Below are 54,543 nucleotides of genomic sequence, written 5' to 3'. Positions count from 1 at the left end.
AAAAAAAAAAAAAAAAAAATCTGTGGCTGATTAAGCTGCTTCTCTGGATCTGGACAGGTAGACCCCTTTTTGATTTGTTGAAAGCAGATCCTATTTGGAAGGTCATGAAGATGATCCAAGGGCTGCAGCACCTCTCCTATGAAAATTGACTGAGAGCATTGCAGTTGTTCAGCCTGCAGAAAAGAAGGCTCCAGGGAGACCTTCTAGCAGCCTTCAAGTCTTTGAAGGGGGCCTACAGGAGAGCTGGAGAGGAATTTTTTTTACCAAGGCATGGAGTGACAGGATGGGAGGTGATAGCTTCAAACTGGAAGAAGCTTGATTTAGATTAGACAAAAGGAAGAAATTCTTCCCCATCAGGATGGTAAGGCGCTGCAACAGGTTGCCCAGAGAAGTTGTGGAGGCTCCAAGCCCAGAAGTGTTCAAAGCCAGGCTAGATGGGGCCTTGGGCAGCCTGTTCTAGTAGGTGTCCCTGGCTTTGGCAGGGTGTGTTGGAATGAGATGATCTTTAAGGTCCCTTGCAACCCAAACCATTTTATGGTTCTGTGATTTCAATCTATGTTCTTGAAGGTCTCCCTAGTTAGGCTTTGCTAACTTCCTCAGAAGGGCCATGTACATACCTCCTATTCTGAAGCTAAAGGTTCAGAATCTCCAAATACTTCAAACTTTCTCCTTCACAGAGTTGGTTTTGTGTTTTCTTATTTATAGCTTTTACTTTGTGGGACGCATTGTACATGTACAAATAAAAGCACTCTGATTATTAATTTCACACCATTTTTTTTCCAGATAGAAGAAACAACCAGAACTTGTATGTGGATCCTCAGAAGTGCAGGCCTTCTAGTAGCAGGTTTTGCAATATGACCACCTTTTCTTAATTGTCTAGACATGAATTTAGATGTTTGCTCTAGGCTATTCAAATTTAAGTATTTTGGACATAGCTTCTCAGCATCTCTTTTTATTTTTTAATTGCAGCTGAGGGATTATGCTTGCGGAAGCTCAATTAAGACAACTTTGGCTTGCATAATTGCCTCAGCAGGTTGGTGACTCAATGCCAAGCTCCATGAAAGTTTAAAAACATTTGGGATTTAATGGTAGAAATTGTCAATGTGAGAGTTTTCAGTGTACTGTTTTCTTGTCAGGTTTTCTGGAAGCTGTTGGTGTGATGGGGTCATTTTAGAAAGCAGAAACAAAGAATCCTGAGGGATGTGCCTGGCTCCGTGAGGGAGAGCAAGCTTTTACTTCTTACACTTCTTATAAGGGTGACTCTTCTTTGTCTTACTCACTGTATACTGGAGGTTTAAATACTGCAGTATTTTATATATTGTTACTGCACTGCTTTCTGATGGAATTAACCTCAAGGTTTCCTGCTCCAGAAGGCAGTGACTCCAGCATTGACAGATGGTGATAAAATCCCATCTCTTTATTACTAATGTTTGTGCAGATTGAAATATGAATGACAGTGCACATCTCTGAAGCAAACTGATTCAACCAAGCTTAACAAATCTTGATGTGCCTTAGAATCCTTGTTCGACAAGGTCAGACGCTCATATAAGCTAAGGATAAACCTTTTTTTTTTTTTTTTTTTGGCCACACAGGAAATGTAAATATCCTAATATGAAAGGAGTTGACTTGCTGGCTAAATGGGACCCATCATAGCTAGCAGTTGTGTGCCTGCCAGGTATCAAGAGATCTGTATAATTTCATATTACTATCACCACTTCCAGTAACCAAACTACTTCTAATAACCAAAGTATTTTGTGGATGCTGTCCTGTTCTGCTTGCACTGTCCACTGTGGCTGTAACTTAAAACATTTCATGGACATCTAGTTATTCTCCCGTTTCCTTGGGTCTGTTCTTCTGGCTGTAAGCAATAATAGCTCATGAACTGTGTATCTGTTGCTCTGAGAACTGGAATTTTCATTTACTTCCTATTACCTTCAGGCAGGCTCTCCTGTATCTCAGCTCCTCATGTAAGCATGCCCTGGTGGATTGTGCAAGGAGACCCTTGTAGCACTTGGTAGGATTGTAGATTTCCCATTTAGATGCTTGATTACAGCAGTTACCCTTTGCACTGCTGTCCCCCATGTACCTGTCTGCTTTCACTTGTTACATAGAAGAAATTATTTTTCAGGTTAAGTCAACTCAGGTTAGAGCTGTGCTTCAGAGTGCACTGTCTGTCGTTCCCTGTGCTGGAAGGAGAGAGTAGCTGAACAACTAGGAGGACAAGGACACTGTACAAAGGAGCTGATGGCAGGAAGTGGCACATTACTTCTCTGGGATTTTCTAGGGATAAAACCACAACATTCCAGCTGTGAGAGTGCTTTTGCTCTAGTAATGCTAGCTGGAGATGCTACTTTTGCCCAATCTTTGAATAAATACTGGTCTAAAAGGTTGAATTCCTGGACAAAGCAGAAAGAATTGAAAAAGCCCTCAATCCTTAGACTGTTCTGCTGCACAAACTAATCAAGTGGGTTTGTAAGAATCTTGAGATTTGTGGTAGCAGCCACGTTTCCCTGTTGTTGCAGGGCAGCATGCCTGAGGCAAGCCTAAACCAGTCCAGGAGCTCTTCCTCCTTTGCACATCCTTTAGGGTAGCCATGACAACCACTGCCTGGTCCTGGTGAACAGCTAATGATCTTGCTAACTGCTCCCTGCATCCCTGCTCAACTACTGTTCACTGGTTTCTTTTTGGAGGGAGAGTTGTACTGGTTTTTAACAGTCCTATTACAATTCGTGCTGTCCCTCCCTCTGACAATGTGGTGTTTGAGATGACTGCCAGCAAGAAATCATCTGGAGTAAAGGTGTTACTAATGGCAAAGCACTAGTGGCTGAATGTCACCAAGCTTGTATGCTTTCATAGTTAATCTATCACAAGCATGATACAGTTTCAGTTGAACTTGAGGGGAAGGAGGAAACACCCAGCTTTTACCTAGAGGGTGGGGTTTTTTTTAATCTCAGACCAGCAGGGCTTGCTCCCTAAGGAAACTCATCTCTTGCTTTATCAAATCATTCTGCCAGACTTCTGTCTGTCTGCTCCTGCAGATGCACATTTTTACAGGAGAGTGTAATCAGTCCTGTTACCACACTTGCTTTTCATGCACACTTGCTTTTCATGTACACATTGATCAGAAGGAATCAGCAGTTCTTCTCAGTGGTGCTTCCCACATGTTTGGTGGTAGCTTGCATGTAGCCAAGAGTAATCGTTGAGGCAGCTAATCTTAGTTCAGTCTCTCTGTGCTGAGGAGCTAAGGCAATGTATCACAGCTTTGTTTTGTAGGTTTTTAAAGCTATAAATTAGTTTCTTTATAAAACCCACAGTCTGTAAAGGTGTAAAAGACAAGGAAATTATAAGCCTTTTCTTTCAACCTGTCTGGCATGCACAAGATATTAGAATTGAACCCTTAATTGAATTTTTGGCACCTTCCTACAATGAGTCCAATTCTTGCTGTTCCAAAATTCACAGTACTCTGTATCTCTGAACTCAGTTTGAGTTTGTTGATATGATATCTCTCAAAATATCTTGACTTCCAGAGGATGCTTGCCCCTTTTGCATTTTTCTGAAAGCATATGTAACAAGCTGAATAGTTCGGAGCTTGTGGGTGTGAGGGGGAGATGATGTTGTACTTCCTCTTAGTCATCCCAGCCTTATGCTGAGGGAAAGGCAAGAGCTGTAGTTAATCAGTCCTTTATTCTAGTCTATGAATGTTGTTCCTCAAGCATTATTAAAACTCATGTTCCTTCTGCCTGTGTGCAGGAATACATCTGGGCTGGCCACAGGGTAAATGAACAGGAGTGCTGCCTGAGTCTGAGGTGGTTGAGAGCTGTTGTGGAAATGTTCTAGGCTGGATTTCAGGACTGATAAAACCTTTACAGAAGGGGTCTGAAATTTTGGATGGAAAAACTTTCACAGGAATCAAACTGTTTGTGACCTCAATGCACTTAACTACTGAACAACATATATCTGGAATCTCTTTTTAAGTAACATGTGACAAAACTGACCAAAAAATACCCCCACCTAAAACCCCAACCAAAAAAAACCCAAAACAAAACTCAGAGAGGGAAGCCTTCATGTAAAATGGCTCCAAGAAACTTAAACCCTGTACAGAACAGTGCCCAGAAGCAGAAGAGTCATAGAATCATAGAATTGTTTTGGTTGGAAAAGACCTCTAAGATTATTGAATCCAGCCATTGAACTAATACTACCATGGCCATTAAACCACATCCTGAAGTGCCATGTCCACATGTTTTTGGAACACCTCCAGGAACAGTGACTCCACCTCCCTGAGCAGACTGTTCCAATACTTTACCACTTTTTCAGTAAAGAATTTTTTCCTAATATTCAACATAAACCTCCCATGGCACAATTCCAGGCTGTTTTCTCTGGTCCTGTCTCCTGATATTAGAGAGAAGAGGTCTCCTTTCAATAGTTGTAGAGAGCAGAGGTCTCCCCTCAGCCTCCTCTTCTCCAGACTAAACAATCCCATAACCTCAGCTGCTCCTCATAAGATTTCAGACCCATCACCAACCTTGTTGCCTTTCTCTGGTCATGCTCCAGCACCTCCATGTCTTTCTCTCACTGAGAAGCCCAAAACTGAACACAGTGTTTGAGGTGCAGCCCAAGACAATACATGTCTCTGTACCCAGAGCAGAAACCCTCAGAGGAATCACACAGGAATGTCAAACCAAGTGGAGCTGGTGTTCTAGTAGTGTTTGTATGTCAGGGAAGGCCATTTAACATTCAGGTTGTAGCTAACAATCACCAAATAATGCCTGCATGGGTACAGTTCTGCACTAATGTCTCATCTGGAGGTACAGGTATTGCTCAAGTTTTCATTTGGAAGCCAAGTGCTCTTGCTGCTTTTTTCCTGAGAACAGTTGTGAGCAAGAACAAAAGGAACACTCTGGCAACCTTCTGTAACAAGCAATGGTTTGTGATACATGATTGTTGCTCAAGAAGAGGCTGTTGCAGGGATGGTGTTTGTCTTTGTTTGCAGTGATTCTTTGATTGCCTGGTAGGAGAAAGTGGTTCTCATGCATCAGTTAAGATAAATTATGCCAAAACTTAGATTCAGCCTAACACTGACCCTCAAATGCTGGGGCAGGTCTAGAGGATGGCCACAATGATGATCAGAGGGCTGAAGCTTCTCTCCTAGGGGGACAGGCTGCAAGAGTTGGGGCTGTTAAGCCTGGAGAAGGGAAGGCTCTGGGGAGACCTTAGAGTGGCCTTCCAGTACATGAAGGGGGCCTAGAGGAAAGACTGGAAGGACTTTTTGCAAGAGTTTGTAGCAATGGGACAAAAGGAAATGAAGCTTGAGGAGGGCAGGTTTAGAGTGGCTATTAGCAAGAAACTCTTTACAGTAAGGGTGGTGAGACACTGGAATAGGTTGACAAGGGATGTTGTGGATGCCCCCTCCCTGGAGGTGTTCAAGGTCAGGTTGGATGAGGCCTTGAGCAACCTGGGCTAGTAGAAAGTGCCTCTGCCCATGGCAGGGGGATTGGAACTAGATGATCTTTAAGGTCCCTTCCAACCCAAACCAATCTATGAAATGAAAAACTCTTATCTTTGGTCTTCACATCTGTGAGAGTAAGGAGTGGAAGTAATTTTAACACTATTTTTTCACTTGTATAAGTAGTCAATAAATATGAAATGCAGGTGGTAACATTTAAAGCCGATGGTTCTTGATTTTTAAAACCTTGTTCAGTGTGGGCTTTGACTCCTTTTCATCTGTCATTATTTAACTAGATTTCATTGGTACAGAACAGCAATGACAACCTGTACTGCTGATGACTTTGCAGAAGAGTCTAAAAAGCCTGGCTAAAAAGTTTGATACCTGTGGGAATCGTTTAGCTTCTTGGACAGCCATTACATAATGTTCAGCTTCATTTCCTTCTTTTAAAGAATGTTTGTGAATAGGGTACAGGCAATTTAAAAGGTGTTCTCTATACTGCTGCAGAAACAAAACAGAGTGCCCTCAACTCTTACTGAAGAGAGATGCTGAGAACATTTTGCACTGTAAGTGCTCAGCTGTTCCTTGGATCAAGGAACAGGCCATGCTGCATGAAGAGGTGTGAGGAAGATTAAACCCAGAAGTAATATTGCCTAAAGGTAAGGCAGAATCAGAGAAGCAATAACTGTAATGGCTCGAGTGATAATTAAGAGCTGGATTCCCAACTGTCAGCAGAAAAGTGGACAGAAGGACAAGAAGAATTCAAGTGAAGAATTTACCATAGACATCTTGGTTTAGGTGGACAAGATTCAACCATTTTTATGCTGTCTGGCAAGGACTGATCAAATATCTGGTCCATTTTGTTTAATAGTCTTTTCCCCTCTGACCATCACCCTTAGGTTTTCAGTTTGCTTAAAAACATCTTTCCTTGCTTTCTACTCTTCCTCATACCTTGAGAGAGCACTGCCAGCAATGGAGCTGGTCACATCCTCTGCCTGGGTGCTCATTCCCACCTCCCTGGCTTGCTTCCTTGGATGTGTGTGTGGGGAACTTCACTGTGAACTCTTAGAAAACCTCTGTAGACTAAAAATTATGTGGAAGGGGCACTGGGGGGTAAATATAAATTAGCTGTCTTTAATTCATTCCTGCTGGGAACTGTAATTCTGGAAGGTTTAACCTCTTGCATTGCCATCGATGCTATTTAAGAATGTATTTTAAAACTAAGTTTAAGTTTGGTACTTTGCCTTGCAAGAGTGCTTCAGTAGTATTTTTATTTGTCCTCAGCTATGTGCTTTATTTTCTATCCAACTGAATAAAAATACTCTAACTAGATTATGTCACATGAGGACCTTTTCCGGAGTGGTCAGAAAGAAGACTTCGATTTTTATATGATTTGATTTTCTTTTTTTAGCATTATCTGATACCAAATGTTTTATTAGCATTCAAATAGTCTAACCTACATGTTAAGCACTTCATTTAAGATGCATCAATTTCCCTCCTCCTCCTCCTCCTGCAGTTATTTAAGCCTGTCTGGCAATAGCACAAAACGACAAAGATCAGGGCTGGAGTGCTGAATAGCTGCCTCTGCAAGTAAAGGGCTGGGGAAATTTCCTTTTTTAAACCTGAAGATAATCTTGTGTCTGCTGGAGCCTTGTCAGGTCTCAAAGTGAGCTCAAACAGCTCTTGATACGAGGAGGGAAGGCTTGGCTATCTCTGTAATTGCATCCACATGGAGCAATGCAGCTTGTTTGCTTAGATTAGGATGGGAGATTCCCCAGATTTGCTGCCCAGTTTAAAAGCCACACTGATGCTTTGGGTTCATCCTCTACAAAAGAAAGATAAGCTTCTGCTTATCTATTTTTTTGAGGACCATTTTTGACACTGCTGTAGACCTCCTGCATGACGTAAGTTTTTAAGCCTTCCTTGCCTTGTACAGCTTTTTAGGATGGGAGGCTAATACCTGTGCTCAGAGTATCACAGCAGTGTGCTGAATGAAGTGAGATGTTATGTAACTTACAAAGATGAAGTGATGGCAGCACAGAGGAGGGCTTAGAGAAAAAGGGGGGCATATTTCTTACAGATACGGAAGCAATCATCAGAAAGGAGATGTGAGGCAGGGGAGAAGCAAGGCTGTAGCTGGTGTGTCATGCTGAGAGCCTGTCCTGAAGCATGTGTGGTTGCTGCATTGGTTCATCTCTTTAATTTTCTCAGTGCAAAAATAAGCAAAAGGCTGATCCGTGGCTGGGGGACAGGAAGAATCTTAACTAGAGACTTCATCAGCTGCTGCCAAGGCACGTCTGTGTACCCTGTTGCTTTTATACACTTTCTCAGCTAGAAAATGTGGGTAATAATGCTTAAATTATGCATCATTCAGTGTTGTGCGAGTTAATTAGGTAATGCTGCATAGTCCTTTGATGATTAAATGCATGGTATAAATGGTGTATAAAGCTTACTACAGGTCTCTGTGTCAGGTATATAGAAACTCATGGTAGCTGCAGACTCCGAAGAGCTGGGAAGCATAAGACAGAGGCACTTGGACTGGCTGCCTGCAAACTGGCTTCAGTCAAGCAACAGAAGAGCACATTCACACAAATTTGTCCTATGCTGACAAGCACTGCAGACTGGCACAACAACATGTAAACACTTCTGGACTAAAGCTTTTAGTGTTGTATTCTCTAACCTACCGCTGAGGAATCTTTTGCTTTGTTATGTGTTGGAGATATCCTAAGTGGCAAAGCTCAGGAACTGAAATGCAGGCTTTGCTGGCTTGATGTTCCTGCCCCAAAACACTTGGCAGTCAGATGCCAAGGTAGCCTGAAGTTTAAAGGATGGTATGGAAGGAAGGAGACATACTGCTCCTGGAGCTGGAATATCAGTAGTTGCTGATACAGAGTGAGAGCTGTTGCTTACTGAAGCATTTTACCAAAGCTTGGATTAGTCAAAAGCATTACTGCTAACCCTTTTTTCCACTTAGTTTACTTTCTTATTTTCCCTGCTAGATCTTTCTCACTGCCGTACAGTAACTTTATCTTCTAAAGATCTCTGAGCAGATTTGTCTCTTAGCTAATGCAATACCCAACTTTTCACCAGTATTTACTAACAAAAGGGATTTCTTTTGGTAACCAAGACATGATTTATTTTTCTTTCAAAGAATTTTTGGCTGCTTGCCATGTGTTGTACAACTGAGCAACAAGACAGTACATTTCATTTGTCACGGGTGGCAGCAAGCTCTGTTACAGTGCTTCAAATAGTTTAACCAGTTTGGGGCTTAGAGCGACTTAGGTGACTAAGAAGGCCAATGGTATCCTGGGATGCAGTATAGTAGGTCAAGAGGGGTTCTCCTCCCCTTCTACCTGCCCTGATGAGGCCACATCTGGAATATTTTGTCCAGTTCCATGCCCCTCAGTTCAGAAAGGACAGGGAACTGTTGAAAAGAGTCCAACCACAAAGATGATGAAGGAAGTGGAACATCTCCCTTGTGAGGAAAGGCTGAGGGAGCTGGGGCTCTTGAGCTTGGAGCAGGGGTGCCTGAAGGGTGACCGCATTTGTGTTTGTGAAAATGTAAAGGGCAAGTGTCAGGAGGACAGAGCCAGGCTTTGCTCAGTGATGTCCAAGGATAGGACAAGGGGCAGTGGATGCAATCATAGGAGGTTCCATGTGAACATAAGGAAAAACTTTTTCACTGTGGAGGTGACAAAACGTTGAACTGGGCTGCTCAGAAAGGTTGTTTGAGTCTCCTTTGGAGACATGCAAAACTTGGCTTGATGTGTTCCTATGTGACCTACTCTAGGTGATCCTGCCCTGCCTGGGGGGTTGGACTAGATGATCTTTTGAGGTCCTCTCCAACTCCTAATGATCTGTGGTTCTGTGATCTCACTGGAAGGTCATGTGAAAGAAATACAGATTTGTAGGTCTCCTTGATGAAGTTCATAAGCACCAGTTCCAGATCAGCACTGCCCCAACAATAACAGCGTCAGAATTGAAAAGTAAAAGTAGGGAAGGTTTTTGCAGTCTTCTTTTTTTTGGTAGAAGTTGTGTTTTGTTAATCTGTGGCTGAAAGATTTCAAAACCATCCAGTTACATAACAAAACAGAGAAGAGATCATTACGCTGGTTTGAACAGGATTTTTGTGTCTCCTCCAAAGAACTGCTCTGTGCATTGAACTCTGCCTAGTTTTGATTCCACACAGGTTTAAGACTATTTGCTATTCTTTCTTTTTTCTCTCAGGTTGAATCTTTTATGACATAAACAAGGTTAACTTGTTTTCTCTAAAATTCATCTTGCAGATCTGAGAATCTCAAGACATGTATTTCCTTGGACTGTTGTCTTTGCTTGTTTTGCAAAGCAAAGCCTTCAAGACAAATTTTCCTGATGAAACCATTGCTGAGCTTTCTGTGAATGTTTACAATCAGCTGCGAGCTGCAAGAGAAGATGAGAATATTCTTTTCTCTCCTCTGAGCATCGCAATATCCATGGGAATGGTAGAGCTTGGAGCCCATGGAACCACTTTGAAAGAAATTCGACATGCCTTGGGTTTTGACAGCTTAAAAAATGGTAAGGCCTTTTAATCATGTTTTACTGTGGGGCTTTTTGTCGTAAAGAAACAGATGGCAATGCCTGAACAGTGATGGTTGTGCTCGGTCATGTCCATGGGTTATTAATCAGGAGGCTTCTTGGCATCCTGTTTGATGGCCTGAGCGTGCTGAGGCATGTGTCAGTGGATTCTGCATAAGCTGAGGGATGCTAACATACACCCTGGCCCTGGGCACCTGAATCTCAAGCAATTACAGCTAACTGTTGATTTTGGTTTCCATCTGCAAAACAAGCTTGCCTTGGCCTCCAGAGTCATAAGAAGATTTCTAGGAATACAATTTGTAGGGATTACAATGAAACCTGGGAAGGAAAGAGGTAGTTTTACCAACATTGCTTCTACAAGAAGTGTGAAAATCATAGTAATTTAACTGGAAATGTCTCTGACACAACTTCCTTGGTTCTTTATCCTAGCTCTGTCATTAATGTTCTGTCTGCATTGCATGATGTTGCATACAGATACCCAGGCTAATTAAGGATTGTTATAGTGATGCTAATTATAAGCATCTCAGCTGTTTCAGCATGATACACTCCCATCAGCCTTTCAGAGAAACAGGATCCATTTCTTTAGCAGAGAGCAGCAGCACCACCACACTGTCCCATTTGTAGTGTGGGATGAGCTAAGTCACACGTCTGGGTGTAGTGCTGTGCTGTGGAGTGCCAGCACACCAGGAGTGCAAGCAGCTGGAAGGAGTGCAAATGGAGGGATGAGTCAGTGGCAAAAAAAGACCTTAAGGAGGCAATTTCTATGAATTTTTAATATCTAAGTATTTGGTTTGAAACCTGAATGCAGTTTTATACTCATACAGTGTATTGGACTTTTCAGTCTTTGGTGAAAGGATCTTGGGGGGGAATTTCTGAATATAGTCTTCAACATGTGTTCACCTGTACTCCTGCAGTGATGGTGGCTCTCTGTGTAGACCACAGCACATACTGAGTTATATAGTTTCTCTCTAAAACGTTGATAAATTATTTCTTACCTATAACTGAAGAACTTAGGTAGTTGATTTGAACTGGGCCAGTCACTGGTCTTATGTGTATGAGTGGTATTAAGGAAAGTACTTGTGGCTGGAAGGCTACTCAGCAGTGAAAGACCTGGTGGTGCTGATTGACAGCTGGCTGAATATGGGCCAGCAGTGGCCAAAAAGACCAATGGCATCCTGGCTTGTATCAGGATTAATGTGACCAGCAGGACCAGGAAAGTGGTTGTATCCCTGTACTCAACACTTGGTGAGACCACACTCCTTGAGTATCGAGTTCAGTTTTGGGCCCTTCACTAGAAGGAGGACAATGAGGTGCTGGAGTGTCTTCAGAGAAGGACACAAAGCTGGTGAAGGGTCTGTAGAACAGGTCTAGTGAGCAGCAGCTGAGAGAACTGGGGTTGATTAGCTGGGAGAAAAGGAGCCTGAGGGGAAGCCTTCTCTACAACTCCCTGAAAGGATGTTGCAGGCAGGTGGGGATTGGTCTCTTCTCCCAACTAACAGGGTATAGGACAAGAGGAAATGGCCTCAAGTTGCACCAGGGTAGGTTTAGACTGGGTATTAGAAGAATCTTCTTCACTGAAAGGGTTCTCAAACACTGAAACAGACTCCCAAGGAAAGTGGTTGGATCCCTGTCCCTGGAGGTGTTTAAAAGATATGCAGAGCTGTGGTGCTGAGGGATGTGGTTTAGCCTCAGACTTGGTAGAGTTAAATAGTGGTTGGCCTTGATGATCTTAAAGGTCTTTTCCAGCCTAAATGATTCAGTGATTCCATGATTTCTGCTTGGAAGGCATCATTGCATTCAATTTTTAAATTTTATGGTTTGTTGGTTGGTTGTTTAGAAATATCAGCCTCATTTAGACAATACAACAGCACATGCTTCCTTAAAACAGACTGCTCTAGTCCTACTCAGGATTCTTCATTTCTCACACAGATTATTCTGTACTACCCCTTGCAGGATCCTCAGAGATTCTAGACTTTTTTTTTTCTTTTTTAAATTTTTTTTTTCCCCCTGTGGGGAAGTGCTTAGATTCAAAATTTCAAGTTATTTTTTTCCTTAAACAAGTGGCTTTTAGGACTGAGAGAATTGGCAGGCTGAGAGAGTTGGGGTGGTTCAGTCTGGAGAAGAGAAGGCTCCGAGGGGACCTTCTTGTGGCCTTCCAGTATCTGAAGGGGGCTACAAGAACGATGGGGAGGGACTTTTTAGGATGTCAGGTAGTGATAGGACTGGGGGGAATGGAAGTAGAGGAGGGGAGATTTAGATAGATGTTAGAAAGAAGTTCTTCACCATCAGGGTGGTGAGACAGTTGAACAGGTTGCCCAGGGAGGTGGTGGAAGCCCCATCCGTGGGTGTTTTTAAGGTCAGGCTGGGCATGGTTCTGGGCAACCTGATCAAGCGTGAGGTATCCTTGCCCATGGCAGGGGGTTTGGAACTAGATGATCCTTGAGGTCCCTTCCATCCCTGATGATTCTGTGTGACATAACGAAAATTCTGTTGAGCATTTGTGGTGCCAAGACAAACAAGTGTGACTTATAAGAAAAATTCCTTTTATTTGCTCTTTTGGTGTTGAAATCTGTGAGGGGATCCAAACTTCTTGTTAATTATGCTAATTATAAGTAGTTCAGCCTTGTACATTGTTCTCTCAGTTCTGAAGGTGTGTGTGGGTTTAGAAATAAGTTTATTTTTAAGGAAAGGACTTTTTTGGGGGGCTTGGGAGGAATATAAAATACCTGTGAATTTCCAGCAGGAAAAACATTGAATAATTTTCCTTCTGAAACACTGAGGCTGTTTTTTTCCTTTCCTCAGGTGAAGAGTTTACCTTCTTGAAGGACCTTTCTGACATGGCAGCTAATGAAGAAAGTCATTATGTTCTGAATATTGCTAACTCTCTCTATGTGCAGAATGGCTTTCACATCAGTGACAAATTCCTGCAGTTGGTGAAAAAATACTTCAAAGCTGAAGTAGAGAATATAGATTTCAGCCAAAGTGCAGCTGTAGCTACCCACATCAATAAGTGGGTGGAGAATCACACAAATAGTAAGTCCACATGGTTCTTCTATGCTTCCTGCAGTAAGTGTTTGTGTTTCCAAAGTTATACAGAGTTGTTGAATTGTTGCCTTGGCTTTTATCTGTTCTATCAGAGACTGAAGTGTCTCCTCCCATAAAAAGAATTCTAGTAGCAGCTCTTCATGAAACTATAGTGGCTTTACTGTTCAGGAATCATCTGGCTTTAATATTTTCCATTGCTAATTGTATAGTAATACTGCCCGAATATTTAATTCCTCCTGTCTTAGTATCTGCAAGTTTCTGTAACTTTGTCTCAGGAGATCCTTTCAGGGAAGGGATACAGGGCAAGAAATTGCTTCAAGGGTTTAGGAAATGTGAGGGAAATACCATTATATGTTAACTGAAGGACAATATTTTAAAGATAGGAATTTTAATAGTGTTTTAATACTGATTTTTGGTATTAAATCAGCAGACTAAATAGCTACGTTACTTGAAAGTGCTCTTCTGCTAACTGCAGAATTGTCTGTGAATGAGTTAGTGGCTTTTGGATGTGTGGAGTATCACCAGTCCTCTGAGGAGCTCATAATTACAAGGTACTGGGAAATAGAATGCAAAGGAAGACAAAAGATCATTTTAAACCACAAAATCAGACCTTGTAATGTAATCTTTTCTAACATGAGGAAGCTAGATAGCCTGTTGAAAGAGTAGTTGATTTTAGGAAGACTGTCAACAGAATTTCACAACAAAAGTTTGCAGCAGGGGAGTGAGCACAAAATTACCATTGTAAATATGCATGTTCAGAGCTTCTTGATGTAGTGCTTGCTATGCTTGTGGAGTCCCAAAGATGTGACATTTTATTTTCTGACTACATGCAGAGTCTCAAGGTATGGGAGTGAAATTAGTCCCCTGTTGCAGGGATCAGAGCATAATCTCATTCTAGTTCATCTGGCACACTCTAGAGATTGATGTTTTAAGAGTAATTCAGCAGGGTTCTGGCTCTAGCATCAGTTGTGCAATTGTAAATACGAAGGTACTGGAATCCCCTGTAAGGAATGAACACATCACCATGTAGTCTGAGCATTTAAGAATCTGTGATAGGATGAGAAATGGCCTCAAGTTGCACCAGGGGAGACTTAAGTTGGATATTAGAAGAAGTTTCTTCACTGAAAGGGTTCTCAAACACTGGATCAGGCTCCCCATGGTGGTGACTGAATACCACCCCTGGAGGTGTTTAAAAGATGCAGAGATGTGGTGCTGAAGGAGATGGTTTAGCACCAGCCTTGGTAGAGTTAGATAATGGTTGGATTCAGTGTTCTTGAAGGCCTTTTCCAACCAAAATGATTTTGTGATTCAATGCTTTATGGAAACATATGGCACCAAAGTAGAAAAACATATAATAATGCTTTTATTCCATCTTGGAAATTACCTATTTTGTTCCAAAATGGCAGCTATTATATTCAGAATAAATTCTGCCCTTTATCTCCAACTACAGAAATAGAGGAGCTGTAAGTGGTGCAGCAGATTGCAGTGTTTTCAGAGCAGCATAGTGTCTGTCTGAAGGAAGGGTAACATTCTGTCAGAAAGAAGAGCAAAGTTCTCCTGCTTAACCTGCCACATGTGCTGACTGAGCTCCTAAACACTGCCCTGGAAGAAGCTGTGCAGAACTAACAAAGCAGCTGTGGGTCTCGTAGCATTAGGTTGCGATAGTAACAGTCCCTCAGCCTAGTCTCTGACCACTAAATCTCATTCTCTCCTACCTGCCAGCTCTGCCAGAAGAGGCTCGTTTTCTCATTAGGAACAGGGGTACACAACAGGCAGCTTTCCAATCCCAGCATGTTAAGTATGATGAGGGGATTAGAACAGCAAACCTAACTGTCAAAAGTTTCCCTGGCCAAAAAAAAATCCTAATGCTGCATTAGTGCCTTAACAAGATATGGCTGAAAAATTCAGGGGAATATGATGTACCAAATAGAAACAGAAAGACTGGAAGTGCATTTCTCCCTAATTTTCTCCTTTCTGGCAGTATTGATCACATCTCATTTCTAAGAGTGTTCTAGATATGATGAAGTACAAAGAGCAACCCAGAGGAAGTACTACCTCGTGCTACACAAATTTCACACCAGTTAGTCAGTGTCATATGCTCCAGAAAGCATAATTATTTTCTATGTGAAACCATGGATTAAGAGGTAATAATCAGACTGAGGAATGTGTTTGTTTAACATCTTGCATTGCCATGTCAGTTAAAAATAGAAGCGAGCAAGAAAGCTGTCTGTGAAGTAGGCTGCAATTCTTCAAGAATAGTGACAAATCTGGTCAGTGCACCAAATTTAACAAACTCAAGATGATTTTGCTGAAAAGCAAGCCATTTAAGATGAGCTAAAGCAGGTAACAGACTGGATTCTAATGTAAATGACTTATTTAGGAGTGGGAGCAAAGCAGCTGCCATGCTCAGCTGACATACCTCCCATGAACAGAGCAGATGCTAGATAGTTTTTTTTCCTCTCAAGAGCAAATGCTGTGAATTTATGTGGAGTTTTTATGATTAGTCCTTACTTTCAGTAATGTCCTCCTGACTTCACACTGAAGCTGCCTTCAAATCTGGGCAGGGTGAAGATCCAATGGACGCATTTGTATGCTTATATTAAGCACCCATTGAAGAGTGTCTTTGGAACGGAGCCAGACTTTGTAGAAGTTCTGATTATAGTGCTGAACTGTGTTGTAGCATGAGTGTAAACATAGCTTCCATGATTCCTTTTCCACTTGGTTTCACTGAGGGTTATTTTGTGATCCAGAAACAGTTGACTTAACAAGCACTTGACGGAAGGGTTTCCGCGCCTCCGGTGTGATTTAGGTTTACAAAACACTGGCAGTTTAATTTGTGAGTTAATGAAACATCTGAATTGGAAATTACATGTTAGCACAGCTTTTTATTTTCTTGCATTTTTCAGGCTGTCTTAAGTTTTGATTTAATGCTCAATTTGACATGCAGACTGACAGTTGCTTTTCTTCTTAGATATGATCAAAGATTTTGTGTCTTCGAGAGATTTTGGTGCTCTAACTCATTTGGCTCTCATCAACGCAATCTACTTTAAAGGCAATTGGAAATCACAGTTTAGACCTGAAAACACAAGAACTTTTTCATTCACTAAAGATGATGAAAGTGAAGTGCAAATCCCAATGATGTACCAGCAGGGAGAGTTTTATTATGGTGAGTTGGACCTGTAGCAATTTAGAGCTTGTAAGTCTTCCCTGAACAGGTGTGTTCTTCTCATAGGCTGCGTGGTACGGTGTTTCCAGGTGACACCAAGATGAGAAGACTCTTATTGTGAAAGGCAAAAGCATTTATTGCCTGTGTAACTAAGCCAAGCACTAAGCACAAGCAAAAGCATAAGCAAAGCAAGAGCTCAAGCATAAGCCAAAGCCAAAAGCCTACTACTCTGTTACATAGTCAGCTTACATACTTTTCTAATACAGAGCTGTCGTGTCCCAATTGGCTATCCTTTCACTGACATGGGTCCAAGCAAAGCATACAATAGGTTAATACTGACAAACAAGTTTCTCAACCTAGCCAGTCAGCTTCTGCCTGGTCTTTCTCTTCAGTTACAAGGTGTTTACATTCTTTCCAACTCAAAGACAAAACATAGCCTTCTCAAAAGTTGTTCAAAGGTTTGCTATCTTCCTAGAGCCTGATGAAGGGACTCCTGCTTTTAATGTCTTTTTGTGACTTTTGTGTTTGTGTGTTATAACTAAACAGCAACATTGAAGATAACCTCTTTCCTGGTTGCCTTTTTAGGTCCAATTTTGGGGCCACATGATGGATTTCAGAATGTTCATCCATTATATCCAACCTCTTTACAATTCTTGAGCCAGTCCTGCTTCTCACTGAAATATTTTTCATATGTTGAACATCAATATTGTAAACAATGTTTGCTAATTACTGTTGTAATATCCTTAGAAAGGTAAAATAGGGGTTCTTTGAACAGCATAACTAATGATGGTTTTTTAGCTTGAGCTTGAGCTCCCAAGTGGCTTCTCCAGTGTCTAGCATTAGCAGTGTTTTTATTCAGTCTCATCACTGAAAAACTACCTCTCCTGAATGAAAAAAAAAACATCTCTGCCCGTTTCCATGAAAAGACTTGACAGCTTTTAACAGCTTTTAGACTTCTCTCAGTCTAACCAGTGGAAGTTAGGTGGTAGGTTCAAAAGTGTGATTATCTACAAACTCTGATTGCATAGGCTTGGATTCTTCAAGAAAGTGGATCTAAGCCTCAAATCCTATGATGAAGAAACCAGAATAAATTGTATACAGCATACCATAAAACTTAATTTTTGGTTCCACTCTCTAATAAACACTCCCAATATTTGCTTTCTCTTTTCTCCCCCTACCTTCTGTGAAAACAAAGGAAAATGCTTCTAATAGCTTTTTTTATTGTGTTTTTTTGTTTTGTAGGAGAGTTCAGTGATGGCTCCAATGAAGCAGGTGGCATCTATCAAGTTCTGGAAATACCATATGAGGGAGATGAGCTTAGTATGATGATTGTACTTTCCAGACAGGAAGTTCCACTGGCCACATTGGAACCACTGGTCAAAGCCTCATTAATTAATGAATGGGCTAATTCTGTAAAGAAGCAAAAAGTGGAAGTGTATTTACCAAGGTAAGAACAAGCTCCTGTATCAGTAGAAGGGGAAAGACTGCATTCAGCCCATCCAAGTAGCAGAGCAGGTGAAACTGGAACATCTTGATCAATTCTGCAGTTATGTAGCACCCACGGGAAGGTTGCTTTGACAAGAAAGCCCAGAGGGTGGGTGCAGTGCAGAATGACGGCTGCTGGAGGAGCAACAGATGAGCATTGCATTTGCATCCTTTTCATATGTAAGCTTCAGAAAGGAGAATTTAATCATCAGGGATATATTCACTCTAAATGATGTTCAGGTTATTGCAGAACTCATTATGGACAAGTTCCATTTAGATAGGAGACACAGAAATATTTCAAGGCTGAATTACAAAAGGTAAAGTGTTTCATTTAGGTCCTAGTTAGATTTCTGTGTGCTGCTAATTTAAAAAGTTCTAATGGTGTGTGCCTGTGTAGATACAAATGGTTCGAGTGTGGAGAGGTAATTCTAGTCAATTTATGCCTTTTGTCTTTTTTTTTCTTGGCTGTAATAAATGCTGGTTTCTCTTTCCTTAGGGGAGCAATAGAATAACAGGATGTTACTACCAGAGGGGATGAAACTTCAGTCAGTTCATGTAGACATAAGTTGTGTGTGCTCAGTGGCATATTTGCTCACATACACAACTTAGTTATCTCTGTTGGAATTCTGTTTCATCTACCATCAAATATTTCTTTTGCTTGCCCTGCACTCGACTTAGTAACAGAGCTGTTCACTGCTAAATGTCACTAATAATGTAGAGTTGGATCATGACATCCTCCAAGTGATCCATAATGGTTTCACTGAAGTGTTTATGTAACAATATGGCACAAGTTTGATGTGAATTGCTTCTGCTGCACTTTTGTGCCATTGTGGAGTGGCTACATGGCAACAGGAGAAACAAACTAAAGGGAATCCTTTTAATCATTAAAATAATTCTTTGTTCTCAGGTGACTTGGAGATTTGAGGTTGTTATATTTCACATGTAATGAGATAGACCCCAGGGATTCTTGCCTATCAGCCTCCTTGCCAAAGCAAAATTCACTTCCAAGAAGCTAACTGCAGCTGAGCACCATAAAACAAGGCTAGGCAGGAGAAACTAGGTTGAGATGGACTGGTGCTGTCAGCATGCCCTGGTTCCACCTCGAGATGGAATTCCACTTCGCTTTAAAGCTGTTACACTTGGAGTCAGAGCAGTGAGGAAACAGCAGCGTATTGGAGTTACTTCGTAAGAGTTCTTTTCTAAGTAGCATTTCCTTTGAAGAAGCAAGGAGAGCAGCAAAGAGCTGCATTGCAGGTTTTACACAAACTGAGCCTTCTGTACACTATTCCTGTGATATTTTGTTTGTTTGGTTGGGTTTTGATCTTGGAGCTTCAAGTCCCAGGAGCTTTAGTGTTAACAGTCCACTCAGACAGAGGGGAGGGGCATTTCTCCTAGGCTGTTTTTCCTGCAAGCTTGGCCAGACCTTACCTAGGTGTTGATGAGAAGTAAAATATGAGTCTTCTTCCATCCCTTGAGCTTACCTTTTATAACTGGAGTGTTTCACAGCCTGTGCATCAGATACTGAGTTGGGCATCTTCTCTCAAGTAATTTCTGCATTGGGAGACCCACAACAGAAGTGTTTCGCTGTTGATTGTGTAAGGAATCTGTGAAAACTAGCTTCCAGATTTTAAGAAGATTTAATATCTAAAGTTAAATATGGGGAAATTCTTGAAACCATTAATTACGTGCATGAGCTGAGTAAAATTTATAATGATTTGGGATTTTGGCCTTGGTTTTCTCTTAACCCAAAGCAGAGACTGCAGCATTCTCTGTAGCCATGCTCTTGGACATGAGTTTGAGACTTGTTTTTTGTGTGGTCATAAAATGTCCTCATTAATTCCATCCTCAGGCTAGTTGTCATGCCTGTTGCTCTTATCCAGGAACCTCAAAACCACTTGTGAATTAAAGCTATACAAAGGCAAACCAGGTACAACCAGGTGCTGAGTACCTTCAGTATTTTTCGATTACAAAAGGTAACTATCCTGAGCTTGCAATTCCATATGGTAATACTGCAGTTGCCTTACAAAAAATTCCAAAGATTAATTGCCTGCTCTCAAGGTGTTGGATTTTCATTAGGGATTCAGAGGTGATCTACAGGATTTTATCAATGGTCTAAATAAACACTTCATAAATATTTTATGCTCTGACTCAGAAAGACATGTTATGAAATGTGGTCTATGGGCTCTGTCCTCTGAGAAATTGAAAGCAGCAGTGGAATAAAATTAAATTTTTATATCTTGAAAGATGCTATCCAATTATAAAGTGAACATTTTTTAAACTTATACATTTGTAATAGGACCTGAATGAGTAGCCAAAGCAGAGTTAATCACAACTTTCCAATTTCTGTTGGCATTATCTGTGTGCAAATGAAATTGTGTATTATTCCTCTTAATAGCAAAGGGGAGATTTGTACAGAATTGTTAAATTATACTTTCTCATTTTCATCCTCAAATCATTGTTTCCAGCTTAACCCAGACTAAAGTGATCAACATTTTAATCCACTTTTTGCATAGATGTGAAACAGACCATGAATCTAATTTACAATGCTCTCTCTCTAACATAAGTTATTGGAAGAGCACAAGAGGAGCTAGTGTTTAGTAACAGTGCTGTGGTCTGCAGATCTTCTCTTAAGGATTGTTCCAGTATACTTGGCTCTCTGTCATGATCTTTTTGCTTTTTTTTTATTCATTTAAAATATCTTCACAATGCCTTAGATGATTTTGAAATGCTGCTTTTTAAAAGCAAGGTTGTTTTCTTTCAGAAAAACAAAACCAAACCCCAACACACCAAAAAGACCAAACAAAATCCCACCAAAACAACAACCCCAAACCACAAAACCCCCATTTATTTACTTATTTATTGTTTTTAAACATGCTTTCTTGAGTTCCTTTTTCATGAGGAACAGACCAGTGCTGGTTGTTCTTGAGATAGTCACAGAAGAGGCATAAAACCATCCCACTGAGATATGTACTTAGCCAACTTCTGCAGCCTTGCTTCATGTGTTCAGAGCAGTTGCATGGAGGTTTTGTTTTGTTGTTTGTTTGGGGGTGGGGGTGGGGGTGTGTGATGTTTGTTTGTTTGTGGGTTTTCTTGCTATTACTGAGGAGTTTATTGCTAGTTTGTTTGGGTTTGGGCTATTAAATTGCTCGGCTTAGTTCTAGCACCTCAGGACAAGCAAGGTGAAATTCAACTGAAATGTTGGAATTGATGTCAGCTAGCAGCTTGGTATTGTAGGCTGCTTGCTAGGTTAAAACAGATATTCAGATCCTGAGGGCCTGTCCTCCAGGCAAGAATATTGTTGATTTCAAGACATTCCTTTGTTTGCTTTTTGTCCTGCGGAGTTTAATGTGTTAGAACCAAGCTGAAAACCTGCAATTCCTTGCTTTTTCTTGCTCAGCACTGACACTATAGGCTTTGGCTAGGCTGGAGTGCACTTCTGTTGTATATCTAGGAAGTGCACCCTAATCCTCCTTGATCCTGTGGACCCTGAGCATCTAAGGACTTCCTAGAAAATGTAGCATTTCAGAAGGGTTGCACAGCATTGTAAAAAGATGAAGCCATCTTTTTTTTCCTGTCTTGAATGTCTGTAAACCAGAAGAAAGGTGGTCTGATGTGCTCTGTTAATGCTCTGTGCAAACCCTAAAGGTTCAGATACATAACTAAGGAGACTGTCAATGGCATAAATGCATCATTTTAATCTCATGCCTGTGTAAGTTTTAAATTTCATTAAAATATCATCATCCTCTGCTGAACCCTCCAGAGAACTGTTTGTTAGCATCTCAATCTAATTCTACTTCCTAAGCATCTCATTCTGTTCTTCATTTTGTGTGGGAGAGATCCAAAGACAGTGGAAATTAAGAGAAGTATTTTTGTTCAGCTATTTGGACTGCACTTTACATGTAGGAAGTGGGGAGATTGCGTTGTAAGAATAAATACAGAGCTAACTCACATCTTCATTCTTCTTGATAGGGAGAATCACTCTTCCTTAAAAGCTTTCTACTCAGTGGTTTTTAAGGTGGTCTGTAGAAGCATACATCCTTGAACATATATGGTGGTGAACCTTCTAGAAGGGCTTCAGCACAGAAGCTCTTCTCTTACCAGACCAGGTTGTCTGTTGTGGCCCTATGGTAAAAATACAAAACTTTTCTTTGGTGTTTCTTTCTCAGATTTCCCTTTGTGATTTTTAAGTTTTTGGGTTTTCTTTATGTGCTCCCAGTTGCAACTGTTCCATGACTTCTAATACTCAAGTGTTGAAACTGGGGGGGATGGGGGGGATGTTGTGTTTTGTTTTGTTTTATGATTTCTTTTAATAGTATTTTTAGTATCAGAAACACATAAAAGACTGGAGAAAAGCCCATCTGGTTCACTCTCTGTGACAAACCCTGCAAATAACCATGTGTCAGGTCTAGTACTGTGTAGCTCAACATTTCCACTATCTGGAGATACAGCAAGTGCCTGGCTTGGGAAGTGAGATTGATTGTCCCTTCTGTGTTCTAGGTTGTCAGCTTTGATTTTGAATATCTGCATCACTGTCTATAAGCAATGCTGAGAAATCCAGATATGGCTGGAGGATAAGTCCTACCAAATGTTTATGTCGCATCGCATAGCCCAAAAGTAAATTTCAAAGTGTAAAGGAACCCTGTTATTTTTTAAGAGGCTGGTTCTGATGTCAGCTAAAATATTTGAAATATCATTAATAGCTTATCTGTAACTCTCACTGACCTTCAGAGCATGTGGGAAAGGACAGGAGGTACTATTTTGAACAGTGCTTTAGAGCGGGGTTTTATCATGACAAAACTAAAAGGGGAGAAGGTAAGCAATTAGTTTTATTATCATAAAGGGCTAGTTTGGTATTTATACAGCTGATGTGATATTTTCAGTCTACTTTATTTGCCATAAAAAGCAGGAGCTCCCTTGTACAGATACTGCAGAGACCTTCACTCATCCATCTGTTCCCTGTTTGCCTTTCCAGAGGTTTCAGTCAAGGGGGTAGCTTCTATGCAGTGAGTAGCCTCTATCTATGACTGCTACAGCCAGCCCTGTAGGTATTCTTTAGCAGTATTAATCAATCAACTTGTTTGCATTTTCTTCTTTCAGATGCATATTCAGATGAGGCTTTATGGGCTTGGTTTGCTTTCTTCAAAAACATTTCCCAAACCTCTTCCTTGATTAGCATGCCAAAGCATCTTTTGTCATGCTTGCTTTCTGGGTCACAACTCATCACATAGCAGATAAATGTGTCTAGTGGTCCAGAGATTTAAACCCACCTGATTTCCATTTGTATCTTGTAGTGATCCTCTGCAGTTGGAAAAAAAATGTTATTTTTTTCCAGTTATTTTTCTTATTTGTGTCCTTACATTTTGCTTTTATTGCAGACTTTGTCTTGCTCCTGTCCTATCCTGCTAATCCTGACTAGTTTGACATTGCTGGTTAATAGCTAAATTGTCTTGAAAGTTTGATATAATTGATACTAACTGTGGTGAATTAAAATTTTAAAAAAAGGAAAAATATAGCACTCTGAGTATAAAATGCATTGTAACATTGATTTGCCTTTTCTGCATGTTTGTAAGGCAGGCACAGTTGGATGTGTTCTTCAAAATGCTATGATGTAGTTTTAATATAGAAAGAAATACTTCTGGATTAGTTCAGTCTGGATTTATTCCATGTGCACAGGCAGCACCTCTGCACTGTGTAACTGCAGTTAACTCTAGCATTAGGAGTCCAGTTTCACTTCATTTTTTAAGGGTTTTTACTGAACTCTCTACAGTAGATCTGGGCCTACTTTACAAGTGTATAAGTGAAAGTTAAACTGGTCTGGAGGTTTGGAGCCTGGGAGGCAGTGAAAATTAAACGACTGAGCAACATAAATCTTTGCTGGTCTCTTCTGACTCTTTTGAGAGCTGCCAGAACAAAATTCCCAAGAATTGGTTCCTGTGCTTTTATTTCAGGCATATCCTGGAATTCATCTGGACAGGCTACACGAACACCCACAATGCCACCAGTCATTTATCAGTCCTGAATTATCTCCAGATCTTTTTTTAACTTGCATAAAATTCTTCTCTGACTAATGCCTAATATCTCTTCCATCATAGATTTTTTTTTTTTTTTTAGCTTCTAATGGCATTTCTAAGTTCATTATGAATGTAGATTGTGTATTGGATTTTTCTTTCTGTGTAAATGTTGTAAGGGATGAAGATCCACTTGACTCAGATCCAGTAGTCTTGTGATGTCCAGAGAATTCTTTTTCAAGCTGCCAAGGCTTGTGTGTGCCAAGGTATCATACATCAGCTCTTCGTTAGCTGTTCTCTGCTCAGACTTGTGGGCTGTAGTTTGTCCTGAAAGGAACATGTTCTTCCCTGGACTTGAGGAAGTTTAATCCAGAAAAAAGGGAATTGCACTTATTTTCTTTTGGTTTTTGAACAGGTAAGGCCCAGCACTGAGGACTGCAGTGTAATTGCAGAGCTGTCTCTGAATGGTTTGCTGGAGAAGCTGCAACAATCCCTTGTGGACTGTATATTTTGTGTTACATAGCTCCAGCCACTCTCAGTCAGCATAATGCAAATCACTGATCATTTGTTTGGTCATTCTACAGAAACTCCATAACTCACCCACAGCAAACCATTAAAATTGGTCTCTTGTATATGTCTGGAGACTTATGGTATTTTCTGGTTGAGGCTGCCATTCTTATGATTGTTTTGACATCTTTTTGTTTCCCCAGCTGTGTCCAATCTGTTTCTGGCCATACATGAGGGATTTGAGTCTTTGTGTCTTACTGACACAAGGCTGCCTTTTTTTTTTTTTAATGTTTTAAAAGCAATTTTTATAAATAAAACAAGCTTTTGCCCAAAATCTTGCCCTCAGGATATGTCTCCATTTGTCATTCCAGCACAGTAAGATAGCCTAGAACGTGGCTTAGCCAGCTAGCCCTGAAATCCTGCCAGCTCACCTGTGCTTTTGTGCAAATAGCTTTGTTTCCCCTGTTCTTTGCTCACAATCAAAACCCAATTAAAATTTTGCCACTAGAGTAATTAGAAGCTGAGTCAGAAATGTTTTTTTTATTCCTGTTCATAACTGCAAGTCTTTGTTTATAGTGTCTAAATAAAAGTGGAGTACCCTCTACTCTGCCTTAGTGAGGCCACATCTGGAGTACTGTGTCTAGTTCTGGGCTCTTGGTTCAAAGAGGGAGAGTCCTGAAGAGGCCATCAAGATGCTGAGGGGGCTGGAGCATACCTCTGATGAGGAAAAGCTGAGAGTCCTGGGGCTATTCAGCCTGGAGAAGAGCAGACTGATAGGGGATCTGCTCAATGCTGATTAATAGCTAAAGGGTGGGTGGCAAGAATGGGTCCAGGCTCTTTTCAGTGGTGCCCAGTGACAGCTCAAGGGGCACAAACTGGAACCCAGGAGGTTCCATCCGAACAGGAGGAGAAACTTGTTTGCTGTGAGGGTGCTGGAGCCTGGAGCAGGCTGCCCAGAGAGGTTGTGGAGTTTTCTTCTCTAGAAAGATTCCAAGCCCACCTGGTCATTGTGATCCTGGCAAGCTGCTGTGGGTGCTCCTGCTTTAGCAGGGCAGTTGGACTGGATGTTCTCCAGAGGTCCTTTCCAACCCCCTCCAATCATTTTGTGATTCTTACTTTCCTATTCCTTTGCCTATGAAATTTGTGCTGTCCTTTGTCTTATTTGTTATTCTGCTCAGGTATGCATGCAATTAAATTCAGTTTTTAGAGTAAACCTTTTGTATAAAAAAATAAGCATTTACATTAGCTACTGCATAATTTTTGCACTGAGGTTTTATGTCAGGAACTGTACATACCATTAGCATATTTTTGATTGCTTTTGCATTAGGGGGAAAAAAAATCCAACTGTGAGAGTAAACTAATTTGCTTTTAAGCATTTTTGTAGAAGGTGTCACTATGCCATACAACCACTGCTGAATCTCCTACTTTATATAATTTACCTCTGTTTCAGTTGTCATTACTCAAAAATTTTAACCTTCTAATAGCAATAAGTATTGCTTACAGCTGGGCTTCTTGTAATTATCTGTTATGCTCTCCAGGTTCACAGTAGAACAGGAAATTGATATGAAAGATGTCTGGAGGGGTCTTGGAATTACAGAGCTGTTCAGCAGTAGTGCTGACCTCACTGGGATGTCTGGTAAGAGGTTCTTGTATTGTTTCTCAAGGCATATGAAGAAGTACTAAAATCCCTTAAAGATAACCAACAAGCTCTTCAAAGTTGTTTTATGGGGTAACAGTGGTTTTGATCCTTTTGTGGTCTTTTTTGCATACTGTAAAAGTGTGTGTAATGTCAAAGTGTGTTTGCTGTAGGAACAGCAGGATCAGTGGAGAAATCCATCGGGGTTTGTGGTTCTGGTGGGGGATTTTTGACCTGGGAAAGTTCACTTGAGTATTTTAGAACTAGAAATAGAGAGAAAGTGTAGTAGTATGCAAGAGACACATCCACATTAGCAATATATGGCTTCAGTGCCTTGATGGCAAATGGGGTTCACACAAGGGGGTTGTCATCCTTTATCTCCAGAGGCTATTTGTTCACAGCATTAAGAGCATTAAGCTGTTGTACAATTAGTCATCTCCCCAGATACCTGCTGTATAGAAGCAGCACAGGAAAGGAAGAGTTCTGAGAGTAAAGCAATCTAGCTACCTATGCTGCTTGCCTATTTCTATATGTTGTCAACACTTTGTTTTCAAAACTTGAAATATCCAACCCATTTAGAAATTCAGGTGGAAATGAGATATTTATGCTCTTAATGCCTCCTAAAAGGTGTTGAAGTGGTACAAAGGTAGATGAGTCATTTTTGCCTGAGAAGTTGTTTTATTCTTGCATAAGACACAAGCAGTGTATTTAATATGGTTTGTCTAGACCTGAGTTTTGGTAAAGCCAGTTCTTGATGAGGAAGCTCACCATGAGCCAGCAGTGTGCTCATGCAGCCCAGAAGGCAAATCAAGTCCTGGGCTGCATTGAGTGTGGCCCTAAGGCAAAAGAGGGAATTCTGCCCCTTTACTCTGCTCCAGTGAGACCCCACCTCAAATACTGCATCCAGTTCTGATGTCCCCATCATAAGAAGAACACAGAGCTGTTGGAGCAAGTCCAGAGGAGGGCCGCAAAGATGATCCAGGGGCTGGAGCACCTCTGCTATGAGGAGACATTGAGGGAGGTTGTTCACCCTGGAGAAGACTCTGGGGGAACCTTAGAATTGCCTTCTAATACCTGAAGGAAATCTGCAAGAAGGCTGAAAGGGACTTTTCATCAGGGTGTCTAGTGATTAGGCAAGGAGGAATGGTTTTAAGCTGAGGGAGAGTAGGTTTAGACTGGATCTTAGGAAGAAGCTCTTCAGTACAAGGGTGGTGAAACTCTGGAATAGGTTGCCCAGAGAGGTTGTGGATGCCTCCTCCCTGGGGCTGTTCAAGGCCAGGCTGGATGAGGCCTTGAGCAACCAAGTCTAGTTGAGAAGTGTCCCTGCCCATGATAGGGAATTTGGAGTAGTCCCTTCCAACCTAAGCCATTCAGTGATTCTGTGTCTAGAAACATGGTCAGTGTGAGACTGCTGAGATGGTCACTGCCTAATCAGCCAGATAGATCCTTGGCTGGTGGCAAATGCCTGTTTTTAATGGTCTGTCTCTGCAATCATACCCCTATGGCTTATTCAAAATAAGGAAAGTGAACCTTCCTTGAAAATTCACAGCAGAAATGTTTGTGATTTCCTTCTCCTTTTCACTTTTAAGTTTGAATTATTGTTTATAGTGTGTCATGGATCTGTTTATTGTCTGTCGTGGAGCTGTTTTGCCACTTTCACTTTTCCAGTGAAATTGTGGGGAAGAAACTAGTTAGCAAATGTAAAAAGAATTTGAATAAAGGAAAAAAATCCTTCTTTAAAGCAACAATGTTTCTCTGAAGAAAAACACCTTCAATTTCTCTGCCACCCCAAAGGAAGCTTTCCAATAAATTGTGGTCTATATATAGCAAAGTATTTGCTTGAGGAGAAGTACTAAGGAGAATGGAAAACACACAGAGGAAATGGAACCACAAAGGCAGTGTTAGGCTTTTATCTAATTTCATGTAAAATTCACTTATATATCGGGGACTAACTCTGTAGTCAGGAGGTTAGCAGACAGATTGGAACGTGCTCCTGTTACAAAGCATGTGACTAATGGGTTGTTTAAAGTTTTCTCTTTTTGACAGTTGTACTGAACAAAATCAAAATACCTTGTTTTGCATGACTGAAGGAACTCCTCTGCGCTTTTGAGAGTAACTTGCTTATTAAGTGAAGTAGAGCAGCGTGTAGAGAGAATTCAGGAGTTTTACTGTGACATTCTTGCTTTTGACTTAAAAGAAGGGGGTGCCACCAGGTGATGAGGAAGTCTTTCACAAATGGTGAATGAAGAAATAATTGGAAAGTGATGTCTTTAATGAACTCTCCACTGTTGATCTGTTGATGCTATGGAGATGAAGTTTTGAGTAATTAAAATGCAGAATCTGACCTCATTAATGTTTGTAAAGATGTGAAGGGTGAGCGTCAGGAGGACAGGGCCAGGTTCTTCCCAGTGATGTCCAGTGATAGGACAAGGGGCACTGGGTGCAAGCTGGAGCAGAGGAGGTTCCATGTAAACATCTCCCTCTGGAGATATTCCAAACCCACCTGGATGTGTTCCTGTGTGATCTGTTCTAGGTGCTCCTGCTCTGGCAGGGGGATTGGACTGGATGAGCTTTTGAGGTCCCTTCCAGCCCCTAACATTCTGTGATAAGGATAAACTTTTTCACTGTGTGGGTGGCAGAACACTGGAACAGGGTGCCCAGTGAGGTTGTGAAGTCTCTTCTGGAGACATTCAAAACCCATCTGGTTGTGTTCCTCTGTGACTCTCTGTTGGTGATCCTGCTCCGGCAGTGGGGTTGGATTGGATGATCTTTTTGAGGTGCCTCCCAACCCCTAATGTTCTGTGATTCTATTTCTGACTTTCCCAATATAAAATGAGGGGGAGGAGGAAGTTAAAAACAAATGATGTGGAAAAAAGTTGAGAGCTTGCTTTTAAAAATACCTGAATACTGCATCCAGTAACAGAGAACTTGAAGCCAGAATTTTGCCTGCATGTCAGTGTAAACCTTCTAGGAAATCTTGTCTTTTCATGAAACTTTAAATCCTGATATTTGAACAAAAAATTTGTCTGGACACTTTTAACACAGTCAGTACATATCATAAAAGCAATTTAAGGAGATTTTTGAGAAATTCTCTTGCACTTAAAAATGCTCTTCTCCCCCTTTTCCCTTGCTTTTGGGTTCTTGTCAAGGAAAACCTTCTGTGATTTCAACAATGGCTCTAATCCTGTAATCAGATCCAGGCACAGATTGTTGAGTTCAGTGAAATCATCCATGTGAGTTTAGTGCATATAAATCAAACTGCAGCATTACAGGCTTAGTCTTCAATATTTAGAATTTTTTTTTTTATACTAAATGTGAAAGATGGAAATAGAAGAGTCAGCTTTATCTTCCAGGTGTCTGATTGTGACAGCCAAAGAGAAAGTATTCATCCAGATGCACATCTTAAATGTTGCTCTTTTTGCAGAAATTAAGTTCTTTGTCAATTAACACAGGTGAGTAGGAGGATGTTCTTATTTGGCTGCCTAGTTGCATGACTCTTAGTTCCAGTGAAAGACTTTGGCAGGTTTTAATTGCATCTTTGATTCCATCAGGTGTTCAAACTAATCTTAAAACAGCTTCTGGTGTTTGTGATTTTACAATTTGCACAATGCACAAAACTTGGTGCTTGATTCTTTTAACACCACTTAGGACTTACCTTTGAACTATTTTCAATGCTAAATTTCTCCTTCTCTTCAAAGTGATTATAATATTTCTTTTAAATTGATTTATAATGTCTTAAGTGGCAAGTGATTTTAATCTCAAGGTGACCTGCATAGCAGGGATGTGATCTTAATTAATTACTTTCATTATATGTTCAACTCTGGAGCCCCCAACACAAGAAGGGCATGGAACTATTAGAGCAGGGGCAGAGGAGGCCTTGAAGATGATCTGAGGGCTGGAGCACCTCTCCTGTGAAGACAGGCTGAGAGAATTGGGCTTGTACAGCATGAAGAGAAAGCTGTGGAGAGAACTTATAGCAGCCTTCCAGTCTTTGAAGGGAGCTACAGGAGAGCTGGAGAGGGAGTTCTTACAAAGCCATGGAGTGACAGGACAAGGGGTGATTGCATGCAACTGAAAGAAGCTTAGTTTGATTAGATGTTAGGAAGAAATTCTTCCCCATGAGGGTGGCGAGACACCGGAACAGGTTGCCCAGAGAAATTGTGTAGTCTCCAACCCTGCAAGTCCTCAAAGTCAGGTTGGATGGAGCCTTGGGCACCCTGTTCTAGAAGGAGGTGTCCCTGCATGTGGCAGGGCAGTTGAAACTAGAGGATCTTTAAGGTCCATTCCAATCCAAACCATTCTATGATATAAAGTACTTAGAAGAGCATCACTCCAGCAAATAGTTCTTCAAAGTCTTGACTGAGGTAGATATAGTATTTCTGGGACAACCTAAGCTAGAAAAGCCAGTCAACTTGTGTGCTTTTAAAAACGAGATGTGCAGAGCAACCAGTTGGCAGCTCTGAGTAGGAGTCTGCAAGCATATGGAGTGTAATGACAAATGAAGTGTGATGCTAACAGAGTCATGAACATTAGGAGTCAGCATCAGATTACTCCCCCACACTAATGGATATCTAGGCTGGGGTCGTGCAGAAGGCTTAAGCTTTGCCATCAAAGCTCCATGGGACATTTCTGAGATGCTAACAATCAAATCATTTTGGTTCTTACAAAAATGCAGATTTAAAGAAGCGACTAGAGAAAAATGATATGATAGTAGATATGCAGGTAAGCCCCACCTAATCCACAGTGAAAGCCATAAAGGAAAGATGTCTAATAGTGACAAGACCTATGTGATATTGAAGCCTTGCAGTCAGTGATTTGACAGTCACAAAACAGGAGACAAAGAGAAGTCTGCCTGAATACTGAGTGGCAACATTACCCTTCCATATGAAAATAGATTTGCTCACTTCAGAGAGAGATGACTGAGAGGCATGTGATAGTGACAATAAAAAAGAGGAAAGTCTTGACAAAGTAAATTGGGATGTGGAAATTGCTCTTTTGACCATCCAAGGGCAAAGTTATCAGATGAAGTGAAAGGCAACAAATTGAAACCAAATAGAAAGCATTTCTCTTGTGAGAAGCTTAACCACAGAGATCTTCACTGGGTATTCCTTAAACTCATGAGATTAATAGGATTAAAAAAGTGCTAAATTGTTTCAGAGCAATCAAAACTATCAATGCTGCATAAAATAAAGGCATTCTGCAGATCCTCTGGGTTAGGAACTTGGTTTAGAGTATAAGCCACATGCTGGATGAGAGGATGTTTTTGGTTTGTAACTTGTAGTTTTCATGTGTAAGGCTTCTCGTGTCTTGTCCTGAAGCAAGAAGAACATTAGACTAATTGGCTGTACTGTTCTCATCTGCAGTGACACTTCTTCTGTTACTGACAACTTAACAGAATTTAGTTGGTTTTCTTTAATACTCAGATCCTGACTGTATTTATAAGTAGAGCTACTATTATACCTGGTGGTAAACCTGGAATACTGTGTCAAATTTTGGGCTCCCTGGTTCAAGAGAGACAGGGATCTGCTGGAGAGAGTCTAACGGAGTGCCACAAAGATAATTATGGGACTGGAGCATCTCCCCTATGAAGAGAGACTGAGAGCTCTGGGGCTGTTTAGTCTTGAGAAGACTGAAAGAGGATCTGATCAATGTCTGTAAACATCTGAGGGGTGGGTGTCAAGTGGATGGGGCCAATCTTTTTTTGGTGCTGTGCAGTAATAAGGCAAGGAACAACAGGTACAAGCTTGAACATAGAAGATTTCACCTCCACATGAAGAGAAACTTTTTACAGTGAGGGTGACAGAGCCCTGGAGCTGGCTGCCTGGGGAGGTTGTGGAGTCTCCTTCTCTGGAGACTTTAAAAACCCACCTGGATGCATTCCTGTGCAGACTACCCTAAGTGATCCTGCAGGGGGGTTGGACTTGGTGATTTCTGGAGGTCTCTTCCAACCTCGTAACGTTCTATGACTCTGGTCTTTGAATGGAGGTCTATAAGTCCTTCAGATGGAGACCAATCTTCTGAGGTGCTAAGTGGTCTGACCAGAAATACACCTTGAACTAAGCACATACATCACCAAACTGTGTAAAATGAAGTATTCAGGACGAAAATACAGATAATTGCTGTGAATATTGTGGGTCACAGGGGCAGGCTTAAGTGAAATAAATATAAAAATAAAATACCACCCTGTGACTGAAATAAGTGATTAGGCTCAGTGGGCATTTTGTTGTTATTAAGCATAAAAATTATTGTGGTTTAAGGTAAGGAACTCCAAACAGCATTTATCCATCGAGGGTGCAAAGCTGTTTTCTTCTAGTATGTGCTGTACAGGTCCAACTGCTCAACAGAGCTTTGAAATGGATTCAAGTGAGGATCACAAAGTCCAGCTCCCTGGAAGAGTGAATTTGTGGAACCAACCAATAAACTTACCAAGAATCCTGCTTAACTGCTGTGTTTACAAAGGCAGCACACACCTACCATGAGACATGCACAGAAGGAACTGCTGCTGTGCATGCATCTGTCACCCTTTGTGCCCTGGGTATCTATTCCTCATCCCCCATGTAAATATTCTTGCATATCCAGTGGTTGCTCCAAATCATTTTGTGAAAACTTGGGTCTTATTGTCTCCATAATGGAATGGAAGCTTTAGGGGATGGCTGCTTAACACTTCATGGTAGTATTTAGTTAGCTTGTGGTTTATTTTTTACAATTAATGCTTGGAATCCAACCACATTGTGGCCTTGATGTTAGCTGTTAGGGAGACATAAGATGTGAGAATTTGTGCTTAGTGTTGAAGATAAGAGAATGCTGCATGTCCCACCTTTCAAACTAGCAGATTGGACACTTTATCTTAGCTTTCAAGGTAGGGCTACTGGGGCTTGGAGATGTCCTAGAATTAGGACAGCATTTAGCAATCTAGTTTATGTTTTGCTGCACATAGTACCAAAGGGAAAGATTTTGGAGCTTTTGTTGGTGAGGTTCAAGTTAAGCAGTTGAAGTGAGGAGGTTTACTTCAGTTTGGAGTGTGGCAGTAATGAGATCTGCTGGGGAGAAACATTTTAAACTGCTGTCTCTTGTGGGTTTGGCTTGCATTAGTATTAGAGCCAGTGGCTATTGGTGTGAGAGCCAAGATAAATGGGTAACCATTAGATGAATAGTCCCAGGCTTTCCCTCCTTCATTAGCCTTCAGCTAGAGTTTTAGTGTTGAATGTTTTGTGAGAGATCAGAAATGCAGAATGGTACATCTGTCTCACTGGGGTGGTTAGATTAGTTTTTCATGCTCATGTATTTCCCTGTTGAGAAAGCTTTTATTCCTTTCTTAACTGCCAGTTGTGCTGTCATCACTGTGGGTTTTATGCAGGTGCAATAAATGTATATCTCGTCCTTGTTATGTCTTACTGATGAAACATAGTCAAATGGATTAAATGTTGTCACTTGTCTTGCTTCCTGCAAGGTCCTGAGTATTCCAGTGGCTCTGATCATTTAGCCACTGAAGAAGAGTAATGAGACATCCACTGACTTAAGCAGGAGTAGGCTTTGACTGATATTAAAATACTGACAAATAAGGATGGAAAGCAAACAAGACTGAAAGAAAACAGCTCCGTGGTGATATTTTCAATAAATATTTATCTTCAGCTTCTCTTAAGTGTAGTGACAAGAAGGAAAAAAAAAAAACACTTCATTTTCCTGGAGGAAGTCTATATTGCACCTAATGCAGAAAGAAAATTCTTTCTATATAAATATTTGCCATCTAATGTCATAGCCCTTTTTTCCCAATGGCTTCCACTCTTGTGTTCAAGGGCAGTCTTTTGGTTCTCTCTGGTGTACTGATACTCTAGGCAGTGCCAAGCTATTTTAATATCCGTATTGCAAGAGAGCACTACAAATTTAAGTGAGGTAAATAGTGCTATTAAAGGTATTGGCAGGAGGAATTTTAATGCAACTGCAATGTACAAAGCTCTTACCTTTCCCTACTTGATATAGAAGGTGGGTAATAGTGTGTGTGTGGGGGGGGGGGTTGGCAGTGTCTGGGGTTTGTTTTTTAAAATGCTTCAATCTTACTGTTGAGACACTTGAAATATATTTCCTTTTCCTCTCCAGATAACAAGGAACTTTACCTTGCAAAGGCATTTCACAAGGCGTTTCTAGAAGTTAATGAGGAAGGATCAGAAGCTGCTGCTGCCTCAGGTACCTGACTGAAAAGCAGAAGTAAATCAAATGTCTGGTTACTCTGTGTTAATTAATTTTTTAAAACTGACTTGCTGTGTAGCCAGGAAAGCTAAACAGCGAGTAGCATGGAGACCCAGAATAGCAAGGATTGTGCTTTTCAGAGGAGAGTTCTGGAAATGAAAAGTGTTTTCATTACAGGCATGCATGAGTCTTTGTTAACAGTGCAGGAAGATGTAAAAACAAATGAATCACTGGGAAGCAATACTAATGATCCAGAGAAATCCATTCATTTCCAAGTAAAAATAACAAAGAGCCCAATTCTGCCTGATTCCCAGTTAATTTTACTTTCAACCTCTGCATTATTTAAAGACTCCAGCTAAAAGCTGCAAGATCAGCCCATTTAGTTGTTGCATATTCCATAGTTATTAAAGGTTACCTTTGACTACCAGCTTCATGCTTGGAGCTGTTTAAAACAGGTCAGCAGGGCTGTCTAATGTAATGCATTTTCTTCCTACAAGTGAGCAGGAGTCGTACCTCCTCTTGAGGTTCTGAATCTTAAAATGTATAAGCTGCTCCCTCAGCCTGAGACATTGTGCCACTCTCCATTGTTCCTCATTCTTAAAGCACAAACAGGCCTGCAATTATTCTGGAGGCCTCCTTTATGTTAGTTTTTTCCTGCTGTTTCTTGGCGACACTTAGTGCGGAGAGTGTGGGACTTCAGTGTCTGCTCATGAGCTTCACAAGAGTCTGTCATGAAGAGCAAGAGAATGTGCAGTGGTATTTAACAAGCTGCCTGTGTTCTCTTTCCTCCAGGAATGATTGCCATTAGCAGAATGGCAGTGCTGTATCCACAGGTTATAGTCGACCATCCCTTTTTCTTTTTGGTCAGGAACAGAAGAACAGGTGAGAATATTGCAGGTTCTACCAAGTTTTTCACAGTATATCAGCAAGTACACAAAAGAAAAATGCTTATTTTGACCAAGAAACTGGCCCTTGTATTGTGAATTTTTCTTTACCTGTTTTAAAATACCTAATATTGACTGACTCACCTTCCTATGTCCCCTTAAAACGTTTTTCCAAGTAAGACAGTAAAATATCTGACATAATCCTGAAAAAGATTCACAATTAAGTGATTAAAAACCCCAGGGAAGAAAAATTAATCATTTTTTTTTTTTCAGAGAACACAGTGTTACTGCCCTGAATACCCATAATCATTGAATTCTCTAAGAGCTTGGCTGAAGTGAGACCAGTGAGATATGTTCCTGGTACCAAATGATTTGCATAATGGGCAGATATTACAGCTATGAATAATTCTGTTGTGCTCTTGAAGTGTTCTGTGGCAGGCAAGGGATGGGAACAGCACTTACTAGCAAAATGGACAATGATTAACTAATTCCTTAGTTTCTTATTTGTAATTTAATGATGTGGATGTGACTGGGTGACAAAATGTTACTTTACAAAATGTACCCACAAACTGTCATATAGGCATGTGGTGTGGTATCTTACATGTTGTACAAGAAAACTCTGGTAGGTTCAGTTTGGTAGTTTGGGTTCTTTTTTATTTGAGAACCCTGTTGGTAGGTATCAATGTTTATTTAACCATTTAAATTGCAACAATACTTACAGTCTAGCTAGGGAGGGTCATTTGTGTGCAAGACATGATGCCCACTCTAAGGGAGTTTTTAACCAAAACTAAGTTGACTATTCTTGCTGTTGTAGAGGTATAGAATTACCAGGGTTGGAAGGGACATGAAGGATTATCTAGTTCCAACCCCCCTGCAATGGGCAGGGACATCTCACACTAGATCAGGTTGCTCAGAGCTCCATCCAGCCTGGCCTTAAAAACCTGAAGGGATAAATCTTCTACCACCTCTCTGGGCAACTAGTTCCAGTGTCTCACCACCCCTTATGGTGAAGAACTTTCTAACATCCAATCTGTATAGTTAGGCAAGAATGTATCTCGAGTAGGGTATCTGCCTTTTCCCCTACTCAACATACAAAAATCTCTCCCAAAAGAAGTTTAATCAGAACAGAGTAGAGCTTGGAAGCTTCAGGGCAGTTCTGAATGTTGCACTTAGAAAGGAATTGCCAACAACTATAGTTAAACCCTGAGAGCTCATTACTGATCTGGAAATCTAAGGGTGGGAAACTTGGGAAACAAAGCTGTGATGGTTACCCTTCTGCCCAAGAATACATGATTGATTACTGTGTTAATCAAGTTAGACAAATATGTATGAAGTGGGAAAGATGTAAATGGTGATTAAGTAGCATAGTGGAGCGGTGTTCCTACAGAGAATTCCTTATTGTGTGTTGTATGCCTTAACGTGGAGTAAATTTGTGAACTCAAAGTGTCTGTCTGTCAATAATTATTAATTCATTGGTGTGCAGCTTCTGGGGCTCACTTTTAATTAGGAGCAATGTCATCTAACAGCTGTGAGGCATGTGAGGGTCAGCAGTGACCATGACAGTTACTCTGATCAGCTGTTCGCACTTCAGTAAAGGTTAGCAGCCACCTTGGGAGCCCCCAGCCTAGAAACCAGTACTTTGTCATAGCCATTTGACATCAGTGGCAATACTTCATCAGTAGCAATACTTCAGCAGAAACACAGAAGTGAAAGGGAAGCTTCCTGTGATTTCTGGTTTTCAGTCAAGCCACTGGAATAAGCAGAGGAGCACCGAAACTGAGCGTTCCTGCCTGTACTATATCACTTCTGAATACAAAGAGATCCTCTTCTCTAGGGCTGCTGAGCATTGTTTTTCCTGGCTACGTTCTTTGAGACATGGGTCCCTATGGAAACTGTGCACCACACACTCTAGAACTTACTCAGTGTTCATTATCTTCTAGCTTCAAGTTCTTTGTTTCTGACATCTTTCTTTCCCATTCTCCCTTCCCACTTTCTCCACAGGTACTGTGTTATTCATGGGAAGGGTAATGCACCCTGAAGCAATGAATACAAGTGGCCATGACTTTGAAGAGCTTTAACTGCCACCAGCTACCAAAAAGAGGAGATAAGCACATAAAGTTTGAAGTTAATATATTTAAGGTTTGCTGTGTTTTTCCCCCAAGATACTGTTTAAAAGGCTTTCAGATCTAACTGTGTGCAAGTCAGTTTCCAGAGGAAAGCTTCCAGTATTAAAGTAATGGTTCTGTTTCTGTCATTGTGATTGCTGTGTCCTTAAAATAAATTTGTGTACATGTCAACAACTGTTCCTTGTTCCAGTGGATTGTAAAGCAAAAAAGCTGCAGATCCATTATTTGTAATTCTTTTTTACAGTCCAAAGACTGTCTTGATCAATGAGACAGGAGCAGAATGTGTGCAGCTCTGAATAATGCAAGCAGCAAACCTTGATGATAATTTATAGAGCTGAAGAGCTACATCTGGATAATGTGATCTCTTTCTGTTCCTGTAAAAATAGTAAACAGACTGCAATAAGCTGTCTCATCAAAGTTAATGGAACCAATTAAGCAGAGTGGATTTTATTCTATAACTGTGGTAGACTTTGTATGAACTCTCCCACCTATGATTCTAAAATGTTGCTTTTTCTGGATGCTCCTGCATGTGACTCTGCAATTCACCTTCCCTTACTGTTGATGCCAATAAAATCTGACCGCATGCCTATTTTGAGACTAGTCACTGTAGAGTAGCTTTGTATGTGACTGAAGTAAAGGAGTTGAATAGTAATGTCATTCTGTGGACATGGTTTTTTTCTCCCCCCACCCCCTCAAGGAGCTGTTCTACTTACACCTAAGCTTTGTGGTATCTCACTTCAGGAATCTAGAATGATCTTTCTCAAAGTAAAAGAAAAAAAAAAATCAACCAAACACCACCAAACACTTCAGTTTTAAATGTCAAAAAAATGTTCTATTCATAAATAAATGTCTAAAAAAACCAACATAATCCTTTTTATTCCCTAATTTTTTTTTTTTAAATCAAAAATAAACTGAGAGGAGAATGTCACATACCACAAGCAAATATTAGCAAGGGAATTAGTTGCTGTTTCCATTTCCAAGAGGAGGAGAAGTACCAGTTGCCACCAAAGAGGCATATAATTATTTCCTCCCTCATTGTGCAAAATACAAAAGGAACAGAAGTTATTTAAAAGGTAAGAGAAAAGGAGAAGAGAGGGGAGGGGCCTCTCTGAAACAGATTATAAATAAAAACTTCTGGATATAAGTGGGTTTCTTCTCAATCAATAGGAGTTTTGTCTTTTGAATTCTCTGAGAACAAATGTGTATTGGCTGAACTTTAATTATAAGCTTCTCTGGCATACATTCACCCCAGAACTGCACTCATACTGCTCACAAAGTTATTTTTGCAGGGCGAACTTCCCAAATTTGATGCATTGGTCACATTTTTGTTCTACTGCTGGTGCAATTCGTGCAGGTCAAAGTGTGAACTGATGGATGTTCTCCATGGAGAGTGGTTATGCTCCCTCAGAGAAAGGGCAACTGAACATGTTTCTAGCCCTGCCTCCTTGAACTGTTTAGTTCTGTTGTACAGAAGACAAATGGAGCTCCTAAGTCTATTGCTGTTGCTTATTGCCCTTAGTGTATTACAGTCTGGATTTGGTGAGACAGATTTTGTACTCAAATTTAACAAAAGCTGTTTCAGTTCTGTACAGCTAAAAATGTTATACTTGGAAATGGGGGGAAAAAAAGAAAAAAAAGGAGGACCAGGGGCTAATTTTAGCAAAATATAGAACTAGTCTAATAAAATCACAGCTCATTTGACATGGAGTTACACAAGGACTGGTTCTTCATTTTTTAAGCGATTCTATGAACATCATCTAATGTCTGTAAAAGTGACCCCTATGCTAAGCATCTCTTAGGGGAGCCTGATTTTTAAGTTACTACATTTTTTTTATTTCAGGCTAATTTTTGAGGTATTCACTCTGATTTGAAAAAAAAAAAAAAAACAGCAAGCATGAGAAAGCAGATGACAACCCTCAATCATGTTTATTTTCAGCCTTTCTGAAGATCCTTCTTACCAATTTTGTGTTTTCTTTGCTTTAGTTTCTTGAAGCATAGATGCTTCTTACCGAGGGAAGGACTGAAGATAGATTAGAAGTAAAGCTATGGAATTTTGAAAGGACAGCTGCCAGTCAGAGGTATTTCTGGAGATTATCAAGCAAGTGCAGTTCTTTAGCAGTTAGACTGAGTGTAGGTATAAGTGGAATGATGCAGAATCACACATTCCAAACCTGATTCTGAGAATTGCCTAAGTGGGGATAGAGGAAGACCAGCAGAGACAGAAATACAAGCACTGGTTATTAAACATGATGCTCTCCTAGTCCTTACAGGTGCAAAATAGCCACTTCATGTTTCTTGAACATTGAGAATTACCTGGTTTGCAACAACAGGAATGAATTTGTCACCAAATTATGCCAAGGTGTTAGTTGTACACCATAGTGAGAACTCAAACAAGACTGGTTTTTAGTAGTGATAATATCTGAAGTTTTATTACCAATTTATTGAGCTATATGAATTTTATTCCATTGTGGTTTTTAATCTAGATTTTGTGTAATGCTCCTTTCAAAGATGCTATTGGATTGGGATTTTTTTCTTGAGACAAAATTTTGTTTGGATTTCTTTCTTTTTTTATTTTTTTGTAAGGAGAATTTGTCAATAGTGGCTCACATGTTGCATTTAGGTATATAAACTTAATGAAAAACCCAACCGTTTTACAATTGTATTTTGTGTTAGAGGCTATATCAGAAAATAAACTACTGGAAATTCTACAACTCTACAGTGTAAGTGACCCATGATGTGACACTGTCTACTGGCATGCAGATGGAGTTTAAGCATGAGGTGCAGTTGCCTAATGCTGTTGTCCTCTCTCTTCCTTGTGTACTTGTACTGGAGTCCAGGTGGAAATGCTTTTCAGAGCTGCAGTTGGAAGAGTATTTTTCCCTATTAATTCTGTTAATAGTGCTTCTACTGGAAAGTGACTTTTTCAGCTAAGAAGATCCCACTTGTGCATGATCTCTGCTCTGAGGGTAGGCTGAGGGAGCTTTGCTTTGCAGGGGGGCTGGGCTTGATGATCTCTGGTCCCTTCCAACCCCTATCATTCTGTGATTCTGTGAGTGTCTCTTTTGCTGTTCCAAGCACCAATTTTTACTATTCCATTTTTGTGGATCAAGTATATGATAGTCCTCAAACAAGTAAGACCTTAGTGTTAGACCAGAAATAACAGCAACAACAAATCAGTCAAATGTAGTCAAGCTAATTTCTGTTCTTTTTTTATGAGGGACAAAAGAAGAAACCACAAGATGTCACTCTATCCTAAGAAGCTGAGGAGTACTTTCCCATTGTCAGTAATCCTATGGGAGTATTGGAAAGCTGAATAGCCATAATGGGACTCAAGTATATGTAGGTGTTGGTAAAATCAATGTTTCTTGAGTTTGAGAGCGTGATTGGACCTGAATGCCTGGGATTAATAATCGAGGGTGGGGGGGACAAACCCCCAAAACTCCTGCTTTGTGTTGCAAACTTTTCTCTTGATTCTTGAGAGCAGATTGGTGGGTGAAGTTCTTTGCTCATAGGGAGTTTTTGTGTGGGGTGAGAGAGAAGAAAAAAGGTTCTTCCAACCCATCTCCATGAACAGCAGTAGAGCTGTACTACAGTTACTTTGGAGTGTCAGTTCTTGACTACAAAAGAGAAAGAGGGAGGATTGAAGTCATTGATATGTTGGCCCTGTTACACTGTTTTGTGCTTACCTCTTATTTCCCCTCTCCCTTGCTGCCTTACATAGTTACTAGAATTTGTGCATGAGCAGATTCTCAGTGTTCTCTCCTTGTAGAGTGAAGTTGCATCCCTTCTAGGGATCTACGGGCTCCCTGGGAAAGAGGCAAGGTCATTCCTGTGAGGATGTTCTGCCAGGGACAAGGCATACTCCAAAAGTGGTGTTTGAAAGCTAATTTTTGAGTTACTTCTGTCCTTTTTAATGGGCAGTCTTTCCTTTTATCCCTACAGTGGAAAATGGAAATAAATGGATTATCCCCCAAACCCCATGCCAGGGAGGAGGAAAACAATATCTTAGTAACTCAGATAATATCAGCAAGGAATGAGTTGATTTCACTTGTGAGCTACTCTGCATATACTGAGACAGTTGCTGAGAAACTGTAGACTTAGTTTATCTTGCAAAACTATCTGCAGTCCCCAAGGATTTTATTTCAAGCTCCAGTAGTTACAGGGGTCCAGGCAGAATGGAGACTGGCTGCTTACTGTGAGGACCTCTCTTAAATGGTTCAACAGCTTGTCTTTGGCTTCCAGCTGGCATTGGTTGAGGGCTATGAAACTAAGTTACACATGAGAAATCATTTGCAATGCACAAGCATAGTTGTTAGTGTAAAACTCAACATTACATATCATAGAATGGCTGAGGTTGGAAGGGACCTTAGAGACCATCTACTCCAACCTCCCTCCCATGGGCACGGATGCCTCTCAACTAGACTTGATTGCTCAAGGCTTCATCCAACCTGGCCTTGAACACCCACAGGGAGGAGGCATCCACAGCCTCTCTGGGAAGCCTCTTCCAGAGTTTCACCTCCCTTGTACTGAAGAACTTCATCCTAGGATACAGTCTAACCCTACTCTCCTTCAGCTTCAAACCATTCCTCCTTGTCCTGTCTCTAGACACCTTTATGAAAAGTCCCTCTGCAGCTTTCCTGTGGGATACCTTCAGGTATTGGAAGGCAGCTCTGAGGTCCCTTCAGAGTCTTCTCCAGGCTGAACAACTCCAGCTCCCTCAGCCTGTCCTCATAACAAATGTGTTCCAGCCCTTGGATCATCTTTGTGACCCTTCTCTGGACTGGAGGTCACAGTTTCATGTCTGATGGGGACAAGAGAACTGCATGCAGTATTCAAGGTGGGGTCCTAGAAGAGCAGAGTCAAGGGGCAGAATCCCCTCTGTTGACCTGCTCGCCACACCCTTCTTGATGCAGCACAGGATAGGGTTGCCTCCTGGGCTGCTTGAGTGCACAGCCAGCTCACGTTGAGCCTCTCATCAATCAACATGCCCAGGTCTTTTTCTTCAGAGCTGCTCTCAACCTGCGCTGCACACAGCCTGGATTTGTGCCTGGGATTGGCCTGACCCAGAGGCAGGACCTTGCACTTCAATTTCTTACCCCATCTACCAGAGCTTCTGAAATGATGCTTCATGTAGTACTGCTCTTGCAACCAACATCATGTTTTTCATTTCACAGCACTAAGCTGAAGCCTGAGTCATGGACCAATTGCTCTGGGCATTAAGCAAACAGAATAAAAAGCTGGACAAAAGTCATGTAATAAAATGCAGCTTAAGTTGCAGTTTATAATAGTGGCACAGTGCAATAGTGAAGGCTGTGTGGCTAGTGAAGGACGATTGGCTAATTCACTCTCACTCTGGCAGGCAGGCAAATGGGCGAAGGTGGTGAAGATTAATGTATTTTGCAATCAGAACTTCTGTACTTTTCAAGCCACCTTACAAATGCAGCTTCCAAACTCCCTTCATGGCTGTGCCTGGCAGGTCAGGCACCTAATCATTCTCAGATAGGTGTAGCTCCAAACCAAGCACAGCAAAGCTCAGAATGCTGGCAACTGCTCCTAAAAAGCTTGGTATGCAAAAATCTTCACAGGGCTCTGCTTTCAGCTGGGATCAGTTAGTCTGAAAGCTTTGTTCTGAAGGATGTGTTTGTGACACTGTCTTCTTGAAACTAATTTGGCAGATTGTTGTAGGAAAATTCTAGTTCTGCTAGGACCTGGCTGAGGAAAAATAATTGAAGTTTTTCCTGTAGCTAGGAAATTCAGCCCAATGCCTGAAGTTTGATCTTCTCAGCTACTCTGAATCACAATAGGAATGATGTTTCAGGTGTGACCCATGTTTTACTGAGAAGCTGTTTTACTGCCTGTCTTTCCTAAACACACATCTCTATGAAAGAGTCACCTTTTGGACAAGCAGAGGAAAGAATTCTTACAGATAAATGATTCTGTGTTTGTGTAGTACTATTATGCAAGAAAGAAAAAACAGAGATAGGAAGTCTGTGTCTAAATCATGTCTTTTGTGCTCTCATTAAAGGATTGGATGTAGCCATGGGAAAATCCTGTTTTCTGTTTAGGAGCAATTTGTTTACATGGGCTTCAAGCATTCCCTTGAGTATTCTGATGCCACCAAAATTGGTCAGAGCCAGTCATAGTTTAAAGTTTTCACTCTATTTACATGTATTTGTTAAGAATCATGTTTTAAAACCAAGCAATTTGCAGTGCTGGCATGCTTGCAAGCAGTAACTGGGATAGCATTTCCTGAACAGAACAAAAGAATTATGTTCAAAACACTCCAAGAAATAAAAGAGATGAGGAAATTCATTGTGCCCTCACCAATCACCAACAGTCTGCTACCAAAGCCTATTTATTTGAGCCTTTTGTCATAGTATACTTTGCAAATGGCACATTCCTAAAGGTTATCTGGCATAGTTTGACACAGGATTTAATAAAATTTCTCAGAAATTGGACTTAAAATTAGTTGGCTTTTCTGGGAAATGCTCACCTTAGGTCAGGCTGCAGCTTGGAATTACCAGTGTGTAGTGACAGTCTGCTGTTTTCCAGGAGCAGGATCATATAAAACTCTCCTGCCAACTCTGAACCAAGGTCTTCATTGGCTGAGCTGCAATTAAAGTCCTCAGAGAAACCCACAGAGAGGTAAAAGAGGCCAATGCTACTGTTGCTGCTGCCTGGTTTACATGTGTCTCCAGTGATTTTTCCTGTACAGAATTTTCTCCTTGGTCTAAAACAAAAAGAGATTTGGAGACAACATGCTCCAGTTTAAAAGTTCACATCTTTTTGAACAGTAGTTAGTTGTGAGTTGTCACAATATTTCAGAGCTATGTCTTCCTGCTCCAGTGCAAGCTGAACAGGCTAACTTTGAATAATTTTAATTCACTCCTCAGTGTTGTTCCAAGTTTAATGTGTATACACATCTCTAGGACGAAGTGTTCTGAGCAGGTTATCTCTTGATTACTGGCATTTTGAATCCTAACATGTGAGACAGCTTGGAACCATGAGTAAAAGAGCTTCCTTTGTATCAAGCACTTACAAAACACTGAGGATATTATCAGTTCTTCCTCTTCACTATGATAAGGCATAAGCCATCTTAAGGGAGAAAGTGCTGTTAGCTCTGAGCAGAAGTTAGGGAATGTCTAGTTCCATAACTTGAAATGTTTAGATCAAGCAAATAACCACATAGTGTCCAAAACACCCATTGCAAAGAGCATCATCAGAAAGAGCTAAATTTAATTGGAGTCATCTGGAGCTTCTTCTAAATCCATTTCTAGTCCAATAAATTACAAAAGATTTTCATTAGTTTCACTTTTGGACCCTCTGCAGATTTCTTTCAGGCTGTACCTTTATGCATGAGCACAGGTGGGAACTGACATTCCTGTGAGAGTAAGAACTGAATTTTTTCAAGTTTTCAAAAATCACTTCAGGCCACTTACCTGAAAATATGAAATGGACTTCTGCTCACCATGTTTCTACCAAAAAGATTCATGCCTATAAGCATGCCATGCAAGATTTATAAAGCTGTAGTATGCTCACATCAAATAGCCTACTATGAGAATCACAAATACTATTTTACTGTTATGTTATAACAGGTAAGCAAATTCTAGCCCAACTGTGTTTGTGTAAAATCATGAGACAATGCAGTACAAACTAAGAAAGCCACTCTGAGCCTCCTGGTTTAGAGGCTGGAGCACTTTTCCTTGGTGCAGGATGCCTGTAATGGAATAAAAAGCTTATTTGCCCCTTTTCCTTTCTCCGCAACTGTTTAGGGAGCTTGGCTGGGTTTCTGTCTTTAAGTCCTTAGAGTTAAAAGAGATGAATTCAGGCCTCTTGAAACTCTTGGCAGCATATTCCTCTGCTTACAACCATTGCATGGAGAATTCACATGGTAAATGTAAGCAGACAGATGAAGGCAGAGATTCCTGGGGAAATAAAGGGCATATTGGTGTTTAATGTGATGGGCAGTGGCAAAGCTCACCAGCCACTGTCAACACAGAGAGCCCTGAACAGCCTTCATTTGAGTGGCTGGCAGAGCTCGTTCCCTTATGTGCTGCCTCTGTATTACTTTGCATGTATTTTCTAGATACAGCAATTTGTTAGTAGATGTATTGACAGTACAATAACAAGTATCTTGAAGACAATTTAGACTCTCTTAGCCTTGATAACACCAGCTTAAAATATGCTTTCTTCTATCAACAACAAGAGCATGGAGATTATACTATGAGAGTTCCATGACAAGAGGCTTCCTAAAAGCACCAGAGAAGGCTGTTTTTCAGAAAGAGCCATTAACCATCTGGCAGCCCATTTTCTACCCTTCATTCTAAGCTTGATAATCTGAACAGCACTTGTGGAAAAGGCAGATCGAAGTCTTTGCTGTTTCCCCAGCAAATGCATCCTGACGACTCCTTAGACAAAGGTTTTCGAGTGGAAAGCATCTTTTACGTTTGTGTCTCTTCAGTGCTGTAAAGTCCTGCTGATTTTTCAGAGTTTCTGTACAAAATCTTTTTTTAAAAAATATTTTTATTTTACTGGAGCTTGAGGATTATTGGTTTTGCAGGTGTGTTCACATTCAGCACAGACATATAGAAGACACAGTCGCCTAATGAACTAAGGAGTACCCCTACGGTGTTGTGCTTTTGTGTGCCATGCCATTGGAAGAGTGGCTGTAGTGCTGCTGTAGCTCTATCTAAACCTGCACAGACACAGCAGTTAGGACCCACTTTTCTCCAACACAGTTGGTGAAACAGGATAAAATCAGTCTTTACTGCTGTTCTCAGTCTCAGAGTTTACAGAATCATAGAATGCATTAAATTGGAAGGACCCTTTAAAACTCACCTAGTCCAACTGCCTTGCAGTAAGCAAGGACATCTTCAACTACATTAGGTTGTTCAGAGCCCCATCAAGCCTAACCTTGAATGTCTCCAGGGATGGGGCCTCCACCACCTTCCTGAGCAACCTGTTCCATTGTTCCACCACCCTCATAGTAAAGAACTTGCCTAAAGAACTTACCTAGAGCCTTGCAGTTTGCAATCTTGCTTCCTGTGGGGCAAGGCTGTTGTCTGGGGAAGTGCCATTTTGCTAGCTTGTTAGTTAAGATCTGAGATCCAAAGAGAGATGGTGGCTTTGCCTCTGCTAGGAGGCTGCTGCTCATTCTGGCTTCCCCTCAGCTCCTGTGCCATAATCACTGAGTAGCATGGGTGTTTCCTTCCCATGGAGAGGAAGATGCAGAGGGATAGTGCTTTGAATCGTATGGTTTTGTTCCAGCGTGCAGATGAAGCACTGTCAGGGCACAGACTGAGCTCAGACTGAAGTAGTCTTTTGTCCATCCATTTGACTGCAGCCCAAGTGACTCCTTCCATAGAGAATATCATCACTGAAAAGAGAAAGCACCCCTCAAGCTGAATGACCAACAAGTACAGTTGGTCCAATGCCCTTGTGGCAGGAAAGGAAGAAACCTGCTAGTTTGGCACCGGCTTGAGGCCTGTGCCCTTTTAGACTCTTGTGGTGCTTTTCTAAGGCTAAAAATTGGGATGATATGGTGCTGCATATTGCTGGTCATGAAACAAGATGGAGACTGATGGGCAGCTACCCACTGTCCCAAGCTGCTGTGCAAATCACTGACTCTCCTTGTTGGAGCAAAGTGTCCAGGAATTTATGTGGTAAGAAAACCCAGCGAACCATCAAAGCGTTTAAAAACAAGCCAACAAATCTGAAGCATGTGTGGGAGCAGCAGCTGATGTTCCCTCAGAGATGCAACACATGATTTCTATAATCACAAAAAATATATTTAATTTTGTTTATTTAAACCAGCCTGTGTTTTGCTGTGAGCATTAATCATCTGGTGTCACACAATAGCATGCTAAATGTCACACACACTGAATCACATCTCCTGCGACGCTGTTATGAATATTCTGGTTGTACCCCTACAGCTGTAGAAAGAAGTACTTCATGCCTTGCTAGCTGGAGAGCAAGCACACTCTTGCAGCTTCATTTTGCATTCAGGAACTCTGCAAAACAGCAAAGGAAGCATGCAAAATGAGGAGGAACACTACTGAAGCTCAGCTGCTAATCTTTCACAGTTCAACTGCACAAACTATGAAGTCTGAAAGAAGATATTGAAGTACAAGTAGCAGCAGAAATACTAAACTACCTTAATCAAGAGAATTACACCTGCTCACTTAGCTTTTTAATGAGTTTTGTTTGCCTGAGGAAGCAACAGCAGTGTATAATGTCTCCTGCTGAAGACAGGGTCCCCTTCTTCCCTCAGTGCAAGTCAAGGAGAAAAGAAAATTCTTATTTCTCAACTGCTGGAATACAGTATGGAGCTGGCAGAGCAAGACCAAGTGGAGTAGCTGAAAGATTGGTATAGCTTATGTACCATAGAATTGTTTAGGTTGGAAAAGACCCTTAAGATCATTGAGTCCAATCATTACCTAACTTCACTAAGTCTGGTGCTAAACCCTGTCCCTCAGCATCACATCTCTTCAGCCACCTCCCTGGGCAGCCTGTTCCAGTGTTTGAGAACTGTTTCAGTGAAGAAGTTTCTTCTAATATCCAACCTAAACCTCCCCTGGTGCAACCTGAGATTAACTCAATAACCTAGCAGGTCTATGAGTGGGCAATATAGTGACATAAAGTAGTTTAATAGCACATTCATGAGCTCTTTGTAGGCCAGTAGTGGACTTGGCCTCTTTGAAGTTCAAAGATCAGGATGGGTCTGACTGGTGTGTGGGGTTTAATAATTTCTTTTTCCTTTTTATCTTTTCTTTTTCTTTTCCTCCCTCTTTTTCTTTTTTCCTTTTTCTCTTTTTCCCTTTTTCTCTTTTTCTTTTTCCCTTTTTTTCCTTTTTCTTTTTCTCTTTTTTTCCTTTTTCTTTTTCTCTTTTTTTCCTTTTCCTTTTTCTTTTTCTCTTTTTATTTTTCTTTATCTCTTTTTCTTTTTCTTTTTCTTTTTTGTCTTGTTTTTGTTTTCTCCTTCTTTCTCTTTTTTGTTTTCCTTTTTTTATTTTTTCCCCCTTTTTTCCTTAGAAGCTGCTGCTTCTATCACCTCATTTATGGTAAAGCAAAAATATAAGGGAGGGGGAAATGAATCTTTGAAAATATATTGATTTGTCTACAGAGGAGATTTTGGATGAAAAGAGCTAAAGCAAAGAGAGGCACTGGATGAAGTCATTCTGTTTCTAGTCAGTGGATTGCCTTTACTGCAGCCTGATTGAAACTAATCAGCTGGCAGGACAGACTAATGCATATTGATGGTGCTCTCCCCTTATCGGTGATTACAAACACATGCTCTGGGAAGTCCTGCCAAGATTTGGAGTCCTATAGCACCAGAACTTGATGGAAAGACAATGTTATGCAGAGTAAGGGGAAGGTGTACCATCCAGCTGGAGATACTTTAAGGTCTTGTGTGTCTTTTGAATATATATGAGTCGAGAATCCCTCCTCTGCTGAACTCAGTAGAGCTGATTAAAACAGATATTTATATCTGTGCCTTGTGAATGCAAAAAGCCTTTTAGTGAGAGATCCCTGTTTGCTGAGGGTAGTACTCACAGCTGCTCAGCAGCAGGTACAAATACTTAGCTGAGAGACAAAGCACTAAGTCCTAAGAATGCTTAAGTACCCCCAGTACTGCTGGAAGGAGAACATCATGTAGCCCTCAGGACACCTATGCCGTGATACAGCAAATGCAGTCTCTGACTTCAACCAGAAACACATTTTCATTCCATTTAATTTCTCCTGGCAGGACATGGTAGTTTCTAACTTTAAATGCAGGAATTGTGGACAGCTACAGTGGGTCTGTCTCCTTCCTGTGAAGAAAAGCACTAGAGAGAAAGGAGGCTGTTTCTCCTTTCTTGAAGCACTAGGCTGCCACTTTTTCAAGATGAAAAGCAAACGGGAGCAAATTATTTGGATTTTCTGATGAAAGTTGCACGAACACAACACCTTCCATAAAAATAGATGGTTCTTCTCATAATGCTTCTCTCTTCCCCATGGTCACAGGAGGCCCTGCTTTGTGTTTTCAGCCAGAGAACATATTTATTATCACTGTAGACAGTGAATAACAAGACATTCATTTGAACTGCATTTTTTGTTTGGCAGTAAGACACGGGGAAAGAATAGGGATAAAAAAGAATCAGAGATGTCAAGTTCTGCCTGTAAATACACATTCACTGTTCTCAGTTCCCTCTTTGCTTGCAATGGGGCAGGTGTCTCTGAATTTTAAACAACTAAAGATGTTCATCCTTCAGTTCTATTGCTTTTGGAAGATTTCCTGCTCTTTTACTCCTTTCTTAGCATATGTACAGCTGGGTATTTTTTACCATCTTGGCCTAGCAATGGGGCAATGTCAATCAGAAATGTAGTTCAGTAAAGCATGTTGGATCATTGAAACAAAAGGAAGAACAGAGAGATCGCTGAAAGAGAGTAGATGTGTTTTAAAGCACATTCTCACTGAAATTCAATGCAATTTTCATCTCTGTAAGAGTACTTAGACTCTGTTCTCCTGCCTTTCTTTGCACATTGGTTCCATGTAGTTCCATACTGTGCTCTCATGAGACCCCACCTGGAGTACTGCATCCAGTTCTGGTGCCCCCAGCATAATGAGGATATCAAGTTGCTGGAGCAGGTCTAGAGGATGGCCACAAAGATGATCAGAGGGCTGGAGCACCTGCCCTATGGGGATAGGCTGAGAGGGCTGGATCTGCTCAGCCTGGAGAAGAGAAGGCTCCAGGGATAGACTTTAGACCAGCCTTACAATACCTGAAGCAGTCTGCAGAAGAGCTGAGAAGCGGCTTGTAGTTGTAGAGTGAGGGAATGGATGAAGTTTGAGGAGGGCAGTTTTAGACTGGATATTAGAAATTCTTTACAGTGAGGGTAGTGAGACACTGGAACAGGTTGCCCTGGGTGGTCATAGATGCCCCCTCCCTGGAGGTGTTCAGGGCCAGGTTGGATGAGGCCTTGAGCAACTTGGGCTAGTGGAAGGTGTCCAACCCCTGTGGCAGGGGGTTGAAACTAGATGGGTTTTCAAGGTCCCTTCCAACCCAAACCATTCTATGACTCTGTGAAAGAGAGTAGATATGTTTTAAAGCACGTTTGTACTGAAATTTGATGCAATTTTCATCTCTGCAAGAACACTTAGGCTCTGTTCCCCTGCCTGTCTCTGCACACCAGTTCCATATGAATATGCAGGTGTGTGTAAATGTGCACACACAGAGACACACACAAACACAACCTGTGTGTACGAACACACCTACCTGGAAACACACATGTAAAAGGGGTTTGCTCTGCAGGTAGACCTTGACATTTTGTGTGTGTGTCTGCACACAACTAAACATAGAATCATAGAATCAGTCAGGGTTGGAAGGGACCACAAGGATCATCCAGTTCCAACCCCCCTGCCATGGGCAGGGACACCTCACACTACATCAGGCTGGCCAGAGCCTCATCCAGCCTGGCCTTAAACACCTCCAGGGATGGGGCCTCAAGCACCTCCCTGGACAACCCATTCCAGGCTCTCACCACTCTCATGGGGAAGAACTTCTTCCTCATGTCCAGTCTGAATCTCCCCACTTCCAGCTTTATTCCATTCCCCCTAGTCCTGTCACTACCTGAGATCCTAATATTGCAGTGTATGAATGAAGCAGATATATGTGAGGCAGGAAGATGCTGGGGAGAAAGGGAGGGGAAGGTGCAAAGTATTTCAGGCAAAAGGAAAGGCTGCTCACTATAAAACAAAAAAAAAACCAACTGAGAACTGCAGCTATTGGTACTGTATTATGAGTTGTTTATAGTTTTCCCATTCCATACTTAAAGAGATTAGGCCTACTTATCTTAAATATCTAACAGATGACAACTTTGTAAAGGCAGTTTATTAAAGGAATGTTCTAAGAGCTCCTAAGTATTCCCATATTTTCAAGGTCTTCGTTTCAGGAAGGCAGGATTTTGATGGATGAAGTGAAACTTTTTTTTTCCCCCAATATAATTCAGGTGATCAATTCTCCATCCAAAAAAAAAAAAACCCCAAAACCCACAAAAAAACCCCCCAAAACCAAAAACCAAACAAAACCCAACCCCCCAAAAAAACAACCAAAACAAAACTCAACAAACAAACAAATCTCACAAAACAAACAAACAAACAAAAAAACCCCAGGAAAACAGTTGGCAGCAGTTACATAAATAAATACAATTTATGGAAATATGGTGGCATCTGCAATGATGAAAGTTAGGAAAGGAACCAGAAATACTGCTTCAGATCACACAGTATATAAGGAAGCTCACAAGACTGCAACAGGAAATTGTTTATCAAAATGAATTTAGGAAGATTTTCATGTGATTAAAATTACCTGCTGAAACTTTCCTTCAATAAATTAGGAAGCACTTAATGAATGTTGTATTCCCTCAGGAATTCTTAACAATTAACATGTGAAAAGATGAAACATGAGACTCATAATAAAGATGTGGATGAGGCAAATGAGACTGCCCTCATATCAGGGTTTTCATTGCTGGGTGGCTTCATCAAATGTCTGTGCTTGTCTCGGCAGCTGTGGATAAGAAGTTTCAAACTTTGAGAATTAGACAGAAATGGCATTTGGAGAAGTGAAGACTGGCAGAAAGCTCATTAAAATGGATGGTAGTTTGCCTATCAATTTCAATGAGCTCTAAACCATGACCTCTGTGAAAAAATGTTCATTTCAGTCTCTTGTGAGAAATCTGGCAGATACCTTTTTTTTTTTTTTTTTGTCTGCACATACAAGTTCAGCTCTGCTCCAGCTGAATTCAGTGGCATTACTTCTAAGGGCCAAAAGGTTAAGCATAAGCTTATGTGCTTCTGTGGATTAGGGATACAATAATTTTGTTCAAAATCAAAAGCCTTGTGTTAAGGAAATACATCTCATGACAGTGACGGAGTTACAATGGGAGAAATCATTCTTGCACATCAATCAGCAGGAGTGCTGCATGCCACTGGCTTTGCTTGGGATACAATTTTGTTTCCTTCTCCATGCATGCACAAATAAGTTGCCAAGTGCAAGAAAAGGCAAGTTATGTCCATTATCCTTTTGAAAAGAAACTTCTGAGAAAAAGAATTCTCAAAACATTACTTACATGTGATTGTTCTTTGCTGTCAGAAAAAGCCTACTTCATCCACGAACTGCTGACCTACATTTTATTAGAGGAGTCAGATTTGATACTGAAATACATCTTTCCTAGACCTAATAAAAATGCCATTCTTCATTCCATAAACATAGCTTTGCATGGCTTGATCCAAAGGCCATAAAAATCGATGGAAAGACTCAATCTTCAGTGCCAGATGTTGTCATCATGACTTGCAAGCCCATTGTTTTTCCAGAAGAGAGAACCAAGTTTCAGTACTTGTTGCTTGGTTACGGCCTCTTCAACCCTCTTGGAATTCGTGGCTTTATAACACCTCAGAAAACCAGACATATACTTTTCACTTCAATTATTTATGCAGCTAGTTGTTGATTCCTTTTTGTCTGGTAACCCTGATGAAATGTTTCACTAACTCTGCTCTGCTTCTATCCAAGGCTTTATTCTCTTGTACTTGGTTTTTCCCTGTGAACGCTCTCCAAGTCCTACCAGTGGGAGTCAAATAGTTTACTGGAGTCCTGAGTGGGCAGGAAAAAAGAAATCTGTTGCCTAGGTGACTGGGCAAAATAACCAGTTAGTTTATGCAAGTGTGCCTGCTTACCTGCTGTAGGTCAGATGGGAATATATGTATTTAATAATTAGTCTTCCTTTTCTATGAGTATTCATGCAGACTTTGCTAACAAGACAGTCAAAGAAATTCTCTCTCTATAACTGATTCATCTAACACGAATGCCATGGATTCCTGGATATAGACAAACCAGGTAAGATCAATATAGAAATTAAGTTTTTAAAATACGTATATTTGATGTGTATTAACTTTTATATTATAGCAACTGCTGTTGCTATGATGTCATTAAGTTTTTAGATCTGATTTTACTGGTGGCACCAACCTTATGGTTTGATATCACCCATCAGTGTTAAGCTAACACTAAGTAAGGGTTTTACATAAAGAACAAAACCTTACATCAGCAAATGAATTTTTACAAGCTGCTGTGTCCCTGAATCAGAAAAAAAAAAGTTATGATGGAGAAGTGTCATTTAAGTATTCTTTAACAATGACTAACATCATGTCAGATCAGTAACCCTCAGCCTTTAAATGCAGAGACTTTAGTGCCAGGTTGTTCATCTAGTCTGATTTTGATGAAGGTGGTCCCTGGGAATCCTATACAAATGCTAACCCCATCCACATTAACAGAAGTTTTGCTGTTGACCACCACAGTGCCAGGATTTCATGGTTTGATAATTTCTGTTATTTCTACAGAAAAGGGGAGGAATAATATTTCCTCTCTCCTACTCTTTGTCTGCTCTGTTCTACTAGACTGCAAACTCCCTGGATCAAACTCTATTTCACTGGCTTTGTATGGTGCCCAGAACAATCATAGTCATAGAATGAATCTGGTTGGAAAGGATCCTCAAAGGCCGGTTTGTCCAACACCCCTGCAGTGAGTAGGAACATCTTTAACTAGATCAGGTTTCTCAGGGTGCCAATCAGGGGGATTTTGAGGCAACAGCAAACATAATTTTGTTTCCATCATTAATCAGATCTCAGCATGAGGCATATTCTGCCCACTTCATACATATTTCTTGTACCTGTAGGACATGTAGGGAAGTGTTCAATCAGTCCAATGTAGATGGGAGAGACACATGGTTGAGACCAATGCCCACCCTGTATTTGCTCTGCTCAAACCATTTCAATGATAGAAATTGCTGATCAAAATCAGGCAAAGAAGGAAAAATTATTTCCTTCTTGCTGGGCTGGGACATGCTGCTGAGTTTCTTGACAGAAGCACAGTTTTATGGGCAGGTTGTAAAGACCTGAAAAAATAGTGTTTATGATGGAAAGGCTGACACCCTCTTAAATATGTCACTCCACTGGAATAGCACAGAGCTAATTTTTCATGCGCTTTATGAGGAATGCATTTGCCATGGAAGATCTGATGCCCATTAGGCTGTGATGGGGGCTGATGCCTTTCATTTGATACAGAGAGGAAAAATAGTAAGTTAGAAGGGCCCCAATTTACAGTCTTGTTTAATTTAGAAATGACAGAATCACAGAATGTTAGAGGTTGGAAGGAACTTCCAGAGATCATCGAGTCCAACCCCCTGCCAAAAGCAGGATCACCCAGTGTAGTCCATGCAGGAATGTATCCAGGTGGGTTTTGAATGTGTCCAGAAAAGGAGACTCCACAAACCCCTGGGCAACCTGTTCCAGTGCTCCATTACCCTCACTGTAAAGAAGTTCCTCCTCATGTTCAAGTGAAATCTTCAGTATTCAAGTTTGTATCCATTGTTCCTTGGCTTATTACTGTGTACCACCCAAAATAGATTGGCCCCCTCCACTTGACACCCACCCCTCAGGTATTTATAGACATT

At 40.9% G+C, this 54,543-nt stretch overlaps 1 protein-coding gene across 1 annotated transcript; it reads left to right on the top strand.

Moving 5' to 3' along the window:
- The first annotated feature begins 9,747 nt into the window (after positions 1-9,747).
- On the top strand, positions 9,748-37,014 carry SERPINI1 (serpin family I member 1). The gene is made up of 8 exons (XM_054386138.1): positions 9,748-9,997; positions 12,821-13,051; positions 16,035-16,229; positions 17,472-17,676; positions 25,768-25,865; positions 33,963-34,049; positions 34,845-34,934; positions 36,938-37,014. Exons 1-8 carry the CDS (start codon positions 9,748-9,750, stop codon positions 37,012-37,014), a joined length of 1,233 nt encoding a protein of 410 aa, XP_054242113.1.
- Positions 37,015-54,543: the final 17,529 nt, after the last annotated feature.

This window comes from Indicator indicator, chromosome 13 (genome assembly GCF_027791375.1).
Source record: "Indicator indicator isolate 239-I01 chromosome 13, UM_Iind_1.1, whole genome shotgun sequence".
In the NCBI taxonomy this organism is placed as follows: Eukaryota; Metazoa; Chordata; class Aves; order Piciformes; family Indicatoridae; genus Indicator; species Indicator indicator.
This window is presented reverse-complemented; position numbering and strand designations above follow the sequence as displayed.

Bases quoted from the DNA above. Each gene is read 5' to 3' on its own strand.
- SERPINI1 (XM_054386138.1), top strand. From the start codon at position 9,748: ATGTATTTCCTTGGACTGTTGTCTTTGCTTGTTTTGCAAAGCAAAGCC. The intron at 25,866-33,962 runs GTAAGAGGTTCT...TTTCCTCTCCAG, and splicing joins TGACCTCACTGGGATGTCTG to ATAACAAGGAACTTTACCTT. The intron at 34,935-36,937 runs GTGAGAATATTG...CTTTCTCCACAG, and splicing joins GGTCAGGAACAGAAGAACAG to GTACTGTGTTATTCATGGGA.